Source organism: Ornithorhynchus anatinus, chromosome X1, assembly GCF_004115215.2.
Source record: "Ornithorhynchus anatinus isolate Pmale09 chromosome X1, mOrnAna1.pri.v4, whole genome shotgun sequence".
NCBI lineage: Eukaryota > Metazoa > Chordata > Mammalia > Monotremata > Ornithorhynchidae > Ornithorhynchus > Ornithorhynchus anatinus.
This window is the reverse complement of record NC_041749.1, coordinates 99,418,987-99,491,075: the sequence shown is the minus strand read 5'-3', so window position 1 is coordinate 99,491,075 and position 72,089 is coordinate 99,418,987.

Sequence of the window (72,089 nt, the reverse complement as noted above, 5' to 3'; positions counted from 1 at the left end):
TGCTCTTCCTGGTTTGGGATAACTGTATTGTCAGAAATTCTGTTTATATAAGCTTCCAGGATTTACGAACGCTAAAGGGACATAAAAGGCTCACCAGAAAGTATTTTATATTTAGAAATGAAAGAACTTGCGAAGTTTAAAGGTTCTTTGCATTAAATGAAGTTGAGGAAGGAAATTGATAGAATCTAATTAGACCAGCAACGTAATATGGTCTCTTCCATACAGATGTACTTAGGTAGACTTGTTAACAGGAATCAATCAATCAATACATTGCATTTATTGTGTTTACTGTAGGCAGAGTGGGTAGACATGTTTCTTGCCCGTAGTAAGCTTACAGTCTAGAGGGTGAGACAGACATTAATATAAATAAATTACAAATATATACATAAGTGCTGTGGGGCTGAGGCGGGAGGGGGGGAATAAGGAGTTCAAATCCAAATATAAGGTTGATGCAGAAGGGAGTGAGAGAAGAGAAAATGGAGGCCTGATCAAGGAAGGATTCTTGGAGGAGATCTGCCTTCAGTAAGGCTTTGAAGGTGAGGAGAGTCTGTTGAATAAAAAGAGGGAGGGCGTTCTAGGCCAGAGGCAGGATGTGGGTGAGAAGTAGGTGGAGAGATAGACGAGAACGAGGTGTGATGAATAGATTGGCACTAGAAGAGTGAAGTGCTGATCTTTTTCCTGAATGAGTAGTGGAAGGCAGGATGGGATAGAATGTCCTCAGTGGCATGTATGAGAGTTGGTGCCATCCTCCAGGAAGACTTTGTGGCTGTCAGGACAGCAAGAGTTTATATCCCCATGGTAGGTGCTCCCAGAGTATGTTGAGAGGAGGGTTCCTTGGTAACAGGAGGGAAGGCAGTAGTAACTTAGATTGGCAATGGTGGAGAGGGAGTAGAGGTCACGGTGGTGTTCCCTGTGCTTTTCCCATATCTGATATGCAGCATAGATCATATCTGCTGTGCCATGTTAGTGTCTGAAGCCATGTTGTGATTCTAAGAATGTCCAGTCAGTGATATTTTTCAGGTTAGTAGCCAATTCAGGAGAATTCTGGTTAGGGTCAGGCTAACAATGGAGAGTAATGAGATAACTTGAGAATTTCCATAATCTGAACCTGGAACATATGCAATCTACAATTCACAGAGAAATATGAAGACCAAAAATTAATTAGTGAGAAATTATGAAACTTAGTTACAAGTCCTTGTAGCTACCAGAAGTATTTCTCTTCCTTACTGGTTTTCCAGTGTTGCATAAAATTAATAATAAAAAAAAAGATATTGGGTTTCATCTAGTCCATCTTTAGCAACAGCAACAGCCGGCAAATCAGGGGGGAACAAGGAGAGAGAGTGGGCAAGATCATGTAAATTTTTTTTAAAAAAACATTCTTTATTATTGTACACACCAAAAGGGAACTGAGTGCTAAGTGAAACCAAGGAGCCAAACAAAAAGTGCAAAAATGTGTCCGAGATATAGGGTGCCAAAGCTTAATTAAAATAAAGACATTAGGTTGTCATGAAACAGTTGGTGACTGAGGACAAAAAAATAATGAAAAAAGTTGAAAGTCTTGTTTACAAATACATAAGGAAATCATTGCAGTGGGTGAAATACAGATGGGGACAAGGATAGGAGAAGTGGTTTGGAAGAAAATTATATTGAGAAAAGACTGGAAATGAAGAGTCAAAATGCAACATGATGTTATAATAATGATGATGGTATTTGTTAAGTGCTTTCCATATACCAAACACTGTGGTGAGCTCTGGGGTAGATACAAGATAATCAGTCAGGTTGGAGATAGCACTTGTCCTTCGTCAGACTCACAGTCTAAGTAGGAGGGACAATAGGTATTGAATCCCCATTTTACAGATGAGGAACCTGAGGCACCAAGAGGTTAAGTGACTTGCCCAAGGTCACAGAGCAGACAAATGGCAGAGCTGAGTTTTGAAGCTAGGTCCTCTGATTCCCATACCCATGCTCTTTCCACCAGATGATGGTGGTACCTGGTCTGATTGATCAGGGTTACTAAATATCTAAGAGATTTGTGAAGAATAACTTACTCAACTTTGTTCTGACCCATTTCCAGAATTTTAAAAATGGATGTCTTCAGTGGGCATTTTCCTAGATTGTGAAATTAGGAAAATCTCATCTTTATGCTCTCGAGTCATCTCCAACCCATAAAACTCCGTGGACACATCCCTCCCAGAATTCCCCACCTCCATCTACACTCATTCTGGTAGTGTATCCATAAGGTTTTCTTGGTAAAAACATGGAAGTGTTTTATCATTGCCTTCTTCTGCGTGGTAAACTTGAGTCTGCGCCCTAGACTCTCCCCCATGTTACTGCTGCCAGGCACAGGTGAGTTTTGACTTGTAGTGAATTGCTTTCCACTCTCTAGGCACTGCCCAAGCTAGAATGGCATGGTTAGGCCTCTTCTGGACTCTCCCTCCCATAGCTGAGACTGGTAGAATACTGGAAACTCTCCAAGTGTGATCCTGAAAGGGGGAAAATCTTGGTTATGTGTAAATGTACTTATTTCTAGTGTTAAGTCTTTAATAGAGATATAAAAATAATAATCATGATGATGGTGATGATTATGATAACAATGATAGCAATACTTTTGCTATTTGTTAAGAACTTACTATTTGCCAGGCACTCTTCTAAGTGTTGGGGTAGATACAAGATAATTGGGTTGGACACAGTCTCTGTCCCACATAGCGCTCACAGTCTTAATCCCCATTTCACAGATTAGGTAACTGAAGCCCAGAGAAGTGAGGTGATTGCCCAAGGTCATCTAGTAAACAAGTGGTAGAGGCAAAATTAAAACCCAGGTCCTCTGACTCATAGGACCATGCTCTTTTCACTAGACCACTGGGCTTCTATTCAAAAGGTCAACATCATTTAGGTGGAATAGACTGAGTCTCTTCAATCATATAAATATATATATAATATATATTTCATATAAATGTATATTTATTTTACATACACATATATGAATATATAGTTCAGTCCCATTTAAGGAATATATGTGTATGATTTATGTATTCTTGAATATCCTTTAAATGTTACTTAATTTCAGATTAGCAATCATTTGGTTGATCTTTAAAGTGAATGGTGGGGCAGTGATCCCGAAAGGGTAGTTTCTCTTTGAGCACTACTCAGGCTGAAAAATCTGGGGCCTGGGCCAACCTCTCATAGCCGCTGTCCCCAACTGACGTGGCACCAGGTTCTAACAGCTGCATTGTGGCAACTGTAACACTATTCATCAGGAAATGAGCCAGGCTCAACTAGAAGTGGCCCAAATCTTATCCTTGGAAAGCACTGTAAAAAATGTGAGGGGCCCTTTGGAAATGAGTTTAGAGCCACTTCTTGTGATGATTGGCAAGCTTGCTTCATAGTTGGTAGTGACATGGAGGAGAGAAAAGACCATGACCAGACACCACCTAGACCAGCCCCAGCCAGACCAGGTTCATGTTTTAGCAATCCAGTCAGCCCTTGAGGATTAGGGTTCCACAGGGCTCACAGGCTGGACCCAGCCAATCAATTAATGGAATTTATTGAGTACTTACTGTGTGCCGAGCACTCTTCTAAGTGCTTGGGAGAGTTCAATGCAACAGAATTGGTGACACATCCCCTGCCTATCAGAAGCTTACAGTCTATGTTTTATAGTCCTTAGTATATAGAGAGGGTCAATCAATCAATCATATTTATTGAGCACTTACAGTGTACAGAGCACTGTACTAAGCTGTATTAGGAGAAGTTGGGTCTAATTCATTCCCATCTCAAAAATTATTTAGTATTATTTTGTGATTGTTTCAAAATAGGTTTATGTTTCACAAAAGGACTTCTTGCTGGCATCAGTTAAGATGTGTTTTCTGGATTCAAATAGTTGCTAGCTGGCCCAGTGGAGTAGCAATAGGTTAAACAAATGGCATGCTTAAACATACCATTGGATGAATGTAAAACATTAATTTCTTCATCTATCTTATAATAATCACCTTTCATAATAATCATCTTTTTAGAGTCCACTCATATTAAGAACACAACACAGAGAAAGAAAAAAAAGGACAAATTCAATGTAACTTGCTACAAGGCATAGTAAAATACAAATCACCCCAAAGAATCCTGCCTTCGTTTCAAAATGAATGGATATGAAAAAATGGAGTATATATAGGAAGGCTGTAGGCTTATTTTGTTTGTGGCTGTTTTTTCTCCCTCAAATATCTGAGTGACTTCATAGCTGCTAGAAAAGAAGTTGTAATTAATCAGTGTTTTGTGAATAGCTGTTAGATTTATAATTGTGAATCAGAAATCCCATTTCTGCAAATAATTCCATGTGCTGGAGTAGTCACTCAAAAGTGGCCTATAGAAATAAATGACATGAAACAGTCATTATCATCCTGAGTCCCCATCCTTAAGGACTACATTTGGCTTGAAAATGGTTGAATGTGTTTGTAACATGTGCCCTTTCCCATCCTTTCCTCCTCCTCCACACTATGCCCCAGCCTATTCCCTTCCTGCCTGCCACAGTCTTGACTCACAGAGCTCAGTAGCTTAACCTACCTATGCAATCACATCTGGTTTTTGTTTCTAGATAGAATTTTTTAAGCATTTATTTTGTATTAAGTGCTGGGATAGGTACAAGATAAACTGGTTGGACACAGTCTATGTTCCACATGGGGATTCACAGTCTTAATCCCCATTTTACAGGTAGAGAAACTGAGGCAAGAACAGTGAAGTGACTTGCCGAAGGTCACCCAGTAGACTACTGGCAAAGTAAGGATTAGAAAGCAGGTCTTCTGACTTCCAGGCCTGTGCTCTTTCCACTACACCATGCTGCTTCTCATTGATATGCCTCATTTACCTTCTTTCTTTGTATCCTTCTTTGAAAAAATATTATTTGTTAAGCATTTACTATGTGCCAAGCACTGGGGGGAGCACCACAGTACCTACAATGCTATCAAATTAGTCACAGTCCCTGTCCCACATGGGGCTTACAGCCCAAGTAGGAGGGGTAAAACGGTATTTAAACATCATTTTAAAGATAAGGAAGCTGAGGAACAGATGTTAAGTGTTTTGCCCAAGATCACACAGCAGGCAAATAGCAGAGTGAGGATCCAGCGCTAAGAACAGTGTTCAGTGCTTAGAAAGGTGCTTTCCACATAGTATTATTATTATTATTATTAGAACACATGTCCTCTGACTCCCATGCCCATGCTAGTTCTATCCAAGCCACACTGCTCGTCCCAGCCCCAGCACTAGCCTACTCTGTGACCTTGAGCAAGTTGCTCAACTTCTTTGTACCTCAGGATCCTTAAATATAAAATGTGGATAAAATACTGGCTCCCTCTCCCTCCTTAGACTGTGAGCCCCATGTGGGACAGACAGTGTCCAATCTGATTTTCTTGAATCTGTATCAGTGCTTATCTCAGTCCTTCACACCCAGTTATTCAGAGCACTGTACTAACCTTTTAATCCTTAATATGTTTATCCTTAATAATCCTGAATTATTATCATGATTTTTTGTGGTTTTCATTATGGCTCTGAGTATAAAGAGGTATTTCAGGGGAGATTTACACTCAGAGAAGGAAGTGAGCAGAAACCATATTATTTCTTCCTTTCCTTAATGACAGAGAGAACTAAGCTTTTACTTTAAAATATATTGTGCTCTGCACAATCACATGCAAATCCCCAGTAGTTGAGCATCTTTGGTGTTAAAGAGTAAATTGTGTTAAAGAGTAAATTCTAAAGGTCTGAAACAGCTATATAGATACCATTTATTTTGAAAGGGACTGCAGTCCTAAATAAAGAATTACATTTTAAGGTAGGTTTAATTATTGAATAGTACTGAAAATATCTTTTGGCTTAGAAATACTTTTCTTAACATTTTTTCTAATATAGTTGTAGTCCTCATTTCTGAAATACTTTGTTTTTATATGTCTTCATTTTTCTTTGATATTTTTTCAAAGTTTCTGTTTTTTAGCATCAAACTTCAAAAAACACAGCTATCATTTTCTTCTTGGATGAATTCTATTTTTTGGCTGTTCAGGGCTAAAGAACTTCAGAATAAATAATGGAGCTATCTTCTAAATATTTGGGGACTGGTTATCCACTCAATTGGCTTCTCTTCCCTCCAGCTCTCTTCCTTTTAAACATTTTGTGGATAATTAGCAGTAAGGCCAATGAACATTTCATTGAGTTCCTAAATGAGTTGCAGGGATGACCACTAGAGAGTGGACAGAGAGAAGAAAACCTAAAGTGAAACTGATAGTTTTCTAGCCCCATTTTGCTTAAAGGTATTCTGGAGGGTAAAATTATTGCCTGTGAAACCTTTGGGATAATCTATGGATTTCATCACGTAGGTGATTATTCGGGTTTGGGCCTATGGTCCAAACACTGGGTGGGGAAGAGTGAAAGACAGCAGAGTGGTGGGGCTTAATGCAAAGGGCAGAAGACTGGGATTCAGGAGACTTGCATTTTAATCCCAGCTCTGCCACTTGAGTCCTATGTGACCTTGGTCAAGTAACTTACTTTCTCTGTGCATCAGCTTCCGCATCTTTAAAAACGTGATTAAATACCTATTTTCCCTCCTTCATAAACTGTGAGCCCCACAAGGGACAGGGAATGTGTTCAATTTGATAGTCCTCTTTCCTTTCCTCTCCATCCTACACACTCAGCTGCCTAGATCATTTTTCTAAAAAAAAAACAACATTCAGTCCATGTTTCCCCAAGAACCTCCAATGATTGCCCATCCATCTCCCCATCAAATAGTAACTCCTTACCATAGGCTTTAAAGCACTAAATCACCTTGGCCCCTCCTACCTTACCTTCCTGATTTCCTACTACAATCCAGCATGCAAACTTTGCTCCTCTAATGCCAATTTACTCACTATACCTCAATCTCCTCTGTCTCCTGGACAACCCCCTCCTACATCCTGCCTCTGGCCTGGAACATCCTCCCTCTTGATGATGACGATGGTATTTTATTAAGCACTTACTATGTGCCATGCACTGTTCTAAGCACTGGGGTAGATACAAGGTAATCAGGTTGTCCCACGTGAGGCTCACAGTCTTAATCTCTTCTTTACAGATGAGGGAACTGAGGCCCAGAGAAGTTAGTGACTTGCCCAAAGTCATACAGCTGACAGGTGGCGGAGTTGGGATTAGAATCAATGACCTCGGACTCCCAAGCCCATGCTCTTTCCACTAAGCCACGTTGCTTCTCCCTCTTGTTGTCTGACAATTACTCTCCCAAACTTCAAAGCCTTATTGAAAGGTACAACTCTTCCAAGAGGCCTTCCCCAACTACACCCTCATTTCCTATTGCCCCACTCCCTTCTGTGTTGCCCTTGCACTTCGATTTGCATTCTGTATTCACCTCTCCCTCAGCACATATATGCACATGTATAGTTTATTTATTTATGTCAGTGTCTGTCTCCTGCTCTAGACTGTAAACTCCTTGTGTGCAAGGAATGTTATTAAAACACTTTGTTATTATTGTAGTCTGCTAAGCATTTAGTACAGTGCTCTTTACACAGTAAATAATCAATATGATTGATTGATTGATTGATTGATTGATCTACCACAGTGTTTGACATTTAGCCAGTGCTTCAAAAATAACTATTTTTAAAGAGAGCTCCCCAAAACCACTCCTCCCTCTCCTCCATTCCCCCTCTTCTACTTTCCCATCCTTCCCAGCAGTATCTTCAGAGATCTCCTTCCTGTTCTCAAGTGCCACCCCCTACACAAGAGCTTCAGACCCCATTCCCTCCCACCTTATGAAAACTCTCACTCCTTCTCTCCTCCCCTCCTTAACTTCCATCTTCAACCACTCACTCTCCAACTGCTTCTTCCCCTCTGCCTTCAAACATGCCCACGTCTCCCCCATCCTAAAAAAACTCCCTCCCTTGACCCCACAGCCCCCTCCAGTTATTGCCCCATCTCTCTCCTACCCTTCCTTTCCAAACTCCTGGAGCTAGTCATCTATACTCGCTGTCTCGAATTCCTCTCCTCTGACTCTCTCCTGGATCCCTTCCAATCTGGCTTCCGCCTCCACTACACTGAAACCACCCTCTCAAAGGTTACCAATGACCTCCTTTTTGCCAAATCCAACGGCTCCTACTCTATCCTAATCCTCTTTGACCTCTCAGCTGCCTTTAACACTGTGGACCATCCTCTTCTCCTCAACATGTTATCCAATCTTGGCTTCACTGACTCTGTCCTCTCCTGGTTCTCCTCTTATCTCTCTGGCCATTCATTCTCGGTCTCCTTCATGGGCTCCTCCTCCTCTTCCCATCCCCTAACCGTAGAGGTTCCTCAAAGGTCAGTTCTTGGTCCCCTTCTATTCTCCATCTATACTCACTCCCTGGGGTTAGCCCATAGAGAGTTGCCTTTTTAGTGACTGACTGTGATCCCATGAACAACAACAAGGAAGAGACTTTGTGAAGCCACTGGTGGGCTCAACCTGAGACCAGTGATTGCTGACCTGTGGGGGGCAGAGCATGGAGGGAGGTAGGACTTTCTCTCCCTGTTCTACCCAGTAATGGACCTGGACCAATCAATGACTTCCACGTAGAGCACAGCTGCCACACCCAAGCCAGGTAAGTGGCGTGGCTTAATGGAAAGGGCAAGCATTTGGGAGTCAGAGGACATGGATTCTAATCCTGGCTCCACCACTTGTCAGCTATGTGACCAGGGGCAAGCCACTTAACTTCTCTGTGCCTCAGATACCTCATCTGTAAACTGAGGACTAAGACTCTGACCCCCACACAGGACAACCTGATTACCTTGTACCTACCCCAGCAGTTAGAACAGTGTCTGGCACGTAGTAAGCACTTAACAAATACCATAATAATAATTATTATAATTATTAGATAAAAGGTGGTTGATTTGAGGCATGCAAAGTGCATGGTGGAGTGGAGTGAGTGTATGTATGTGTTACTCCCTTGCATGCTGGTAAAACTAAGTAAAAAAACTTTTCACAGTAATCTTGGTGATCAGAGGTGTGGTTTGACTTCTACTATATGTCACTGAGGCTTCCCCGGTCCAGGAAGGTCCTGGTCGGTACAAACCAGGGGCTTGAGACACTCCCTTGGTGAACTCATTCGCTCCCACTGCTTCAACTATCATCTCTACGTGGATGATACCCAAATCTACATCTCCTCATCTGTTCTCTCTCCCTCCCTCCAGACTTTCATCTCCTCCTACCTTCAGGACATCTCTACTTGGATGTCCTCCCGCCACCAAAAACTCAGCATGTCCAAGACAGAGCTCCTTATCCTCCCTCACAAACCCTGTCCTCTCCCTGACTTTACCATCACTGTGGACAGCACAACCATCCTTCCCATCTCACAAACCTGCAACCTTGGTGTCATCCTTGACTCCACTCTCTCATTCACCCCACATATCCAATCTGTCACCAAAACCTGCTAGTCTCACCTTCACACAACATCACCAAGATCCACCCTTTCCTCTCTATCCAAACCACTACCACATCAGTACAATCACTCATCCTTTCCCGACTGGATTACTGTGTCAGCATCCTTTCTGATCTCCCAACCTCCTGTCTCTCCCCACTTCAGATCTATACTTCCCTCTGCTGCCCGGATTATCTTTCTACAGAAACGTTCTGGGCATGTCACCCCCCTCCTCACAAATCTCCAGTGGTTGCCTATCAACCTCTGTATCAAACAAAAGCTCCTCACTATTGGCTTCAAAGCTCTCCATCATCTTGCCCCCTCCTACCTCACCTCCCTTCTCTCCTACATCCCAGCCTGCACACTGCGCTCCTCTGGTGTCAACCTTTTCACTGTTCCTCATTCTTGCCTGTCCCGCCATCGACCCCGGCCCACGTCCTACCTCTGGCCTGGAATGCCCTCCCTCCTCACATCCACCAAACAATCACACTTACCCCCTTCAAAGCCCTACTGAATTCTCACCTCCTCCAAGAGACCTTCCCAGACTAAGCTTCCCTTTTCCTCAGCTTCCCCTCCCCTCCCCATTGCACTGACTCTTTCCCTTTGCTCTACTCCCCCTGCCCCACAGCACTTGTGTATATATGTACATATCTATAATTCTATTTATTTACATTAATGGCAGTTTACTTGTTTTGATGTGTATATATATCTATAATTCTATTTCTTTATATTGATGCTATTGATGCCTGTTTATTTGTTTTGTTGTCTGTCTCCCCCCTTCTAAACTGTAAGCCCAGTATGGGCAGGGATTGTCTCTCTTTATTGCTGAATAGTACATTCCAAGAGCTTAGTACAGTGATCTGCACACGGTAAGCACTCAATAAATACGATTGAATGAATGAATGAGTGAGACCTAGAAGTAAGTACATAGCTAGGAGCGCCACACAGCCTCAGCCGCACATGCACACGTCGGGTCACACATACATAGTTGTCCTTTTGTGTGTAAAAAGGACTTGATTATTGAATTCACCTACTTGTGCATGTATGGACATACACAGAAATCACGTGCATACTAACAGAAAAACACATTCAACCAAGCAGAATGCAAAGCATGATGTTGAGCAAAAAAAAAAAAAAACCATGAGAAAGGCAACCAGTAGAGCAACCCATGGAAAGAGCATGGGCTTGGGAGTCAGAGGTCATGGGTTCTAATCCCGCCTCCGCCACTTGTCTGCTGTGTGACCTTGGGTAAGTCACAACTTCTCTGTACCTTAGTTACCTCATCTGTAAAATGGGGATTAAGACTGTGATCCCCACGTGGGACAACCTGATTACCTTGCATCGACCTCGGCACTTAGAACAGTGCTTGGCAGATAGTAAGTACTTAACAAATACCACAGTTATTATCAGAGAAGCAGCGTGGCTCAGTGGAAAGAGCACGGGCTTGCAAATCAGAAGTCATGGATTCTAATCCCGGCTCCGCCACTTATCAGTTGTGTGACTTTGGGCAAGTCACTTAACTTCTCTGTGCCTCAGTTACCTCTTCTGTAAAATGGGGATCAAGACTGTGAGCCCCATGTGGGACAACCTGATCACCTTGTATCCCCCCAGCACTTAGAACAGTGCTTTGCACATAGTAAGTGCTTAACAAATTGCCATCATCATTATTATTATTATTAATTGGCCATCATGGAGCCCCTAGACAGCCCTTCTCCCAGTTTGGTGGAAGCAGGAACTACACAGCATGATCTGTAGGGGTTGGTGTGCAGGGAAACGTCATATTCCTCCTTCGGTCAGTGCTGCTCTGCTCTCTGCTCCATTCCCTGCTGCCACCATGGTCACAAGCTGGACATGGACACCGCCAGTCCTCTGTTGGGAGGTGGAACCAGGGAACAAAACCTGGAAGGGCCTCAAATAATGAGCAATGATGGTACTTGCATGCTACTCTTCACCCAAATTGACTGAATAATTTTTAAAGAAATGTGAGATATGGCACAGTCCATGTATTACTTCCATGAAACACTCCTGGGTGTGGATCCTAAAATTATCAAAGGGATAGGCCTCTTCCTTTGGAAGAAGGGGCTAGAATGCTAGGTTTGTTGGTTTGTTTGTTCCCCCCCCCCCCCATATTCCTTTAACTCGGTGCTTTTCAAAATCTGGGACATTTTCAAGGGAGTTTTCAAGAGCATCATGGAGACCAGATGTAAGAACTTCTGAAAAGCTGCCTGTGGTGGCAAGAAAAACAACTTGTTTGGTTGGTTTTTGTTTTTCAGGGTAAATCAAAGGGCAAGTGTTACTATCACTCTCAACTTAAAAACAAAGCTATCATGTCAAACGTCTTTTGAGGGATTGAGATTTTCTTTTGTGAACATAATGTGAAGTATTGTTTGATCATGGGACCCTCAGTGGGGCAGATGGAATAACAAAATTTGAGGCCCAGCAATCATTCATTCATTGATTCAATAGTATTTATTGAGCGCTTACTATGTGCAGAGCACACTGTACTAAGTGCTTGGAATGAACAAATTGGCAACAGATAGAGACAGTCCCTGCCCTTTGATGGGCTTACAGTCTAATCGAGGGAGACAGACAGACAAGAACAATGACAATAAATAGTGTCAAGGGGAAGAACATATAAAAACAATGGCAAATAAATAGAATCAGGGTGATTTACATCTCATTAAACAAAATAAACAAAATAAATAGGGTGATGAAGATATATACAGTTGAGCGGACAAATGCAGTGCTGAGGGGGTGGGACGGGAGAGGGGGAGGAGGAGAGGGAAAGGGGGGAGAAAAGGGTTTAGCTGCCGAGAGGTGGGGGGGGGTAGAGGGAACAGAAGGAAGAAGGGGGAGCTCAGTCTGAGAAGGCCTCTTGGAGGAGGTGGGCTTTAAGTAGGGATTTGAAGAGGGGAAGAGAATTAGATTGACGGAGGTGAGGAGGGAGGGCATTCCAGGACCACAGGAGGACGTGGCCCAGGGGTCGATGGCGGGAGAGGTGAGACCGAGGGATGGTGAGGAGGTGGGCGGTAGAGGAATGGAGCGTGCAGGGTGGGCAGTAGAAAGAAAGGAGGAGAGGTATGAAGGGGCAAGGTGATGGAGAGCCTTGAAGCCTAGAGTGAGGAGTTTTTGTTTGGAGTGGAGGTTGATAGGCAACCATTGGAGGTGTTTAAGAAGGGGAGTGACATGCCCAGAACGTTTTTGCAGGAAGATGAGCCTGGCAGCAGAGTGAAGAATAGACTGGAGCGGAGCGAGAGAGGAGGAAGGGAGATCAGAGAAGGCTGACACAGTAGTCTAGCTGGGATATAACGAGAGCCCGTAGCAGTATGGTAGCCGTTTGGGTGGAGAGGAAAGGGTGGATCTTGGCAATATTGTAAAGGTGAGACCGGCAGGTCTTGGTAATGGATCGGATGTGTGGGGTGAACGAGAGAGATGAGTCAAAGATGACACCAAGGTAGAGGGCCTGAAAGACGGGAAGATTGGTCGTACCATCCACGGTGATAGGGAAGTCTGGGAGAGGACCGGGCTTGGGAGGGAAGATGAGGAGCTCAGTCTTGCTCATGTTGAGTTTTACGTGGCGGGCAGACATCCAGGTGGAAATGTCCTGGAGGTAGGAGGAGATGCGAGCCTGAAGGGAGGGGGAGAGGATAGGGGCAGAGATGTAGATCTGCATGCCATCTGCGTAGAGATGGTAGTCAAAGCCGTGAGAGCGAATGAGTTCACCGAGGGAGTGAGTGTAAATGGAGAACAGAAGAGGGCCAAGAACTGACCCTTGAGGAACTCCAACAGTTAAAGGATGGGAGGGGGAGGAGGCGCCAGAGAAGGAGACTGAGAATGACCGGCCAGAGAGATAAGAAGAGAACCAGGAGAGGATGGAGTCCGTGAAGCCAAAGTGAGATAAGGTGTGGAGGAGGAGGGGATGGTCGACAGTGTCAAAGGCAGCTGAGAGGTCAAGGAGGATTAGAACGGAGTAGGAGACATTGGATTTGGCAAGAAGGAGGTCATGGGTGACCTTAGAGAGAGCAGTCTCGGTAGAGTAGAGGGGACAGAAGCCAGATTGGAGGGGGTCCCAGAAGAGAATGGGAGTTAAGGAATTCTAAGCAGCGAGTGTAGATGACTCGTTCTAGGATTTTGGAAAAGAAGGGTAGTAGGGAGATAGGGCGATAACTGGAAGGGGAAGTGGGGTCGAGAGAGGGTTTTTTTAGGATGGGGGAGACATGGACATGTTTGAAGGCAGAGGGGAAGGAGCCATTGGAGATTGAGTGGTTAAAGATAGAAGTTAAGGAAGGGAGGAGGGCAGGGGCGATGGTTTTTACAAGGTGAGCAGGAATGGAGTTCGAGGTGCAGGTGGAGGGGGTGGTACTTGAGAGGAGGGAGGAGATCTCCTCTGAGGATACTGCAGGGAAGGATGGGAAAGTAGGGCAGAGGGTTGGTGGGGGGGAGGGGAGAGGGGGAGGGGTGTCTTTGGGGAGCTCAGTCCTGATTGTGTTGATTTTTGTGATGAAGTAGGTGGCCAGATCATTTGGGGGTGAGAGATGGGGGAGGGGGAGGAACAGGGGGCCTAAGGAGAGAGTTAAAGGTCCAGAACAATTGGCGGGGGTGACGGGCATGGGTGTCGATGAGGGAGGAGAAGATGTTTTGCCTGGCGGAGGAGAGGGCAGAGTTAAGGCAGGAAAGGATAAATTTGAAATGTATGAGGTCGGCTTGGTGCTTGGACTTTCACCAGCAGCGCTCGGCAGCTCGAGCATAGGAGCGTAGGAGGCAGACAGAGGAGGTGAACCAGGGCTGTGGGTTAGTGGAGCGAGAGCGGCGGAGGGAAAGGGGGGCAAGAGAGTTGAGATGAGTAGAGAGGGTGGAGTTGAAAGCGGAGACCTGATCGTCGAGAGTGGGAAGTGAGGACAGGGCGGCAAGGTGGGGAGATATGCTTTTGGAAAGATGGATGGGATCAAGAGAGAGGAAGTCTCTGTGGGGGAGTAGCAAAGATTTGCAGGGGGAGGGAGTGTGAGAGATGAGGCAGGTGAGACGGTTATGGTCAGCTTCCCTAGTTTTCTATTTTTGTGTCAGTATCTCCACTGAATTTCCATTGTTCGTTGATAGTGAAAAGAATGATTCACTTTGGGAAAAAGAGGCTAAGAATGCACTATCAAGAGATGGCCCTGCCCACTGTTCTCCACTGCCCAGCACCTCTCAGAGACCTAAATGTATCCTGTAATCTGTATTACGAATTTAGTTAAACTTTACTATGAGGTAGTCTTGCACCCTATCTATTGAAGTCTAAACATTTTGCATGTCTGCCTTTAAATTGCATCTAAATCTTTTGTTCTTTGACATTTAGCATCATTCTATTCCAGTAAAGGTTGTTGCCTTTTTTTTGCAGTGACTTTCTGACCTGTCTTTAAAGTCAGCACTCCAATCAGTCTTAGCTGACATACAGAGAATAGTGACATATTGACTTTTACAAGAGATGAATCAAAAGGTGACAGAACATGAATAGATGAAATCTTGACACTGAATTTTCCATATGAATAGACATGTCAACAAAACAAAGCAAAGACTCACTCTTTATGTATGCAAGGTATCTGCTTTATAGATATTTGAGTTACCATAGTGTATGGCACTGTTCTCTTGCTCAGTCTGAACTGTAGATATTAATTTCTTCTATTTCAATTCCTTGCCTGTGTTCAATGAGCACTATTATTCTTAGTCTGGGAAACTGATCCTTCAGTGAATTTCTTCTTCAGAAGTAATTTTAAGATGGAAGCTTATAAATTTCTAACGACTTTCAGAATACATATTTTTGCATCCAAATCTTCAACTTCTCAGGACTTTCCCCTCCCCTATATTTTTTTCTGACACTTCTTCCATTTATCACTCTATTTCTGCTACTTCCAAAAATCCATAGGTCTTTTATTGGAATTTAGTTCATTCAGACATCTTTCCCAACCCAATATATTCTTGGAACTTGGGTTTCTTGTGCATATCCATTGTGTTTCTTTTGAAATTTAGATATGTACATATTGCCACTGTCAGGTCTTCCAGTCTTAAATAACCCAGCTGGGACCAATGGTTCCACTGAGAAGCAGTGTGGCCTAGTGGATAGAGCACGAGCCTGGGAGTCAGAAGGACCTGGGTTGAGAAGCAGCGTGGCTCAGAGGAAAGAGCAAGGGCTGGGGAGTCAGAGGTCATGGGTTCGAATCCTGGCTCTGCTACTTGTCAGCTGTGTGACTGTGGGCAGGTCATTTCACTTCTCTGTGCCTCAGTTCCCTCATCTGTAAAATGGGGATTAAGATTGTGAGCCTCATGGGGGACAACCTGATTACCCTGTATCTACCCCAGCGCTTAGAACAGTGCTCTGCACATAGTAAGCGCTTAACAAATACCAACATTATTATTATTACTAGTCTAATCCTACTCTGCCACTTCCCTGCTGTGTGACCTTGGGCAAGTCACTTCATTTCTCTGTTCCTCAGTTTCCTCGTCTTCAGCACCCTATTTATTTTGTTTATTTTGTTTAATGAGATGTACATCACCCTGATTCTATTTATTTGCCATTGTTTTTATGAGATGTTCTTCCCCTTGACTCTATTGCCATTGTTCTTGTCTGCCTGTCTCCCCCAATTAGACTGTAAGCCCATCAAAGGGCAGGGACTGTCTCTATCTGTTGCCGACTTGTACATTCCAAGCGCTTAGTACAGTGCTCTGCACATAGTAAGTGCTCAATAAATACTATTGAATGAATGAATATAAAATGGGGATTAAGACTGTGAGCCCCATGTGGGACAGGGACTGTGTCCAACATGATTAGCTTGTATCTAACTCTAGTGCTTAGAACAATGCTTGATACATAGTAAGCATATAACAAATACCATTATTATCATCATTAGTTATTAGCAGCATGGTGTAGTGGACAGAGCACAGGCCTGGGAGTCAGAAGGTCATGGGTTCTAATACCGGCTCTGCCATTTGTTTGCTGTGTGACCTTAGGCAAGTCACTACACTTCTCTGGGCATGTTACCTCATTTGTAAAATGAGGATTGACACTGTAAGCCCCACATGAGGCATGGACTGTGGCCAACTCAATTTGCTTGTATCCACCCCACTGCTTAGTACAGTGCCTGGCACAAAGTAAGTGCTTAACAAATACCATTATTATTATTATTGTTATTTGCTGTAGAATATATTATTCATAATAAATGAGATCAACATTACATATTTTTACAAGAGGGCTATATTTAATAGTGAGTGCTGTGTTATTTTCAATAATACTGCTTGTGTGAATGACATCAAACAACTAAATTATGGGAATATTTACTACAACTCAGTGGTGGTTACTTAATTTAAAGGTTGTCAACTGTGGGACTGAAAAAACAGATTACTGTCAGTACTCTAAATTCATATTACTTGAGACTAGTTTAATACTAAACATATTCTCATGTGATAGCAAATGCTCAATCATGCCAATTTTTTTTTCCTTTTTCAGACATAAAGGCATTTTCAAAAAATGCATCAATGCCACTAAATTTACATTAAGTTGGAACTTAGGTCAATAAAAGAGAATTTTTGGAAGGCTAATGATCTGTGTGTGTATATGAACTGGAAGAGAAATACGGAATTGATCATTGTTTGGCCAAGATTATTTATAATTCCATGACTGTTTAGTGCTTTATAACAGTCAATCAATGAGTACTAAAGGCAGAGCATTCCATTAAGCAGATGAAAGAGTACAACAGAAGCAAAGCACACATTCCCTGCCCTCACAGAGCTTACACTCCAATGAGGAGATGAACCTAAAAATGTTTACAGAGTAGTCCAAATAATCAATCAATCAAAAATAAATAATCGAATATACAAAGCAAACACTTATGCAAAAATGCTGAGGATAGGTATGAAGTTCATAAGTGTCTACCCTTTGTGACTGATGGGCCTCAAACCCGACTGCAGCACCCTTAATATTCTATTACAGAACAAAACCCTGTATATACAGGATTGCCCTGTTAGTGCTCTTATTGGCTCCATGAAAATAAAACATTAAGTGAAAGAGGATTCAGCGCAGCTCAGCTTCCCATGGGAAATAATATGACGGGTATTGATGCCTTCCAAAGACCGACAAAATGGACTAGAGCAAATATAAATATGGATAAACCATGATTAAAAACACAAGTTGTGTCATCTAATTGCAGCATAAATATGAGTCAATAGTAAAATGTTATGAATTAGATTTTTATCTATATCTATTTATATTTATATTTTTGCCTCCTAATCTTCAAACTCCCTGGACTTCCCCTCCCCTGCAATTTTTTCTGACACTTCTTCCATTTATGTGTATGTACAAGGTGGCTTGGCCACAGCCGGTCTTTTGGGTAAGAGCATTATCGGTGTGCTTTCAAACTCTACAATCAGGTCTGGCAAAGGAACTGCAGGGAAGGAAAGGAAGAGCTACATAACCCAAGACACAGAGGGGCTAGTTTCCTATATATCCCAGAGACTATTGAGTCTTTCTGGGGGCAGTTTGTTTTCACTGCCAGGAGTTGAAAGCTACCCCCATCTCTGAGCAAGCCTAAGACTTTATAAGTGATTTCTTAGTGCCAGGTTCCCTGTGTTGGTTATTCGTTGATAATAATAATAAGTAGTATTATGGCATTGGTTAAGTGCTTACTACGTACCAGGCACTGTTCTAAGCACTGGGATACATACAAGATAATTGGATTGGACCCATTCCCTGTCCCACTCAGGGCTCACAGTCTTAACTCCCATTTTACAGATGAGGGAACTGAGGCACAGAGAAATTAAGTGACTTGCCCAAGGTCACACAACAGACAAGTGGCCTATTCTGATCTCTGTTGCTGCCTATTTGAGGCCAGCCAGGACGGACTCTGTTCCTGCTTTCCTCTGAAATGATTATCCAGTAACTGTATTAACATAGGTGGGTGCATACAGATTTACTCTGGGGATTTGTGATTGCATCCCTTTTCTAAACAAAGATCTAAGTGTGAAGTGCAGACATGCCTTTCAGCCTTTAACCTGAATACATGATGAGGAACATTTGTAATCAGACACAATATTTGCATCCTTATATCTCAATGGTTTAAAATTTCCATTTGAATCTCCTTTTCAGGTTTGCGTCTATTGTAATATTGATTAAATTGATTAAATAGTGAGCCTGTTGTTGGGTAGGGATTGTCTCTATCTGTTGCCGAATTGTACTTTCCAAGCGCTTAGTACAGTGCTTTGCACACAGTAAGCGCTCAATAAATATGATTGAATGAATGAATGAACTTTGGCCGTTATTCTGTCTGCAAACCTACTTCTGCCAAGGTTATGGAGGCTTCTCTAGAACTAGAATCCAGATCCTGGCCAGGCTTTCTATCCGCTTTTTCTCTGTAGAGTGCATTGGGTAGAGGAGAGCTATTACGTTTCATATTGGTACTCCTTATCCAGGTGCAGGATCATGCCTACCAACTATATGGTACTGTACTATGCCAAGCACTTAGTACAGTGTTCTGCGCACAGTAAGCACAGAGTAAACAGCACTGATCCATTTACTGTCAGTCAGCAAGGAAGCCATAGTTTTGCAAAGCATGAGAGTTCTAACAATATGTAAATACTTGATTTTCACATTGTTATCATTCACATCCTGTTCAGCAAATGGCCTTTTGTGTTAACTGATTAGAAATCTGTTATTATCAATATAGTGGGTTGGCATGTTTGTTGTTTTCAGGACCTAATACTGTTTTTTGCTTTTTCTTCCTTGATGAAGCTTCTGCTGAAAAAGAGCCACTCCTTTCTTTATCGCAGGATGTCATGCTGGTCTGTCCACAGCAATTGATTTCCAGTATTCACCTGAGATATAGCGTTGTTTGAAGCTTTGTTTTTCTGTGCACTGAAAACCAGTGCTGGAAGTAAGCTAGAGTGGATGAGAGCTCAGTTTCTCAGGAAAATAAGTCCTGCAGTGACCTTTTTGGTTTTAAAAGGGTTTGGCCATGATGGAAGCAATAATGGCAGTGGGAATGTGGCCCTATCAGGTGGCGGGAGGTGGTATCTCTACCCACTTGAGCTCAGGCTAGGGAGAGGCAGTGGTAGCTGATGATGCTGTAAACTCTATTGTCACTTTGTCACCAGCAGCAGGAGATAGAAGTTGGATTAGCAGAGTTGAAGAGAGAAACTGAGGCCCTTCTCTCCCTTCCACCACTTCCAAGTCAATGCATTCATTCTGCTTCCCCCATGGGAGTAAGGAATGGATTGGGTAGGATCAGCCCCTCTTTTAGAGACCCACCTGGAGCGAATGTCATCAGGGAGGGAGTAAAGGGATGGAGGCAGGGGTGACCAGAGGCCACACTCCTAGTAATACTGGGCACCTGGGCTCCAGCCCAGTTGGTGAGATCACATTATGGGTCATACCCCATATAATATGTATGTTTTCATGGGCATTCCCCTTAGAATTTTCATGTTTAGTTTCACCCCCACTTAAAACATTTCCTCCTCATTTTCTAATGCTAAAATTAGAACAAACAACTGTTGAAAAGGGTTTTAAATCACTCTATTAAAAGCAGTCAAAATACTTCAAAGTTTGAGGGGGATAGTGAAAGAGGTGTTTGAGGCAAGGCAAACTTTGCACCCACTGCCAAACCAGAGCATCATCTCAAAGTGAGAGAGCACTGAAAAGGAATACCAGCTTCAAAATTCAATAATGTTTTTGCAAAAGAGAAGCATTCATAACAGGATAGCCCTTTATTGTTGAATGAAAGTCTTAAATAAAATTTCATAATAACATAAACCACATGGGTATTAAATGACCAACTGTAATTCTTCAGTCCTCAGAAGAATATTGTAGTGATTGGAAATAATGGATTAAATGATGTGATTATACAAACACATATTTTTCATTCTTTGTGATCACTTTACCTAATTTTTCTCATGGATTTTAGTAGTACATCTTTCCTTTGGCTTATGTTCTTTTTCTGTTTCAAATGCAAGGTAGGATTGTGCAGTGAGGTCAACCCATTTCTAAGCAGTGGAGGAAGCTGCCTAAGTAAGCAATTCTTTCAAGAGGCTTGTTTTAAATTGGATAGTGGTCTTTTCCTTTGCTCCCTATAGATGATCTATAACCCTAATATTTGATTGTCTCAACCATTTCTCAAGATCCTTAGGTTTTCTGGTTAATTGCTAAATTTTTCTTTGTAACTCAGAATATTCCCTTTCAGGGTGGTGATAGAGCGATACACATCCCCCATTCTGTACTCTATCTTTTATTCATTCATTAAAACTGTTGGTGTTACTGTCCCATTTATCTATAGATCCTTTTAAATTCAGGGTTACATCAATGCTCCTGGTCTTGCAGTAATTAACAGTTGCTCTAAACAGTTTTGGTTTGTTGAGTCTAATCATTATTCTCTCCCACACAAACCTTCCCCGCAAAACTGTCCTGGTCCCCGGAGGGACCTCTGATCTTTTGACCCAATTCAATTTTCTCAAGTCATCATGCACTATTTAGTCTTCATATCCAAATTACCTTCCCTTGACAACTTCAACAGCACAATCTCTATTGAACTCAACTCATTCACTTGCCTGCTTTAACTCTGCCTCTCTTCTACACAGGAAAATCATTTCTCTATCCTCATTGACTCCCATGACCACTGCAAACTCCAGTTGTTTCAGACATATAATTCCCTACTTAAACCCCCAGTGATCACCTGACCACCTTTCTTGCCCCTAATGATCTGGACTTATGCTTTATTGAGAAAATTCAATTCAATTCAATCATATTTATTGAGCACTTACTGGGTGCAGAGCACTGTACTAAGTGCTTGGAAAGCACAATTCAGCAACAGAGACAGTCCCTACCCAACAATGGGCTCACAGCCTAGAAGGGGGGATTGAAACCATCAGGTGTGATCTCCCTAATATCTTCCCTGATCCTCTCCAATCCCTCCTTCCTCCTGGCCCTTCTTCAATTCTTAAATATTTCCCAGTATTATTTCCTCTCAAATTCCACCTCTTCCATCTGCTCCTCCAAACCCATCCCTTCACATCTTATCAGAACATTTGACCCCTCATTTCTTCCCTCCCTGACAGCTATTTTCAACTGTTCTCTCTCCACTGACTTCTTCCCCACTGCTTTCAAATATGCCACTCTATCCCCTAGCCAAAAACTAAAAACCTCCCTTCACTCCAAAACTCCAGTTATCACCCCATTTCCCTCCTATCATTCTTCTCCAAACTCCTTAAGGAAGTTTTCTACAAGCACTGCCTCCACTTCCTCTCCTCCAATTCTTGACCTGCTTCAATCCAGCTTCCATCCCCTTCACTCCATTGAAACTACCTTCTCAAAGATCACTACTGATCTCCCTCTTGCCAAATCCAATGGCCTCTACTCCATCCTAACCTTCCTTGACCTCTCAGGTACCTATGACACTGTTGGGCCACCCTCTTCTCCTGGAAACATAATCCAACACTGGCTCCACTGACACTGTCCTCTCTTGGTTCTCTTCCTATGTCTCTAAATGCTCATCCTTTGTCTCTTCTGTGGGCTCCTCCTCTGCCTTCCACCCCCTAACTGTGGGAGTCCTTCTATTCCCTATCTTGCACCCATTCCCTTGGAGAACTCATTTAGCCTCAAGTATCAGCTCTAAGAGAGTGAACCCGCTCTTGACCCCACTTCCCCCTCCAGTTATCGTCCTATCTCCCTACTACCCTTCCTTTCCAAAATCTTAGAACGAGTCGTCTACAATCGATGCCTAGAATTCCTTAACTCCCATTCTCTCCTAGACCCCCTCCAATCTGGCTTCCGTCCCCTCCACTCTACCGAGACTGCTCTCTCTAAGGTCACCCATGACCTCCTTCTTGCCAAATCCAATGGCTCCTACTCCATTCTGATCCTCCTTGACCTCTCTGCTGCCTTTGACACTGTCGACCATCCCCTCCTCCTCCATACCTTATCTCACCTTGGCTTCACGGACTCTGTCCTCTCCTGGTTCTCCTCTTACCTCTCTGGCCGATCATTCTCGGTCTCCTATGCTGGAGCCTCCTCCCCCTCCCATCCTTTAACTGTTGGAGTTCCTCAAGGGTCAGTTCTTGGCCCTCTTCTGTTCTCCATTTACACTCACTCCCTCGGTGAACTCATCCGCTCTCACGGCTTTGACTACCATCTCTACGCAGATGACACGCAGATCTACATCTCCGCCCCTGTCCTCTCCCCCTCCCTTCAGGCTCGCATCTCCTCCTGCCTCCGGGACGTCTCCATCTGGATGTCGGCCCGTCACCTAAAACTCAACATGAGCAAGACTGAGCTCCTCATCTTCCCTCCCAAGCCCGGTCCGCTCCCAGACTTCTCCATCACCGTGGATGGCACGACCATCCTTCCCGTCCCGCAGGCCCGCAATCTCGGTGTCATCCTTGACTCGTCCCTCTCGTTCACCCCACACATCCTATCCGTTACCAAGACCTGCCGGTTTCACCTCTACAATATCGCCAAGATCCGCCCTTTCCTCTCCACCCAAACGGCTACCTTACTATTACGGGCTCTCGTTATATCCCGGCTAGACTACTGTGTCAGCCTTCTCTCTGACCTCCCTTCCTCCTCTCTCGCCCCGCTCCGGTCTATTCTTCACTCCGCTGCCCGGCTCATCTTCCTGCAGAAACGATCTGGGCATGTCACTCCCCTTCTTAAACAACTCCAGTGGTTGCCTATCGACCTCCGCTCCAAACAAAAACTCCTCACTCTAGGCTTCAAGGCTCTCCATCACCTTGCCCCTTCCTACCTCTCCTCCCTTCTCTCTTTCTACCGCCCACCCCGCACGCTCCGCTCCTCTGCCGCCCACCTCCTCGCCGTCCCTCGGTCTCGCCTATCCCGCCGTCGACCCCTGGGTCACGTCCTCCCGCGGTCCTGGAACGCCCTCCCTCCTCACCTCCGCCAAACTGAGTCTCTTTCCCTCTTCAAAACCTTACTTAAAAATCACCTCCTCCAAGAGGCGTTCCCAGACTGAGCTCCTCTTCCCCCTCTACTCCCTCTGCCATCCCCCCTTTACCTCTCCGCAGCTAAAGCCTCATTTTCCCCTTTTCCCTCTGCTCCTCCACCTCTCCCTTCCCATCCCCACAGCACTGTACTCGTCCGCTCAACTGTATATATTTTCGTTACCCTATTTATTTTGTTAATGAATTGTACATCGCCTTGATTCTATTTAGTTGCCATTGTTTTTACGAGATGTTCTTCCCCTTGACGCTGTTTAGTGCCATTGTTCTTGTCTGTCCGTCTCCCCCGATTAGACTGTAAGCCCGTCAAACGGCAGGGACTGTCTCTATCTGTTGCCGACTTGTTCATCCCAAGCGCTTAGTACAGTGCTCTGCACATAGTAAGCGCTCAATAAATACTATTGAATGAATGAATGAATGAATGATTCCAAAATCTACATATTCAGCCCCGATCTCTCTCTTTGTCTGCAATCTCTTATTTCTTTCTGCCTTCAGAACATCTTTACTGGGATGTCCCATTGACACCTCAAACTTAACCTGTCTGAAACAGAAGCCCTCATATTCCCACCCAAACCCCATTCTCCACCTGACCATCACTATAGACGGCACCAGCAACCTCCTTGTCTCACTAGCCCATAACCTTGGCGTTTTATGTCGCTCAACACACATAGTCAATATGTCACCAAATCCTGTTTGTTCAGCCTTCACAACAGGCTGAAATCCATCCATTCCTGGGTGAAGGGCAGTGTTGCGGCTGCACTGAAATGTGTTGAAGCTCCCCCAACACAACCCCTCCCCCTACACCCTGTGGCCTTACAACATTTGTGTATACAACCATAATTGATTTATTTATATTAATGTCTGTTGCTCCCTCTGCACTGTAAGCCTGTTGTGGGAAGAGATGTGCCTGTTATACTGTCTTGGAGTATTTCATCAAGTGCTTAGTACAGTGCTCTGCACAGAGTAAAGTGCTCAATAAATATGGTTGATTGATTGCTATCACATTCATCCAAACATTTATCCTATCCTGCCTTGATTACTGCATCAGTTTCCTTCCTGACCTCCTTCCCTCCTGCTCACCCCACCCCACTACTTCACTCTGCTGCCTGTATTATTTTCGACAAAACCATTCAGTCCATCTTTCCCCACTCCTCCAGAACCTCCATTCTCTGATCACCCTCCTCCGCTTCTAACAGAAATTCCTTACACTCAGCTTTAAAGGACTCCATCACCTTGTCCCTCCTACGTTACATCCCTGATTTCCTACTACCAGCCAGCTGTCACACTTTGCTCTCTAGTGCAAGTCTACTCACTGTACCTCAACCTTATGTATCTCACTGCTGACACCTCAGCTAATCAGGTTAGACACAGTCCATATCCCACATGGGGCTCACAATCTTAATCCCCATTTTACAGAAGAGATAACTGAGGCACAGAGAAGTGAAGTGACTTGTCCAAGGTCACACAGCAGACAGGTGGTGTAGTGGGGATTAAAACCAGGTCCTTTTGACTCCCAGTTCTGTACTCTAACTCCTAGGCCACACTGCTTCTCTTATTAAAAGCATATCCCCTCCAAGAGGCCTTCCCCCACTAAGCTTTCATTTCCCCTTCTCCCACTCCTTTATTCATATCCCTTGCATTTAGGTTTGTATCCTTTATTCGCCATAGCACCTCTGTGCATATTCACAATGCATTCATTTGTATTAATGTCTGTCTCCCTCTGTAGACTGTAAGCTCATTGCGGGCTGCGAGCATGTCTGTGAACTCTGTTATATTGCACTCTCCCAAGCACTTAGTACAGTGCTCTACACAGAGTAAGTGCTCAATAAATATGATTGATTGAATGATTGATTGATTGACTGATATGACTTGACCCACTCTCTGCCAGAGAATTAGGGTGTAGGTATGAATGTTGTTATTTTATTCCACTCCTCAAATTTTGCTACTTTTTCCTCAATATGCAGTTATTGTTGCCATGAAATAAAATTTCCAGTGTATCTGTATAAAACTAACTGAAAAAAATAGGATATGGGTAAGGGCAGGGGAAGGAGAAAAACTCAAGCAACTTATAAATTCTATCCATTTAGGAAGCTGACTAATATTCAGAAAGCCCTTAAAATTGATTGGCTGAACATAGGGGATGAAGCAGCATGGGGTTCTGAATGAATTCAATGTCTTGTTCCTTGATTTCTACAGATGGATAAGTTACATTGAGGCATTTTAAAAATAATACTGAAAATAATTAAAAGCATAGGCAATTCACCTAGGCATAATTTAGGATATTTGTGAAATTCTTCATCTTGAAATTCAGTTCTTACTACAAGAGCCATTTATATTAACACTCCAGTTTTTATTTGTTTAATGCCTTGAAATTGGAAGACAATCAGTCAATTGTACTTATTAAGTGTTTACTGTGTGCGTAGCACTGTACTAAGCACTTGGGAGAGTACAATAAAACAATATAACAGAGTTGGTAGTAACATTCCCTGCCCTCAACAAGCTTACAGTCTAGAGGATATCTGTTAAGTGCTTACTATGTACCAAGCACTGTACTAAGTGCTGGGGTAGTACAAGATAATCAGGTCCACATGGGGCTCACAGTCTGTGCAGGAGGGAGAACAGGTATTGAATCCCACATAACACAAAGAAGTTACGTGATATTTCCGAGGTCACAGAGCAGATAAGTGGAGGAGCTTGGATTAGAAACCAGGTCCTCTGACTCCCAGGCCCGGGCTCTGAAAAGATCAGTGTTTTGTACAGATTCAATTCTCTCCTCAGGTCCATCAGGTAAGGTTTCTCCCTACTTAGATCCATGGCAAATATCACAGATGGAAATCTGAAAAAATTTTGCCTCGCTTTACAGTCAGAACTCCTGGGGTGAATAAGACATTGTTTCCCACAGTGGAAGCTCTGTATAGTAATTTTAATTATTTTTGCAATAAAAGTTAATATTTCTGGCTCTTGTCTTCTTGGCTGGCACAATGCAGAAGAGGTTGGCAGATGGACTCGAGTTGTCTGTAGAACCATCCACCCTGTATGCACACTAGTTTCCATCCTGCTTCCGTGAAGGTTTAATAATGAGAAAAAGAATGTTAACTGCTTAATATTTGAACAGGTATTTAATATTTAAATAGTCAAATCCTTTGAGTTGTTAAACTAATATTAAAGTAGGAGGGAAACTGGCTACTGGCTACTGTCCATCTTACAAATGTCTTTTCAATAATATTGCAGGGATGGTATAGATTGCCATGATGGAGGAAAACACTTATTGGACACCAAAGGCAATGTAGAAAGTTTTTATAGGATCCAAGTGAGGAAGAGAATGTCATAGGAGTCCATAGTATTTGTTGTTCTACATTTCTTTTTCCCTTTTTGTATGAGGATGGCAAATAGCAGGGACTGTTTACTTTCATAATGTAGTACGGGCACAGGATATAAATTACAACAGTCCCATACTAACTTTTTGTCATTTCTATTGAAGGACTGTGTAGAGAGAAGGTTTTTGTTGGTATATTTTGTAAATTGAATGTCTCCTACGGTACCAAAAGCAGCTTAAAGAGAGCCCAAGAAGCCTCCCAAAAGTGGAAGATGTGCAGCTGGGGTAATGTTCCAAGGACAAATGTTATCTCATGATTGGCCAAGCTAGCAAAGCAGAACTCACAACTGAAACGGCAAGATGGACATCCCAAGCCAGGAATACAGAAGGTCCCTCTGACTCCCAGGCCTGTGCTCTATCCACTAGACAATGCTGCTTCTCAATGTTGTGGATAAACCAAACATTTTAGGTCTATTTAGCTATAATTAACTTTGTCTTCATATAATAAAAAACTTTTGACTTCTAGGTAGAGTGATAAAGCACTGGAATAATCTGTGAGGGCTATCAATGGAGGATGTGGAGTCTGGATTTCAATAAAGGAAGAAAAGCATTCATCTGTTCTAGATGCTATATTCATTCAATCATATTTATTGAGTGCTTACTGTGTGCAAAGCACTGTACTAAGCACTTGAGAACCAGCATGGCCTAGGGGATAGAGCATGGGCCTGGGAGTCAGAAGGACCTGGGTTCTAATCCCGCCTCTGCCACATATCTGCTGTGTGACCTTGGGTAAGTCAGTTCATGTCTCTGAGCCTCAGTTAACTCATTTGGAACATGGGGATTAAGAATGTGAGTCCCATGTTTGAAAGGTACTTGATAAACTTGCATCTACCCCACCGCTTAGAACAGGGCTTGGCAAGTAGTAAACACTTAACAAGTACCATCATCATTATTATTATTACTGGGAGAGTACAATATCACAATAAATAGACACATTCTCTGCCCACAACGAGCTTACAGTCTAGAGAGGGAGACAGACATTAATTCACATAAATGAATCAATCAATAAATAAATTACAGATATATGCATAAGTGCCGTGGACCTGGGAGGGGGATGGATGAAGGGATCAAGGCAGGGCGACGCAGAAGGAAGAGGGAAAAGAGGAGAGGAGGGCTTATTCAGGGAAAGTTGCTTGGAGATGTGCCCAAATGACCTCTATTAGGCCCTTCTAGTTCTAGAATCCAGTGATTCTAATTCACTATCTTTAGCAGCAGCAGCAGCAGCAGAATCATCACCACCACCACCATCAACATCAGTAATAGTTCTTGAGTCCAGTTTATCCGGTTAAAAACTCTTTCAAAATTACGAGATCAAATTTTGATTTCAGTGAAGTTTGAGTAAAAGCCCAGCCCTTTGTTGTTGGTATGAGATGCTCATGAGCCATTGAGACTATACAATATTGCACTATATTCTTACACATATTCACACAGACACACACACGGACACACACATTGACAACTCTGCTTATGAAGCTACTGGACAACAGCTGTTTCAGGATGAATGAGAAATGAGTCATCTGGCCAGCCAAGGCCTCAGGAAGCCAGGAGCAGCTGAAGCTCCCATTAGGGGTCTCCCATGAAACTACTGTCCTGGACACTGGTGGTTTCATTCATTCATTCATTCATTCATTCATTCATTCATCAAATCGTATTTATTGAGCACTTACTGTATGCAGAGCATTGTACTAAGCACTCAGGATAGTACAATATAACAATAAACAGATACATTCCCTGCCCACAACAAGCTCACAGTCTAGAAGGGTGATCTGGGAAAAATGGCTGAAAAGGAATGGAACTGGTTAATTTGGGCTCCCGTATCAGGCCATCTCTCTCAGAAGTAACTGCAGGACAGCTCCCAGTCCAGGGAATAAGCTGCTACAGCAGGGTAAAGGCTGCAGAACACTTGGTTACGTGCTACGTGACTGCACACCTCCATTTCCTAGGGCTTTTAACAATTTTTGTTGTCTGTTGAATTGAAAGAGTTCATCAGAAGATTAGAAATGGTTTCTAACAGTAGCATTCATGTCCAAAACTCTTGAGAGAGTCTGGGAAATGTAGTTCCCTAGTGACAGGAAAAGATTACTGGAATAGGCTTACTACACTACAGACTACTTTGGTGAAAGTTTGTCCATAATCATTCCTGACAATTGACACATCAAAGCTATAACCCAGAAAGAAGGAGGGAAAAACTTGATCAAGGAGATTTTAGAACACTCACCAAAAGTGTATCATCTCCACTTGCTTGTTTTTAAGAAGATTCATGTAACTTTTCCCTGTGTTCTAGCAGACCATCCTTGCACCCTAGCAGTGGTGAACCAAGTACACTAAATTTATGTAGACTGCAAGCTCATTGTGGGCAGGGAATATGTCTATCAACTCTATTACATTGTACTCTCCCAAGCACTTAGTACAGAGCACTACACACAGTAAGCACTCAATAAATACGATTGATTCATATACATAGAGCATAAACTGCATATGTCCATTTTGATCTATCATCTATTGGCACTTATTTGCCCCACTTACCGTAATATTGCATAGTTTTGAATTGAAAAAGCCGTTCCAGAAAGACAGTTATAGATGGTTGACTTTCTGAAATCCATTTTTACATCCATTCAATGAATTAATTACAAGATTTGAAAAGTACCTGAAATCATTAGGAAATAAATATTTCATACAAGACTGTGAAAAAGGATCAGGGCTGACCAATACCAAGATTGCATCATAAGAGAAAATCATAGGTTTGGAACAGATCTTGAGACATATTTTGATTCAGTTGCCTCAAACCGATAGCCACAACATCCCTGTAATACTTGGTGACCTGCCATGTGGGTGGCAGGCCTTCTAGAAACTGCCAGATTTGAATTGATTATGCTTGTGCAGGTGTGCTCCTAAACTGGCTTACTCATGAATAATGGAAGTCCAGGACATTTTGGAAGAGCTCATTTTGTCCAGGCTGCTTATCCTTCTAATTTTCCATGCACCTAAGAGAGCGTCTATGTTTCCTGAAGTTGCAGGAAATGTGAGGGAGAAGTTAACTTTTATATCAACATAACATGTTGGCTAAACCGGAGGCTCTGGGTAGACATTTTCCCTGGATAGGCTGTTACCTGTTGGAACTGGCTTTGAAATATCTTGTTTGTTGCCAATATTGTATGATGGACTTTTTGAACTTCTTACATTTTGGAGAGATGGCCATTGTCTCTATGGGCAATTCCCCTCTTTCTCTCCATTTTACACTGTGATTGGTTGGTAGTTCCTGTTTGAAAGGAGAAAAAATATATAGGCATTGGACATTTGTGAGGACAGAAATGGTCAGATCGTAATGACAGCCGTTTCTCTCCTCTTACTTGTCCCTGTCATTACTAGTTACTTCATGTAGGGCTTTTTGCCAGCAGCTCCACTATTGCTCTGGCGTCCAAGCTCTTGGAATCCTCTAGCCAAAATCCTTTGGCAGGTGCCCTACAAATCTAACCTTTCCGAAAGAATTACTGCCAAACAGTGACATTTGACAGGACTTGTGGGGTTTTTTTTAAATGATTTCTGCTACATAACAGATGAAATTGAGATACATATGAATCCATTTAAAATGCTTTTCAAGATTCTAGGCTTTGAAAACTTTTCACTGAAATAAACCCCTTCAGAAGGAAACAAACAAGGAGACTTGATGAGGCTGGAAACCTAAAGGAATCATTTGGGCAACCTTCAACGGCAGGAATTTTTAAAGATTTTAGTGCATTCGCTGCCCTTTGTGGGACATGTGCCCAGTTGATAGAGCATGGGCCTGGGAGTCAGAAGGTCATGGGTTCCAGTAGCAGTTTTACTACTTGTCTGCTGGGTGACCTTGGGCAAGTCACTTCACTTCTCTGTGCCCCAGTTACCTCATTTGTAAAATGGGGATTGCGACTATGAGCCCCAAGTGGGTCAGAGACTGTGTCCAATCTGACTTGCTTATAACTACCCCAGCACTTATTACAGAGCTTGGCATATAGTAAGTGCTTAACAAATATCATTATATTTTAATCAATTCTCTTGCAGTGCTTAGTCGGGGGCTTGGCACACAGTAAGTATTTAATAAGAGCTGTAAATAATAATAATAATGATGATAATGATAACAAAATCATTATCAACTGGAAGCAGCATGGTTCTGGGCAAGACTCATAATCCCTGGCAAGTATGTTGGAGAAAAAAAGGCCAAGCCATTCTGGTAAGCTCATTGTGGGCAGGGAATGTGTCTACTAACTCTGTGATATTGTACTCTCCCATGCACATAGTATAGTGCTCTGCACACGGTAAATGCTCAATTGATTGACTGATAGCACTATAGTCTCTTATCATCAGCGATGTTAATACCTACATTCAAGATGGTAGAAATACTTTGTTTGTCCTTCCATTTTTCAACCTGCTTCTGGATCAATCACTCCCTTCTGCCTCCAACTCTGCAAGGGGCTTGGAGCACTGTGGAGGGGTTGGTGTTGAGGAGCTGGGGCAGGGGTGCAGGTTGAATCTGTAGCAATACCACCCTGAATATGGAAGCAGCAGCAGCAGCTGTCCCCTGACTATGAGTACCTCTCAGCACAAGCTAGTCTCACTACCTTTCAGTCCAGCACAGAATCCATTTCTGATTAACAGTCTCAGGATGAGTGGAAAAGCAGTGTGAACTGGGGGAAAGAGCAAGGGTCTGGGAATCAGAAGGACCCGGTTCTATTCCCGGCTCTGCTCTTTGTCTGCTGTGTGACCTCTGGCAAGTCACTTCACTTCTCTGGGCCTCAGTTTCCTCATCTGTAAAACGGGGTCAAGACTGTGAGCCCCATGTGGGACAGGGACTGCGTCCAACCTGATTAGTTTGTATCTCCCCCAGTGCAGGGCGCATAGTAAACACTTAACAAATACTGTAAAAAAAAGTGGAAAGAGCCCTGTCCTAAGTGGCAAGAGACTTGAATTCCAACACCAATTCTACCACTGATTCACTGGTTAGCCTTAGGCCAATCATTTAACCTCTCCCTGTTCCTCAGTGTCTCATTTGATGAATGAAGATAATTACAGCTCACAGGGCTGTTGTGAGCAAAAAAATGAGATGATCATGTGAAATTTATTTGGGTTCAGGTGCATAAGGCATTATTATTAATATTAAGCCCAACTATCTACTTTGTAATTCACCGGCACAGTTAAGCACCCTCTGAAGCTATGCAGCTCTCCTATGCTATCTTCCCCAGACTGACCGAAGCAGACATATGTCTGACTCGGGCCTGCCTTCAAGTGCTGGATCACTGAGTGGTGATAGCTTTCTCTGCTCCTACTATCATTAATGTGGCAATTACTAAGCTCTTAGTCTGTGCTAAAAGTTGGGGTAGATAGAACATAATCAGGTCAGGGATAGTTCCCTGCCCCTCATGGGGACTCACAAAGATGAACAGAGAGTAGATATCTTATCCCCATTTTGTCGATGAAGAAACTGATGCCCAGAGATATTAAGTGCCTTGCCCAATATCAAATAGCAGGCTGGTAATAGAGTTGGGCTATAACCCAGGCCTTCTAACTGCCAGTCCCATATTCTTTTCACTACACTACATTGCTCTTTAGCCTTGCCTGAGCACTTTAACTACATCAGGTATGATGGAAACAAGATGGTCTGAGGGAATCTAGACCTTGGATCGATCAATCAATCCAACCAACAGTAATATCTATTTCTACTTGAACCTTATAATGCAGTAAAAATGATGGGACTCAGATTAATCTAACCTTCTACAACCTCAATTTACTGAAATGACACAAAATAATCTGAAAGAGCTAGTAACTCTCCCACAGAATTTGCCAAGAAGTAGCTTAGGCCCAATTCATTTGTGTTAGGGATCTTGCCCAACAGAAAGTGAAGGTGGAGGCTACCTCTTTAGCCACTGGCCTCTTGCCCACATCCTCCCTCTGGACTGAAACTCCCTCTCCCTTCATATATGACAGACCATCACTCTCCTCACCTTCAAGACCCTTCTCCACCATAACATATAAGATATAATAACATAATAACATCTTCACCAAGGAACCTTCCCAGATTAAGCCCCTCATTTCCCCTTATCAGCCTTTCCCTCTGCATCAATTATACACTTGGCTACCTATCCCTAGCCTTCTTGTGTAAATATTTTTAAACTCTAATGTTTCCTTTTCCCAAGATTCTATTGTAATGTCTCTTCCCAGACTGTAAACTCCTTGTGTCTACCAACTCTGTTGTATTGTACTTTCCCAAGTGTTCAGTGCAGTGCTCGGCATACAGTAAGTGCTCAGTGAATACCATATATTGATAATAATAATGATAACGATGGTATTTGTTAAGTGCTTACTATGTGCCAGGCACTGTTTTAAGTGTTGGACATTACCAGTATCAGCAGGTAATCATTTCTTTTTTTTTTTACTTGTCCCATTCTCCCCAATCTTTTCCCTGACCTGAATTTTATCCTGCCACTCAACCCTGTCCATGTCCCTACCATCCTAGTTCCTTACCTTATTTCAAACCCACCCCAAGTGCCATAGTTTAAAAAAGGTTTGTCTCACCTCACCTGTAACTTTGGGACTGGGGCAGCAGGGGTGGAAAGGGTGAATGCCCTCCTGCAACCCTGAGCCCTTCACTGCCACAGCAGTCTGATCCTCCATCAACTACTCCTGCTTTGGGGCCCAGACTGATGATGGTGGAGAACTCTGGGTTAGAAGGTAGGGTACAGGATTAGTATAGGCCTTGGAAGTGGTGCTGGATATGGAGTGAGTACCACAACGTGAGTTCCCATTCTCCCTCCTACCTAAGCCGTGAGCCACATGTAGGACAGGGACTGGGTCCAACCTGATTGCCTTGTATCTACCCTAGCACTTAAAACTGTGTTTGACACATAGATAGCTTTTAACAAATACTATAAAAAAGTTAGGTTTTCATAACACTGCTTTCTGAATTAATACAACTCTTGTGTTATGAGAGAACCGGGTGAACTCAAAGACACCCGTCTAATCAACATCTTCAAACAGAAAATTGAGAGATCTGATTGTAATAATAATAATGGTGGTATTTGTTAAGCGCTTACTATGTGCCAAGCACTGTTCTAAGTGCCGGGGCCAATACAACATAATCAGGTTGTCCCACGTGGGGCTCACGGTCTTAATCCTCATTTTACAGGTGAGGTAAATGAGACCCAAAAAAGATAAGTGATTTGCTTAAGGTCACACAGCAGACAAGTGGCAGAGACAGGGTTAGAACCCATGACCTCTGACTCCCAAGCCTGTGCTCTTTCAACTGAGCCACGCTGCTTCTCTGCTTCTCAAATGATTGTAGAACTACCAGGCTAATTAAGAATCTTATTAATCATATATTTCCCAAATTTCAATGAAACCTCAAACCAAAACCACTAGAGCAAATATGAGAAATACAACATAAGTGCAAAGAGCAAGCCTAAGATCTTTGTATATATTTATAGGTTTTAGGAAAGCTTTTAACCACAATAGCAGATCTTGGCAATTGCTAAGAAAGTTTGACTGCCATATGAAGTTCACCAAGGCCACAAGACTACTCAAGGATAGCATGTCAACATCTGGGAGAATCAGAGCTAACAATATATCGATTGGTCATTTGCCCATCACTATCAAAGTGAGGTAAGTCTATATTTTAGGTATTTCTGGTCAACCTAATCTATTGTTGCCAAACCAGGGTAAGACAATTGTCCAGGAAGCAGAATATGCAATGAGATATTGTAAAACCCTTCCAACTCAACAGGTGTTTTAGTCTCCCCAGTGCTTAGTACAGTGCCCTGCACACAGTAAACACTCAATAAATACAACTGATTAATAGATTGATCATGAATAATAATGGAAATCTTTGAGGCACCAAACTAAACCTGAAGGAAACCCAAGGTCAGGTATCAATTTGCATCGAGGAAACTACAAACTATCTAGGAGTGTCACTAGCAACACCGAGCTGAATATCATAGCTTGTGGCTCTCAGGACAGCAGTTTGCTCTCTTCAAGGAGATAGGAATAGCAAGAGATATATTTGAAGACAAGTTACTGTGGATATCTATAACATCAGCCACATGAGAAGCTGTTTTGACAAATACATGGCTGGAATGAATTTTTGTTCACACCCAGCTCTTTTCCATCACTCCTTTGTGCATAGGTAGGATCTCACCTTATGAGGTGTCATCTTTAAAAGAAAAACACAGGTATTGATCTACACCTACAAATAAATCTATATCTACATATATCAGTAGGTTAAGAGAATTAATCACTAAGATTTTTCTCAGGAACCAACAAAAAAGAACCAGACAGAGAGGCAGTGTATATTGAATTTCTCATTAAACCCACTACCTGATTGTCATTAAGCCTGCCCTGATTTCTTTAAGGCCCTGGGCACATGATCCAGCACTTATTTTCATGGTTGGTTTAGCATTTTGATTAGTGTTAACTTTAGATTTATTTTTACTGGAATCTGTTCTGTGCCTAGTTATGGATTCCAAGAGACAATCAAGGTTTGGCTTTATCACGCCTATCTTTGACACCCAAAAGACTGGATTGAACTTCACTTTTCTAACATAAAAGCGTACATTTTGGAGACTAGCAGCAAATTCACAGGAAATTTTGCAGAAGGCCCTCAATTCTTAGCATTCACTGATTTCCTAACCCATGGATTTCTGTTGCTGGAGGCTGGAGCTCCTTGACATGTCATTAAGAGTTGCAGTAAGCTGTGCACTAGAATTTAGGACTACAGCAAACGAGCCCCTCAAAGCTGGGAAGTTAAGTGCCATTTACCCAGCAAGCTTCCTCGTAATTGTAGTCTGAAATTGCAAACATAACGGGGCTTATTGGAAACTAGAAGTTTCCAAAGCTCATCTAAAAACCCAAGCTAGGAAACCATTTATATTTGAAAGATCTGACATTTCTGTTTTCATCTCTCCCTAGAGTTGGAAAGGCCTAAACAGTAATGACTAGAGGCTGAACACTGTGAAACAGTGTCCTCATTAGTATGGGAGGAGGTTTTACTGGAAGCCAAAGGAGTAAGTATAGGAACTTCTGTGAGCAGAAGGTCCCATTAGTGTAATCGGAAAGAGAGAACAGTAATCAGGGCAATAGCTTGGCTTTGGTTATATAACCAAAAGGCGATCTAAGCAGCTAGTACTAAATTGCAGCATTATTGCTGCAACCAGGCCCTGGAATAATTGTATCGGGGATGTCCTCGAACCCTGATACTTTGAAATTTCCTGCTGGTATCATCGATTCGACAAAGCGAATATGGTGGACCTAAAATGGGAAACAGAAGAGGATGGAGGAGTTATAGAGTCTAAATATTCCTGTGTGAAATTTTATAATGATCTATAATGCAAGTATTGACTTATTTCTCAATCAATAAATCAATGGAATTTATTGAGTGCTTACTCTGTGCAGAGCACTCTACTAAGCACTTTGGAGAGTACAATACAACAGAGTTGGTAGACATATTCTCTGCTTACAAGAAGTTTACAGTCTAGAGAGGAGCTTACAGTCTAGAAAATTTCTGCATCTAGAACCCAGGTGGTTACCTAATAGAAAAAAAAAATAGATTCTTCCTAAACTGTAAAGCCAACGAGAAAAGTTTCTACCTCTGAAGCAACCCAGCTGTGTAACTCATTGTCAATTATTTGCATATTAGTACAACCACCCAAAACATTCTGCTGGCCCTGGGACTAGCAAAGATGTACAAAGATACCCCCCTTAAGCCTTGAATAATGCTAATATAATTAAACAGAGATATGAGAAAAATATGCATCTTAAACCAGCATACAGAATGGGCTTGGAATATGACATTTACCACCGCTTTACTTGTGAGTTTTTAAATCTCACTGAATTAAGGTCCTCTTCAGTCACAAATATTACCACATTGACATTCTGCTTACATGTCGCAGCTAAGGGAATTCCTGGCCTCATCTAAAAAACTCCTCATGGCATAATAGATGATTAAGATGACCTCAGTGGAAAATGACAGGTTATGCGGTGACATGGTTTCTTAGCAGGGTGACATGGTGACCTAGAGGCCAACCTCACTCATATTAGACATTGGTGACTGTCCTAGGTCATGGCCCAGAGCAAAGGTGTAAATGATACAACAGGTGACCATCAACCCAGAACCACTGAACTCAAACCAATCTAAGCATAGCATTGGTTGACATCATTGACATAGAGGATCCTCAGAGATGACAGAATGACAAAAAATATCAAAACAATGGTAACAGTGCCCCTTTTCTATTTGGGACATAAATCAACTATTTCTGGGATGTTTCTTCTGTCCACTTGAGACAACGTGCCAGCCATCCTACATTGCTTTCTGCCACTATCCAGGGCATTCTCTTTTGTTGTCCATGCATGAAAACTCACATATGAGTGAACACAAAAGCACGCTAGCAAATACAGAGCCCTAGCCCATATGGAATTTTCCCCTCACGGATGGCGATACTGGTACCAGATAAAGGCTCCACAGCTGTTGTAGTTGCCAGCGCCTCTGATACAACTGTTGCCAGGAGTCTGCTCTCCAGGACACAGTTCTTACAGTACTGGAAACCGTAGAAGAGTAGGTTGAGAAAGCGGCCATGGTGCCATGGAGAAGGGAGGCAGTGACAAAGAAGGTAATGAATAAAACATTGGGATAGGGACAGCCTTGGGTTTCTTGTGGTAGACACGATCCCTGATCCCAAATAGTTTATAGTGTGATGGGGGAGACAGACAATAAATTTAATTACAGATAGGAAAAGTTGGGGCAATCTCGACGAATGTGTCCCAAATCGAGATTAGGGAGCATGTCTTAAGTCTTCCACCTTTGGGGCTAGACCTAAGGTGTCTGTGCCCCTTCACAGATGTGCTGCCCACCATAGTCCTCATGGCAGACGGAGTGACTCCACACAAATTTGAACATGGAGGAACTTTGCTATTGCTCAACTGGGGATAGAAACAAGGAGGCTGGAGGAGGACAACAAAGGCTGTCTGTTCAATGCCTATTAATAAAGCAAGCAATGAACTAATGGTACTTAGTACTGAGTGCTTCAGAGAGTACAATCCCAGTTCTGCCACTTGTCTGCTGTGTGAACTTGGGCATGTCATTTCACTTCTCTGTGCCTCAGTTACTCATCTGTAAAATGGGGATTGAGACAGTGAGTCCCAGGTGGGACAGTCTAGAGGGGAGACAGGTATTAAAATGAATAATAATAATTACGGTATTTGTTAAGCACTTACTATGTGCCAAGCACAGCTCTAAATGCTGAGGCAGATACAAAGTAATCAAGTTGACCCACATGGGGCTCACAGTCTTAATCCCCATTTTACAGATGAGGTAACTGAGGCACAGAGAAGTTAAGTGGCTTGCCCAAGGTCACACAGCAGACAAGTGGCAGAGCCAGAATTAGAACCAACGTCCTCTGAATCCCAAGCCTGTGCTCTTGCCACTAAGCCACACTGCTTCCATTACTTATGTATATGTACAATAAGTGCTGTATAGTTGAGGGTGGCATGAATATCAAGTGCTTAAAGGGTACAGTTCCAAGTGCATAAGTGATGCAGAAGGGAAAGGGAGTAGAGAAAATGAGGGCTTTGTTGGAGAAGGTCTCTTGGAGGAGATGTGATTTGAATAAGGTTTTCAAGGTGGGGAGAGTGGTGGTCTTTCAAGTATGAAGGGGGGAATCCAGACCAGAGGGAGTACATGACCTAGGGGTCAGTGTAGTAGGAAATCAGCAAGGTAAGATAGGAGGGGTGAGGAGTTTCTGTTTGATGCAGAGGTGGTTCTTGCGGATTGTGGAGATGTGAACTGAATTTTATTTTCAATGATAATAATACTAATGATAATAATGATGGCATTTGTCAAGTGCTTACTATGTGCCAAGCACTGTTCTAAGTGCTGGGGTAGATACAAGATAATCAGGTTGTCCCATGTGGGGCTCACAGTCTTAATCTCCATTGTACAGATGAGGTAACTGGGTCACAGAGAAGTTAAGCGACTTGCCCAAAGTCACACAGCTGACAAGTGGCAGAACCAGAATGAGAACCCACGACCTCTGGCTCCCAAGCCCATGCTCTTTCCACTAAGCCATGCTACCTTTCTGGGCATCAGAGTGAAGTATGGTCTGGAGAGGGGAGAAACTGGAGGCAAGGAGGTCAGAGAGGAGACTGATGCAGTAAACAATGCCTAATACCCAGGAAAGGCACTCCTCAAGTATCAGTAGCAAATAAATAATCTTTTTCAGGTTTTTCTGATTTTGTTGAATTTTTAGCCTGTTATTTTTTCCCCCAGTGTATTAATCCTATCCTCTTTAAACTTGTAAGTTCCTTGTAAGTTAGGGAATGTATGAATGTCCATATACAACTCTCAGTGCTTAGTACAGTGCTTTGAACACTGCAAGCACTTAATAAGTGTAATGTGTTTATTTGTCTATATTTGCTTATTTATCACTTCTGTTTTTATCATTTGTAAATAATGTTTCTTTTTCCTATTACAGATTTGGTGAATCTACTCCTCCATTAAATTGTTAGTTTTTGGAGGCAGGGACTGTATCTATTATTTCCATTTCATATTTCCCAAGTATGTTGATGATGATTAGAGAGAGGGCAGAAAAGCTGAGAAACAAAGGAAAACTTACATTTACCACTTGTGAAATATATAAAGCACAAACAAAACTCAACCACCTTGCCCATTTCTACCTCACCTCGCTACTCTCCTACTATAACCCAGCCCTCATGCTTTGCTCCTCTAATGCTAAACTTCTCACTGTACCTCGATCTCATCTATCTCAACACTGACCCCTCTCCCAGATCCTGGCTCTGGCCTGGAATGCCCTCCCTCCTCAAATCTGACAGACAATTACTCTCCCCTGCTTCAGAGCTTTATTGAAAACATATCTCCTCCAAGAGGTCTTCCCTGACTAAGCCCTCCTTTCCTCTTCTCCCTTCTGCATCACCCTGACTTGCTCCCTTTGTTCATCCCCCCTCCCAGCCCCATAGCACTTGCATACATATCTGCATGGTGTAGAGAATAGAGCATGGACCTGGGAGTCAGAAGGTCATGGGTTCTAATCTTAGCTCTGCCACCTCGAATGAATGAATGAAAACAAAAACTGGAGATCAGGGAGGGAGCGACTGGGAAGGTAGGGGAAGGATGGGGTCATCAGTATAGAGGGGGAGACAGACATTAATATAAATAAATTACAGATATTATTATTATTATGCTATTTACTAAGCACTATGTGCCAAGCACTGTTCTAAATGCTGGACAATAATAATGGTATTTGTTAAGCACTTACTATGTGCCAAGCACTATTCTAAGCACTGGGGTAAATACAAGGTAGTCAGGTTGTCCACTGTGGGGGTCACAGTATTAATCCCCATTTGCCAGATGAGGTAACTGAGACCCAGAGAAGTGAAGTGACTTGCTCAAGGTCACCCACTTAGGTGGCAGAGCTAGGATTAGAACCCATGACCTTCTTTCTCCCAGGCCCATGCTCTATTCTCTACACCATGCAGATATGTATGCAAGTGCTGTGGGGCTGGGAGGGGGGATGAACAAAGGGAGCAAGTCAGGGTGATGCAGAAGGGAGAAGAGGAAAGGAGGGCTTAGTCAGGGAAGACCTCTTGGAGGAGATATGTTTTCAATAAAGCTTTGAAGCAGGGGAGAGTAAGTGTCTGCTCATTGTGAGCAGGGAATGTCTATTCATTTTTATATTGTACTCTCCCAAGCTCTTAATACAGTGCTCTGTACACAGTAAGGGCTCAATAAATGCGACTAAATGAATGAATGAACGAATGAATGAATGAAAACAAAAACTGGAGATCAGGGAGGGAGCGACTGGGAAGGTAGGGGAAGGATGGAGTCATCAGGTCAGGGCTGCCCTGAAACAAAACCTAAGGGATTTCATGTAAATCTTCTGTGGTAAAGCATACCTCATGATTCAGCTATTTTTCAGAAGACCAGTTGACAAAAAGTCAAAACCACTTTAAGAACTAAAAGGACAGGAAACCTGAAAAGTTGACATTTGGTCTTTTCAATGCCTCATAGGACTCTTCCCGTTCTTTTAACTCCAATCGCCTAGTGAAATGTCTGTCTCCCTCTCCTTCCCCACAAGACTCTGAGCTCATTGTGGGCAAGGATTGTCTCTCTTTATTACTGTATTGTACTTTCCCGAGTGCTTAGTACAGTGCTCTGCACAAAGTAAGTACTCAATAAATATGACTGACTGAATGAATGAATGCATGAATGAAAGAGCACAGGCCTGGGAGTCAGAGAACCTGGATTTGAATCACAGCTCTGACACTTGACTGCTGTGTGTCCTTTGGCAAATGACTTAACTTCTCTGTACTTCAGTTACCTCATCTGTAAAATAAGGATAAAATATCCATTCTTTCTCCTCATATAATATGAGCCCCCCTTGGGACAGGAACTGTGTCCAATCTGATTGTACTGTATCTACCCAAGTGCTTAGTACAGTTCTTGATACAGTGATACAGTTCTTGATACAGTGCTTAACAAATACCACTATTATAATTGTTGTAATAATAATAACTCCCCCAACTTCTTGAGTCTAAAACTGGTCCAGATTGCAAAACAGAGTATTTATTATGAGGGTCCTTCCTACAAAACCAAAAACAGAGAATTTTCCTTTCACTCCCTTACTTGGCCCTGTTGAGTCATTCCAAGTGCAATTCAAAAAGAATTTTTTAAATTTTATTGAAATGTTTTCTTCCTACTTTGAGTAAAGATTTATCAACAGTAGGTCTGCCTTTTTCTTTTCACCCAAAATGCTACATCCCTGGTACAAGCTCTGGTTTGCCATGTCCAGACGATTGTATCTGCCTCTCTGCTGGTCTCCCACCTCCATGTTCTCCCTTTTCCATTCATACTCCATGCAGCTGCTACATGGATCATCTTCCTGAATTGTTGTCAGTACTCATCTTTCAAGATAGAGGAATTAGCTTCGACAGTTTTAAGAAGTGATAGATTCCCATCGACATGGGATGAATTCTATGTGAACTTGCTTGAAGGCAGGGAATGGAATAAATTATGGCACCTTCCGATTCAATTATTAGAGAAATTTTCAGTGTTGAAATGCATTACTTAAAACAATACGTTTAGCCCAAGAAAGGAAGAAACCCAGACAGAATGCCTGTTTTCTTAAAGTTAATAATCTAAAGCATTTAAACTGTATGTTGATTTCTATTTTAAAATCAGGAAATTTTCTTCATATTCCAAACCTGGTTAAATAAAACTAAGTGGGAGCATAAAGATCATCAGAAAACATGGTCACATCTACATCCATAAATCTCTAAAAAAATATCTGAAGGCCTCTCTATGCATGGGAAAACACGATTGGCTTGATACCTTGTGAAGAAGAAGTCTACATTTTTTAAGACTGTGAGTATACTCATGGTATCTATATGGGGACACCGACATTATTAGGCCCCTTCTGTATGCTGAGAATTGTACTAAGAGCTTTACTTGCCCCCCAAAACCTTACAATCTAACATGGGAGACAGACACAAAAATAAGGTACAGAGAGGAGGAGGAGTAGAGTAAAAGGATATGTACAAAAGAATTATAGGGGTGGACAATATTTAAGTGCTTATGTGTCATGGGAGTTCGGAAAGGGCTGTTGGGGCTCAAAGATGGGCAGGTTACAAATCAACTGGTGAAGGCATCCTGGAGGAAATGTGATTTTCAATGGGCTTTGAAGATGGGGAAAGTAGTGCTTTACCAGAATTTAAGCAGGGAAGATGTCCTGGAAGGGATGGTTTGAACAAGAGTTCAGCATTGAGAGAGACAAGAGAGAAGGACAAACTGAGTAGCTTAGCTTGAGACAAATGAAGAGTGTGAGCTGTAGAGTAGGTGGAGAAAAGAGTACATACATAAGGAGAATAAGTTAATTGTTTTCTTGGGAATGGTCAGGAGTTTCTACTTGATGCAGAGAGGGATGGGCAACCATTGGAGGTTTTTGAGGAGTGGGGAGATGGTTGCCTGCACCAGGGTGGTGGTTATTTTGATGGAGAGGAAGAGGCAAATTCTGGAAATACTGTGGAGGAAGAACTGACAGGATTTGGATGTGGACTAAATACAGCGTGTAAAAGAAACGGAGGAGTCAAAGATAATACCAAAGGTTGTGGACCAGAGAGACAGAGAGAATGGTGATTGTGTCAGCCTCCTCTCAGATCTCTGTTCCTCCTGTCTCTCCCCACTCCATTCTATTCTTCATTCTGCTGCCCGGATCATCTTCCTACAGAAACACTCTGGGAATGTCACTCCCCTCGTCAAAAACCTCCAGTGGTTGCCTATCAACCTTCACACAAAACAAAAACTCCTCACTCGACTTCAAGGCTCTCCATCACCTTGCCCCCTCCTACATCACCTCCCTTCTCTCTACTGCCCACCCTGTACACTTCACTCCTCTGCCGCTCACCTCCTCACTGTCCCCCGTTCACGCCCATCCTACCGTCAACCCCTGGCCCACGTCTTACCACTGTCCTGTAATGCACTCCCTCCTCACATCCACCAAGCTAACTCTCTTCCCCTCTTCTAAGCCCTACTGAGAACTCACCTCCTCCAAGAGGCCTTCCCAGACTGAGCCCCCCCACTTTCCCCCTCCTCCACCTCCCATCCCCACCCTCCCCCACCCTGAGCTCTTCCTCCTTCCCCCCCCTCAGCACTGTGCTCATTTGTATATATTATTTGTATATATTATTTATTACCCTATTTGTTTTGTTAATGAGGTGTATATCTCCTTGATTCTATTTATCTTGATGATGTTGTCATGTTTTTGTTTTGTTCTGTTTTGCTTTGCTGTCTGTCTCCCCTGTTTAGACTGTGAGCCCGTCACTGGGCAGGGATTGTCTCTAACTGTTGCCGACTTGTTCATTCCAAGCGCTTAGTACAGTGCTCTGCACATAGTAAGCGCTCAATAAATACTATTGAATATAAATACTATTGAATGAATGAATGAATGATGTTGTCAACAGTGATGGGAAAGTTGTGAGGAGGAGAGGGTATGGGAAGGAAGATGAGGAGTTCAGATTTGGAAACTTTGAGACTGAAGTGGCTATAGGACACCTTGATAATGTCCTAGAAGAAGAAAGAATTGCAAGTTTGAAAAGAAGGAGAGAAGGCAGGGCTAGTGCGGTAGATTTGGGATCCATCTTCATACAGGCCTTAGCTGAAGCCATGGAAGTAGGGAATCAGTGTAACTTGAGAAGAAAAGAGGACCCAGAACAATGCCTTGAGGCATAGAGAGTAGATGGTTAAAGGAAGAACCAGAGAAAGAGACAGCCTTCTCCCACTGACTCAGATCATCCTATAGCTCCTACTGGAGCCCTCTGTGTGATTAGGAAATACCCCCATTTAGACAGCCCAATTCATAAATATTTAGTACAATGGATTTACTCACCCATGTCTTGCCCCTAATGACTTGGCTACCTACATTATTGAGAAAATTGAAACTATCAGGCACGATCTCCCTAAAATCTCCCCTGCTCCTCTCCAGTCCCTCCCTTCTTCTGCCCCTTCTTCAACTTTCCCATCTTTCCCAGCACTATCTCAAAATACAATCCCTTCGCCTGCACATCTGACCCCATCCCTTCTCACCTTATTAAATAATTTGCCCCCTCCTTTCTTTCCTCCCTCACTACCATTTTCAACTGTTCTAATGAGTTCAACTAATGAGTTCTTCCCCACTGCTTTCAAACATGCTCTTTTCTCCCCATTATTAAAAAAACCCTCCATTGACCCCACAGCCCCTTCCACTTATTGCTCCATCTCCTTCTCACCATTAATCTCCAATCTCCTTAAGCAAGTTGTCTACATCCACTGTCTCAAGTTTCTCTCTTCCAATTCTCTCCTTGACCCACTACAATCTCACCCCTGTCCCCGTCACTCCTCAGAAATGGCCCTCGTAAAGGTCACAAATGATCTCTTTTTTGAAAAATAGCTTCTACTCCACCCTAAATCTTCCTCGACCTCAAAGTGGTCTTCAATAATGTCGACCAACCTCTTCTTCTGGAAACATTATCCAACCTAGACTTCATTGACATGGTCGTCTCCTGGTTCTCTTCCTATCTTTCTGGCCAGCCATTCTCAGTTTCTTTTACAGGCTCCTCCTCTGCCTTCCACCCCTTAACTGCAGTTGTTCCTCAAGGCTCAGTTTTGAGTCTCCTTCCACTCTCCATCTACACCCATTCCCTTGTAGAACTCATTCTCTCCCATGGCTTCAACTACCACCTCTATGTGGATGATTCCCAAATCTACATCTCCAGCCCTGATCTCTGCAGTCTCACATTTCCTCCTGCCTTCAAGACATCTCTACTTGGATGTTCTACTGTCATTTCAAACTTAACCTAACCAAAATAGAACTCCTAATCTTCACAACCAAATTCTGCCCTCCACTGACTTTCCCATCACTGTAGATAGCACTACCATCCTTTCTGTCTCACAAGCCCATAACCATAAGGGAAGCAGTGTGGCTCAGTGGAAAGAGCGTGGGCTTGGGTGTCAGAGATCACGGGTTCGAATCCCCCCTCTGCCACTTGTCAACTGTGTGACTGTGGGCAAGTCACTTCACTTCTCTGTGCCTCAGTTACCTTTGTCAAATGGGGGTAAAAAAAAACAAAAACAAAAAACTGTGAGCCCCAAGTGGGACAACCTGATCACCTTGTATCCCCCAGCGCTTAGAACAGTGCTTTGCACATAGTAAGCGCTTAACAAATACCACAATCTATTATCCTTGACTCATCACTCTCATTCAATCTGTCACTAAATCCTCTCAATTCAACCTTCACAACATCATTAAAAATCTGCCCTTTCCTCTCCTTCCAAACAGCTACCATATTAATCCAAGCACTTACCTATCTCGCCTTGATTATTATATCAGCCTCCCTGCTGACCTCCCTTCCTCCTCTCTCCTCATGCCAGCTCATACTTCACTCTGCTGCCAGGATCATTTTTCTACAAAAACGTTCAGGCCAAGTTTCACCACTCCTCAAGAGCCTCCAGTGGTTGCCCATCCACCACTGCATCAAACAAAAACTCCTCACATTGGCTTTAAATCAGTCAATCACCTTGTCCCCTCCTACTTCCCTACTACAACCCAGCCTGCACCCTTTGCTCCTCTAATGCCAACCTCCTAAAGGTACCTTAATCTCATTTATCTCAGCTCCGACCTCTAGCCCATATCCTGCCTCTAGCCTGGAATGCCCTCCCTCTTCATATCAGACAATTATTCTCCCCACCTTCAAAGCCTTATTGAAGGCACGTCTCTTGCAAGAGTCCTTCCCTGACTAAGCCCTCATTTCCTTTTCTCCCACTCTCTTCTGTGTCACCTTGATTTGTGACCTTCATTCACCACCTCCCCAGCCCCACAGTACTTATTCGTACTTATTAAATCACTATTTGTAATTTAATTATTTATATTAATGTCTGTCTCCCCCTCTAGACTTTAAGCTCATTCTGGACAGAGAATCTGTCTGTTTTATTGTATAACAATACAATACAACAACATATATATATATTGTACTTTCCCAAGTGCTTAGTACGGTGAATTGCACACAGTAAGTGCTCAATAAATCCAATTGATTGATTGAAACATTTGTGTATAATCTGCCACTCAACTGCTTCTTCAGATTGGTTTCCCCCAGGCAGTATCTGAGTGTTGGTCAAATCTGCCATTTGAATGTTCAACATGATCTGATTGGTGAGAAATCTACTTGTTGAATCCCCTGCCAAAATGACTTAATCCCCTCTGGTTTTGAATGTGGGAGGGTGAGTATGGTGGCCTCTCAGCACTCACTGTATCTTGCTTCATGTGTCATGGCAGTAAACACTCTATTTCCCAGATACCCTCACTCCAGTACCATGAATTTTCCATAGCAAAAGCAAAAACTGTGTGTGTTTTTCCAGGGGGGAGTGGGGGCAGTCTAGATGCTATAGCTGGTATCTGAGCTGAGACAAACTGGTTCAGAAGCCAGTGTGGGTATGGTGGAGACTCGGCATCCACTGTATGTTCCTTCTCATGCAGCAGATACTCTGTTTCCTAGGTCTCTGGACTACCACCCCCATCTTCTTCCCATTCCATGTGGGAGGAAAGGAATAGGTGGGGAAAAGAAGTTTGGATGCAACCCAATGTCTAAATCAAGTCATACTTGTTGCCACTTGTCTTGTACCAGAGCCTCAGCTCTGTCCCCAGCCGAGGAAAAGGGGAACAGGTCCAAAATCCAAAAGAACCTCTCTGAAGCCCCTTCTGCTTGCCCCTGACTTGGTCATAGAAGGAGTCCCACCCTGCCTTTTCCCCACTCCCATCCACCTCTACACTAGCAGTGCCTAAACCTAGCTTTAGTAGACTGGAGAAAAGGTATAGTCGCTTTGATAAGCTACCTCAAAAACAGTCAATCTTGGGGGAATTCACCAAACAGAAGAATCCCTATCCCTTCTCCACAGATTAACAAACTGGCTCAAAGCAAACATTCTGAAGAAATAGTTCACTGATACTACTACTACTAATAGTAGTAATAATAATTGTGTTGTTTGTTAGGCATTTACTGTGTTCCAACTCTGAACTAAGCACTGGGGTAGATACAATATAATCGGGTTGGACACAGTCTCTGTCCCAAAAGGGACTCCCAGTCTAAGTAGAAGGGAAAAAAGATATTGAATCCCCATTTTGCAGATGAAGAGACTGAGAGACTCTGAGGCACAGAAAGACCTTAAATAGCTTGTCCAAGGTCAGCCAGCAGACAAATGACAGAGCAGCAATTATCAAAATAATCCACATTTATTAGTTTAAGAAACTATTATCCAATCCCACATCCGATGGATTATTTCCCATTTTGTGATTTTTACCTTATTATCAGAAGTCACATATTCTTTTATAGTAATTGGTTATTGACTTTTATAGAACATGGAATGATTTGCACGGTGAAAGACTGATCAGGAAGATAATTTTAGAGAATGCCACTTAGATGTGTAAACAATTGTCCCTGAGTGAAATATTAATATGTTTTACAAAGGGAAATTCCGGTCATGCATTGATTTTATCAGCCTCATTTGTACGGTAAGGAGAATCATCTTCAAATTCAGAAAGACAAAACTATGTCATTTTAATGTGTCTTTCATTTTTTTTTTATTCAGGTCCAAATACAATATCCTTTATATTAGAAGTAATGACTTCCTCTTTTGAATCTAACGTATTTTCTGTCTACTTCATGGATTTAATTAAGAGCAAGTTTAATGCTCCAAGGAAGCATTTTGTGTTCCACAATTACACAGTGATAGTCACCATAGTCATTACTTCAATTCATCCACTACTGGTGGTGGAAGTGTCTCCAATCCGTGGAATATTATTTGATAGCTTTATTGTGTTAACTTGTCAACATTATGTTTGTATGTCAACATTGTAAACATACTGCACCTTAGTGCACTGTACAGAAGCCATTAATCCTTGAGGGTTTATGGGTGGTGGTGTTTTTCCAGATACACAGTATCAAAGGATAAATACTACAATTAAATTCCTATTTTAAAGGACAGTGGATTTCACTACCCAATTTTTTTCTTCTTCTATAATAGTCTTAGTTCACACTGACCTCTATTTTTTTCCTCATCATTCCTTTAAAAGATATTCCAGGCACCTTTCTTCTCTTTCTCAACAGATCTCCTAATTTTCTGCTGAATCTGTTCTGGCTTCCTTTGGCTTGTCACTTCTATTCCTGTTGTGCTGTTATTATATCTGTCCTACAATTTCTGAAATGCTGCACTCAATTATCCTTAAGATTCCTATCCTAGGGTGGTTGCTTTTTTTTTCCATTCACCAGGCTTTTTATTATAGAGCACAGGTCTGGGAGTCAGAAGGACCTAGGTTAGAATCCTAACTCCAATACTTGTCTGCTGTGTGACCATGGGCAAGTCACTTAACTTCCCTGTGCCTCATTTATCTCATCTGTGAGCCCCATGCGGGGCAGGGATTGTGTCCAACCTGATTTGCTTGTATCCACCCAGCACTTAGATCGGTGCCTGGCATGTAGTAAGCACTTAACAAATACCACAATTATTGTTATTACTAATTTTTCAGAAATATGATCATTCTTTCATCTGCTTAATTTTATATTTTATATCCTTGGTTTTCAAAGACAATGCTACCAGAGACAGTGTCTGTCTTCCATTCTATATCATTAGCTCCTAGACCATGTCTGCTAATAACAATAATAATAATAATGATAATGATGGTATTTGTTAAACACTTACTATGTGCCAAGCACTCTTTTAAGCACTGGAATAGATACAAGGTTAATGGGTTGTCCCACTTGGAGCTCACAGTCTTAATCCCCATTTTACAGATGAGGTAACTGAAAGTGACTTGCCCAAATTACACACCTGACAAGTGGCAGAATCAGGATTAGAACCCATGACCGCTTACTCCCAAGCCCGTGCTCTTTCCGCTAAGCCACGTTGCTAAATCTATTGTAATAATAATGTTGGTATTTTTTAAGCACTTACTATGTGCAGAGCACTGTTTTAAGCCCTGGGGTAGACACAGGGGAATCAGGTTGTCCCATGTGGGGCTCACAGTCTTAATCCCCATTTTACAGATGAGGGAACTGAGGCACAGAGAAGTTAAGTGACTTGCCCACAGTCACACAGCTGACAAGTGGCCGAGCCAGGATTTGAACCCATGCCCTCTGACTCCAAAGCCCGTGCCCTTTCCACTGAGCCACACTGCTTCTCTATTGTACATTTGTACAATAGAGAAAACTGCTGCTTCTCTATTGTACATTCTCTATTGTACATTTTCAAGAGATACTCTACATACGATAGGAGCACAGTAGATACTACTGATTGAGTAGTTGACTATTGGTGTAGCTGAAAATATTAATTCATGACTGATAAACGATGCCACACGATGTGCATGCAAGGACTTGCTACCTGCAGTACCCGTTGCTCTTCTCAAATCCCTGTGACTGATGAAAGGTTTCTCCTCTCTTTTCCTCTCCCTACCTTGGGCCTTCTTCCCACCTTGAATCAGCATAGCCCAGTGGCTAGAGAATAGGTCTGGAAGTCAGAAGGACCTGGGTTCTAATCCCAGCTCCACTACCTGTCTGCTGTGTGAACTTGAACAAGTCACTTCACTTCTCGGTACCTCAGTTACCTCATCTGTAAAATTGGGGATTAAGAAAGTGAGCCCTCCATGGGACAGGGACTGTGATCAACTCAATTACTTTGTATCTACCCCAGTGCTTAGTACTATCCTTGGCACAAAGTAAGTGCTTAAATACCACAATTATTATTATTATTATCTCTTGCTCTTCCCACCTTCTCTAAGCTGCTCATGAGAGCAAATATTCTTCTAATTACCATAGGCCAGGATGGTTAGTTTGCTACCTCAACTCAATCATATTGTTTGGAAGTATACTTCACTATTTCTTAAAAATGTATGTTCTGGTTCCCCTGCTTGTCTATGCTCCCTTTCAGTTCACCATAAAGTGGTCACTTGGGAATCCCTCTGTCACTCATTCTTCTCACATATCCCACCCAGTGAAGCTGGGTTATGATGGGTATTATTACAAGTCGATGAGTTGACTGCATCTAAGACCTTGGTAATGGTAATCTTGAGCTGCCATTTGCTTTCAAGTATATTTGGTAGTTGATGCTTAAGGAGCTGGGTGTGCCTTCCCTGGTCAATACAGATCTTACAGCCTCAAAGCAGGTTGAGCCCCACAACAGTTGTATAGTTCTTCAATTTTGTATGAAGTTTGAGGGACCATTGTCAACAAATAGTCTACCAAAATTCCCACTGTTCTCCTTGATTCTATTTTCTACCACTTAGAAATTCATAGTCCTGAAAAATACACTTGAGATAAGACAATACTGAAGCCTTCAGGAGATCCATGAACTCCCTGAACAGAGCTCCTCATCTTCCAACCCAAATCCCTGTCCTTCCCTGGAGTTTCCTATCACTGTAGAAAGAACCACCAGCCTCCCTATCCCACAAACTCATAATCTTATCCTCCATTCATTTCTCTCATTCAACCCACATATTCAATCTGTCACCAAATCCTGTTGGTTCTACTTTCACAACATCTCTAGAATCTTTTCTTTCTTCTCTATCCAAACTGCTACTACACTGAGCCAAGCACTTATCCTATCCTGCCTTTGCTATGCCACAGCCTCCTCCCTGACCTCCCGCCTCCTTTCTCTCCCCTCTCCAATCCTTACTTCACTCTGCTGCCCTGATCATATTTCTAAAAAAAATGCTTAGTCCATATCTCTCCACTTTTATATATCCACAGTACTTGTGTATACATGTACATATTTATTATTCTATTTATTTTATTAATGATGTGTATACATCTATAATTATTTTATTTATATTGATACTATTTGATGCCTGTCTACTTGCTTTGTTTTGTTGCCTGTCTCCCCCATTCTAGACTTTGAGCCTATTGTTGGGTGGGGATTGTCCCTATTTGTTGCCAAATGATACTTTTCAAGCACTTATTACAGTGTTCTGCACCCAGTAAGGACTAAATACCGGCTCAGTGAAAAGAGCATGGGCTTTGGAGTCAGAGGTCATGAGTTCAAATCCCAGCTCTGCCACTTGTCAGCTGTGTGACCATGGGCAAGTCACTTAACTTCTCTGTGCCTCAGTTACCTCATCTGTAAAATGGGGATTAAGACTGTGAGCCCCACATGGGACATCCTGCTTCCCCTGTGTCTACCCCAGTGCTTAGAACAGTGCTTGGCACATAGTAAGCGCTTAACAAATGCCAACATTGTTGTAAATAAATACAATTGAGTGAGTGAATGAATGAAACACTTAACCTATCCTTCCACAGCCTTCTCCCTGACTTCCCTGCCACCTGTCTCTCTCCTCTCCAATCCTTACTTCACTCTGCTGCCCTGGTCATTTTTAAAAAAAAAATGCTTAGTCCATATCTCTCCACTTTTCAAAAACCTCCACTGGTTGCCCTTCCACCTCCCTATCAAACAGAAACAATTTACCATAATCTTTAAGGCACTCAATCAGCTTTCCCCTCATACCTGTGGTGAGCCCACAACAAGCTGCCTTGTCAGTGACTGCTTGTGATTCCACAAAAAACAACAAGGAAAAGACTTTTGCAAAGGCAATGAGGCACTATATAAAATGTGAGCCCCACGTGGGACAATCTGATTTCCCTGCATCAACCCCAGTGCTTAGAACAGATCTCAGTGCATAGTAAGTGCTTAACAAATACCATTATTATTACTATTGTTATTATTATTATTATTTGAGGCAGGTGATTTTGGGCCTTTAGGGGTGAAGCATGGAGGGAGGCAGGGCTTTTTCTCCCTGTTCTGCCCAGTAATGGGCCTGGACCCAATCAGTGACTGCTTGTAGAGCCACAGCTGCCATGCCTAAGGCAGATAAAAGGTGGTTGCTTGGAGGCTTGCAAAAGGGCACACCTGAAAAAGGAGACTGGGAGGTAGCATGCAATGGGGGTGAGGAGGAGTAGTAGAGGCATCCTGAGAAGCAATACAGAGGCATGCTGAGAAACAGAGAGAAGTAAGCACTGGAGAAGCAGGAGAGGAGTACTTGAAAGCAGCAGAAGGCAGCAACACTTGGAAGCAGCAAGAAGAAGCTTTGGCAGATTGGGGTCCTTTGACCATAGACTGGTATTGGGCCCTTGGGTGGTGGAGTGAGTGTATGTATGTATGTGTCACTCCCTTGCACATTGGTAAAGCTAAATAAAAAATTTTACACATTAACCATGGTGATTAGAGGTGTGGTTTGACTTCTACTTTGTGTCACTGAGGTTCCCCCGGTCCAGGAAGGTCCAGTTGGTAGGAAATGGGGGCTCGTAACACTACCTTACCTTGATGATCTTACTACAACCCAACCAACACACTTTGCTTATCTAGCATCAACCTATCCGCTGAACCTTGATGTCATTTATCCCACAGCTGACCCCTTGACAACCTCCTTATCTGGAATTCCCTCCTTCTTATCCAACAGAACATCATCATCATAAGTAATAGTATTTATCAAGTGTTTACTATGTGTCATAAATGGTATTTAAGTGTTTATTATGTGCAGATCATTGTACTAAGCTCTTGGGAGGATATAGTACACCAGAGTTGGCAAAAAAGTTCCTGACCACAGTGAGCTTTCTGTCCAGAGGGGGAGACAGACATTAATATAAATAAATAATTGATAATATATAATCTGTAGATATATATGTAAGTTCTGTGGGGTTGAGGGTGAGATGAATAGTAAATGCCCAAAAAGTCACAGATTCAAGTGTATAGATGATGCAGAGGGAGAGGGAACAGGGGCAAAGAGGACTTAATTGGGGAAGGGCTCTAGGAAATGTGACCTTAATAATGCTCTGAAGGTGGGAAAGAGTGGTGATTTGGCATATATGGAGGGGGAGAGAGCTCCAGGCCAGGTGGAGGATGAAAGGGGTTGGTGATGAGATAGATGAAATCAGGGCACAGTGAATAAGCTGGAGCTAGAGGACCATAATGTGGGCAGGATGTAGTAGATCAGTGAGGTAAACCAGGAGGGGGTGAGTTGAGTGAGTGCTTTAAAGTCAATGTAAAGAATGTCTATTTGATGCAGGAGTGGATGGATAACCATTGGAGGTTCTCTTGAGGAGGAGGGAGACATGGATTGAAAGTGTTTTTTAGAAAAATGATCCATGCAGCAGAGCGAAGTATAGACTGGAACTGGGAGAGACAGGAAGCAGGGAGGTCAGTGAGGAGGAAGATTCAACAAGCAGGCAAGGCAGGATAGGATAAGTTCTTGGATCAGTGTTTCAGCAGTTTGGATAAAGAGGAAAGGGCAGACTTTAGCAATGTTGTATAGGTAGCACTGTCAGAATTTGGTGACGGATGGAATATGTGGGTTGAATGAGAGAGAGAACACCTCTATCCCTACCTTCAATACCCACCTATAATCAACTAAGACCTCATTTCCCCTACCAGCACTCTACTCTGTACTGTGTATGCACTTTGATCTGTATCCCTTAAACACATGGTATTCACCTCATCCCAGCCCAACATCACATATCTGCATGTCTTTCACTCTATTTTCTCTATATAATTTTTGATGTCTTTCTCCCTCTTTAGACTGTAAGCTTCTTGTGGGTAAGGATCATGTCTACCAACTCTATTGCATTATTACTTCTCACGTGCTTAATATGGTGATCCACACACAGTAAGTGATCAATAAACACTACTGAGTGATCTTTTTCAGATAGGCAGATAGTGGGATGAGAGACTTCCCTCTTAGTGTTTGTCACATCAAAGGAGAATTGAACCATCACCAACAATCCTAGAGTGAATAGAAACTGACTTAATATTTCCTCACATATCTTTGGTTTGAACATATCTGGGCCAGTTCACACACATGCTGTCTTATTCTAAGTATAACATGCTTCCTTCTTGCCATGTTTTCTCTGCTTTTTTCTTAGACTGGCATCCAATTATATTCAAAACTATACATAGTGACAACCCATTGCTAGAAGAGTACTATATGCACATTCCTAGCATGAAACATATGTTTTGTTGATTTCACATCTCTCTTTTGAAGGGGATATAAATCCACATTGCGTAGGGTGATTCAAATTTTAGATCCTGGTAAGCCATACCAACACCTGGCAACGGAGTCACTTTCAAATGAAGTTCCATTTTGTTGCAGGGAGAAGGAAGATGGAGGAGGAAATTCTGTTCTGAAGATTCATAGCCTTCTTGATCACATTGTTCCCCTGACCAGTTGGAATTCCAAACTCTGTGTGCTGTCCAAGTAGAAGTACTGCTCACTGAGAGTATATACATTATTGTCATCACTGTCCTTTTCATTATCATCATGGCATAGTGGATAGAGCAGCAGGGTGTACTGGATAAAGCATGGGCCTGGGAGTCAGAAGATCATGGGTTTTCATCCCTGCTCTGCCACTTGTCTGCTCTGTGACCTTGGGCAAGTCACTTCATTTCTCTATGCCTCTGTTACCTCATCTGTAAAATGGGGATTGAGACTGTGAGCCCCAAATGGCACAGGGACTATGCCCAACCCAATTTGCTTGTATCCACCCCAGCACTTAGTACAGTGCCTGGCACATAGTGAGCACTTAAAATATAATTATTATCATCATAATCAATAGTATCTCTTATACTATTATACATAGTATATATTATACTTACTATTTACTAGTAGGTGTAGAAGATGATGATAGTGCAATAGGCTGGACCTATCCCTTCATGCTGCAGCTAGACTGAAGCCTCTTAACTCAACTCCTCCACCTCCCCTGCCTCTTCCCTCATGCACTTTACACACGAGAGAATAGGAAGCTAAAGTTACCAGAGACGTTGAAGGGAAATTAAGCAGGGATTTAGTGCAAGAAAAGGAAGAACAGTTGATGGAAAAAAGGAAAAAGTAAAAACACAAAAAGAAGGCAGCTGCTCAAAAGAAGGCCTCTGAACAACAACAAAAAAAATCAAAGGGGAGCTGGTGGAATACAGTGGAAGAGGAAACACACAATCCACCTCTGATCAGTTTCAACTGGTCAGCTATGGTCATCCATCCTATTCCCAAATCAATGGAAGCAAAGCTTTCAGTACCAATCCCTTGAGAGTAGTGGCTCCATCCAAGCACTATTCCACCTTGCCCTTACAGCCCCTAAAGACATACCACATGGGGTTATGGATCCAATTTTACATTCAGGTATTTATACTTTCTTAGCAAATTGGTACCCAGAGGTAATGTTTTAATGGAACCAATTCTCAAAGTTGAAATCACACCACTGTTATTTTCTAGGTATGGGTCAGGCTACACATCGTACATCTACTGTTAAGAACCATTTGGCCTCTAGACCCATATGTAGTAAGCTAATAAATGGTAGTTTGGGATCATTCTTTATCTGCTGGTTTTTCAGGCATCAAATACAAGTACACAGGACTTTCTTTCAAGGTATCCCAAGCTTATACCACATGATATGTGGGTGCAGCTTCACCCCAGTTCTCACACAGATCATTCTCTGTGCAGTATGTTTTAAATTGGTAGTCTGCAAAAAAGGTTTTATTTGAGCTAGTTTTAAGGTGCAACATAAAAGTAGACAGGCAATGTATCTCTCAATGTGTCTTTAAGTCTCTTTCACAAAGGCTGAGAATGACGCTTTACTTCAAAATCAATGATTCCCCTAGTGACAAGTTTTATATGTAGGTCACTAGTCTTAAATATATTCTAAATTGACCTGATCAGGAAATAAATGAAACTACTGTCCAAGAATAAGAAGTGCCAGTGATAGAGGCAGGAGAGATGTCTCTTCATTTTTTTAATCCCAGTTTTTATCATATGATTTCTCACCTCTCCAATCTTCCTGTTTTCCATTGTTCTGTTTGCTCTTAGTATGACCATTTATCATCCCTGTAAATAGCTCATGCAATTTTAATTATTTGAAGAAACAAGGGTGAGATAAGGTTTAATCTTTATAAAGGTTTAATCTTGACATTAAATTTTATTGAATTTCTGAGTGGACAGGATAGGTGCCTACTAGTTGATTTGGATAGCTCTGGGTATTTATATATAGCTCTTGTGAGATGCAGGGTAGCCTAGTGGAAAGAGCAGGGCCTGGGAATCTGAAGTCCTGAGTTCTAATCCCAGGTCTGCCATATGTCAGCTGTGTGACCTTGGACAATCACTTAATTTATCTGTGTCTGTCGCCTTCTGTAAAAGGCAAAAGGATTTAAACCCTGAGCCCTACCACGTGGGACATGGACTGTGTCCAACCTCATTAACTTGTATCTACTCCAGTGCTTAGTACAATGCCTGGAACATAATAAGTGTCTTACAAATAGTGTATATATATATATATATATATATATATATATATATATATATATATATACACACAAATGCAAAAAGCACAGCAGTTTTTGTTGGCCAAGCAATGGTCTGTCCACACCAAGCCTAGCTATTTTTTGTGCATGATTCAAAACTGTCACAATTCCTGAATAATCTTTTCTTTGCTCAACCATGTGAAGCCAACTACAACTACATCAACAGTATATTCTGCTAATTGGGCTGATGGGAGTAGAGAAACTGTAAGTCACTACAATGGAGAAAAGGCTTAATGTTCTGTCAGAATGACCAAAATGTGAGCAAGGTCGATAATTTCTTATCTGTTATGCTACTAAACTCCCAAAGCTTTTCAGGAACTTCTCTTATTTCTGGGGTTCCCTAATATTTTTTTTTCATTCTCTGATAAAAAAAAAACAAAAACCAGACAGCAAGAAAATAGGGCTGCCTTCTTAGGTTGGTTTAGAGTTTGGGAGAGTGGTGAATCATCTATTTCTTGACCAGAATTTGTAAATGGGTGAAATTCCTCCAACTAGGCTTCCTCCTTCTCCACTTCCTCTTTAAAAAAAAAAATAGTGGTGCCAGAGAGTGTTCCAAAAGAACTGTTGCCCCAGCTCCCACAACAAGCACTTCCAATATCCACAACTCTCTCTTTCTCTTCCCTAGGCCAGACCAGGATCCCTTCTACTGTGCAAGGCTTTGGAACTGCACTCTGATGGTTGGGTTACTCAGGATTGGTTTCACCCATATCTAGAGGGGGTTTGATTCCCAATTCCATATCAGGCATTCATATGATTGCTTACATCATCATCATCTCTTCCAACACTTAGGGAAAAAGGATGAAAGGACCATTTGAATCATTTTGTTATTTCTGGGCTGGATCTAGAAATGGAAATGATGAACAGTATTTTCACCTCTAGACTGTAAGCTTAATGTGGGCAGGGAATGTATCTGTTATATTGTTGTGGTATACTCTCCCAAGCACTTAGGACAGTGCCCTGCACACAGTAAGTGCTCAAAAATACAATTGATTGATGATTGATTGGTGGCTCCCAGTTCTTTCCTCTCCCTTTCGTAAACAGATCAAGTCAGAAAGCTGCTTTAGATTTACTTAAATAAATATTCTGTACCATTTCTTCTATCGGTTTAATTCCAGCTAGCTATGTTTACCTTTGTCTGTTCCAACTGAGGACAATAGTATAAAATCAGTGACACAGGGTTAGGAAGGGCAAGTGAGACTAAGACTTCTAGATTGGTTATTGAACTTGCACTGTAGGAGATTTATTATTGTAATTAATGCCAAGAAATAAGACCTTTCCCTTTCATAGGTTTCTGACCCTTCCATGATTTCCAGCATTCAGGCACTAATATAGAAAAATGAATCTGGGAACTGGTTTGGAAATTCACAAAATGGAACACCTGCTTCCTGGATATTTTTACAGACCATTCTTATGCCAATAGTGATTTATATGAAATTGAAAACACTTGATGCTTACCATGCCAAAGATGAGTTAGAAGACACAGTCTTTGGAAAAAGAGAATAGGTACTTGAGACATATTTGATCTCAACTGACTTAACTCAATGTATTTAGTATTTAGTATTGAGAAGCAGCGTGGCTCAGTGGAAAGAGCACGGACTTGGGAGTCAGAGGTCATGAGTTCGAATCCCTGCTCTGCCACTTGTCAGCTGTGTGACTGTGGGCAAGTCACAACTTCTCTGTGCCTCAGTTACCTCATCTGTAAAATGGGGATTAACTGTGAGCCTCACGTGGGACAACCTGATTACCCTGTATCTACCCCAGTGCTTAGAACAGTGCTTGGCACATAGTAAATGCTTAACAATAATAATACTGTTGGTATTTATTAGTATAGAAAATGTTGATAGGGAGTACTTTGCAACCTGACTAAACATATTTATATAATAATAATAATGGTATTTGTTAAGCACTTACTATGTGCCAGGCACTGTTCTAAGTGCTAGGGTAGATACAAGATAATCAAGTTGCCCCACGTGGGTTTCAAAGTCTTAATCCCCATTTTACAAATGTGGTAACTGAGGCACAGAGAAGTTAAGTGATTTGCCCAAAGTCACACAGCTGAGAAGTGGCGGAGCTGAGGGTGAGTTGAATATTGCTTAAAGGGTACAAATCCAAGGGCAAGGATGATGCAGAAAGGAGAGGGAATAGGCGAAATTAAGGCTTAGTTGGGGAAGCCCTTTTGGAGGAGATGTGAAGCATTTTTCAGCAAGCACTCTGTCAGGATTCCCCAAAACATAATGTCTTTGGAGATTAGAAAAGAGAGACCCAAGATAAAAGGAAGGCTCCAAGTCCCTTCAGGATTCCAGTCCACTAAAGGCCCTAGTCAAGGAGCTCCTGAGAGCTAAGGTCCCAACCACCTTAGATGATATTGCCGTGTGGAGCCTGAGATTTTTCAGGAGCAGAGACTGGGCAGAAGGAAATTGTGTGCTTCCAAGCCTCCATGCCACAGGGTCCCAGCTACTCAGGAATCAGCCTCACCTATCCCACCTTTTGTGCTTGATATTGTGGCACAAAACCCTGTCACCACAGGAGTGGAGGGTTGGTGGAAGGCCTCTGTGAAGTTTTGGGTCACCTGACACCTCCGTTTATGGTCATCACTTGATTCTAGCAACACCAAGCCCTCACATAGACCTAATAGGGATCACGAGCGAGATGTTTTCGTATAGTTGAGGGGTTAGAATCTAACAAGGAATGTAACATGACTCTTATTGTAATTAAGTGTAAGATAATGCATCTAAGTGTCACAAGCCCCCGGACAGTGACCTTTCTGGATCGGGAGGAAACCTCGGTGACATGTAGTAAAGTCAAACCACACCTTCGATCACCAAAGTTACTGTGGAAAGTTTTTACTTAGTTTTACCAAGGTGGAAGCAAGTGACACATACATACATTCACTCAACCACCCAAGGGTCCAATACCAGTCTGTGGCCAAAGGAGCCCATTCTGGCAATGCTGCTTCTTTCTTCTTCCAAGTGCTGCTGCCTTCTGCTGCTTTCAAGTACGGCTCTCCTGCTGCTTCAGTGCTTGCTATTTTCTCCATCTCAGCCTGCCTCTGTCTGCATGCTTCTGCTCATGATGAACAGTCACTGAAAAGGCAGCTTGCTGTGGGCTCACCACACTAAGGACAAATAATCCAAAGAACAAATTACACAGTTGCACTCTCAGAGGAATCAGTCAAGACTCAAGATAGATCTTGGAGTCAGTGATCCTATGAGAGGCAGCAACCATAAAGACCAGCCAAATGCTTGACAGTAGCAACAATTTGATAGAAAACAAAACAAAAGGCCCAATTGTGTTATCACATAAAACCATGATGTGGCCACAGATGGACTACTATGAAAATGTCTGGTTATTGCAGCTTAAGAAGGAGACGGGCAAGTTGGCATAGAAAATGACAAACCAAATGACCATCTATATGAGGAGAGAATGAAAACATTAGAATTCTTCAGACAGAAAACATGAAGGCTGAGAGTGGACATGATTGTAAGTTCTCAAAATCACAGAGGGAATGGACAAGGCGAACCCTGAATTGTTGATCACCAAATTCCATAAAACCAGAACAAGTGGAAAGGTGGTAAATTTGAAAGAAAAAATAACATTTTCCTCACATGCCCTGTAGCAAATGTATGCAATTTTTTCCCCTAGGAAGTGCCAAAAATACTAGCAAATTTAAGAGGAGTTTGTACAGAATCATAGACAGCCGGTGCATAATGGGTTATTAAAGGGAAATCAATTAATCAATGTTATTGAGTGCTTACATTACGCAGAGCACTCTACTAAGGGCTTGTGAGAGTATAACAGAATTAGTTGAAACATTCCCTGCCCACAGGAGATTACAGTCTAGAGGGGACGATAGACATTAAAATAAATTATGGATATGGATGTGTGTCGTGCTGAAGGTGGGGTGAATTAAGGGTACAAATCCAAGTGCAGGGATATTAGGGTTGTTAGATGACCTATCTATAGTGGGATGAATGTCAAAGCTGTCACCTATCACATGATTCCTCTATTGGAGACAGATGCTGGACTAGATGAACCATTGGCCTTACTCAGAATTTATGTTTCTTCTATTTTCATGATCTTATGGATCCTTCACAGAGTATAGCTCCTTGTAGGCAGGGAATGTGTCCACCAAATCTATTATATATTACACTCCCAAGTGCTTACTTAGTACAGTGCTCTGCACACCATAAGCACTCAATGAATGCCACTGATGGACTGATGTTTCTATATGCGGATATAATTAGGTCTAACATCATTGGACATTTAATAGTAAAATAATACTATCATCGATTTGACAAAGCTTAATGCTTTACACTAGTATAAGAGGTAGGTTGTTGTTGTTTTTAGTATTTTGGCATTTTTGCTCCAAAGGATCTCAACTAGACAATAGACTGCCAAAAGAGATACCCTGTATATTGAGGAAGATATTAGTACCTAATGTGGATTACCAAATATAATCCAAGCATAAAGAAAGTAAACTAGGGAAAGAGACCTGTATGTTTAGTTCTCATTTCTCCCTCGGACACACATAATAATAATAATAATAATAATAATGTTGGTATTTGTTAAGCGCTTACTATGTGCCGAGCACTGTTCTAAGCGCTGGGGTAGACATAGGGGAATCAGGTTGTCCCACATGGGGCTCACAGTCTTAATCCCCATTTTACAGATGAGGGAACTGAGGCACAGAGAAGTTAAGTGACTTGCCCACAGTCACACAGCCGACAAGTGGCAGAGCTGGGATTCGAACTCATGAGCCCTGACTCCAAAGCCCGTGCTCTTTCCAGTGAGCCACGCTGCTTCTCTAAGCAGCGTGAGCACACATGAGCACACATGAGCACACATGAGCACACATGAGCACACACATGCAGAAACTAATTTTCCAAGATGGCTCAAAGTACTCTCCAGCATTTAGGATCATCAGTTGTTCAAGGTAGATTCTAACAGGGACTGATTGTGACTGACGTGCAAAACTAGGGATTGCATTTGAGAGAAGAGAATTCTATCCACTCGAGGAATCAGGAGTAGCTATAGGGAGCTAAACTACTGTTTTTGAGCAAAATCTTCACTTGAAGAACACTGACCTGAAACGACTCATCAATCAATCGTATTTACTTAGCACTTACTGTGTTCAGAGCACTGTACTAAGCGCTTGGGAGAGTACAACACAATGATATAACGGACACATTCCCTTTGTGATCCACGTTTGTGGATCACACAAACGTTTCATCTTATTGTTTAATTCCAGAATCCACTGCCCTTTAAAGCAATATAAAAATGAAGTTGGGAAAGGGCAGGAATAATAGGTTCATCTTACAACAATTTGCAGTCCTCCTTGAGCACTCTATGCCACTAAGTGATTTTGGAGTCAGTGTCAAGGAGCACAGTAAGAAACCCCTCAAATGTTATAAAAGTTGTTGTGGATAATTTATGAAAAATGGGGGTCTAATATATCCAATCAATCAGTCATATATATTGAGTACTTTGTGCATGGCTCTGTACTAAGCACTTGGAAGAGTACAACACAATATAGCAGACACATTCCTTGTCCACAATGAGTTTACAATCTACATTCTACTTTATGGAATGCATTTTACTGTAAAGCCACTGCAGTTCTAACAGCAAAATATGTTCTTGTAGAATCTAGTGTTGTGGAATGTGTTATACCCAAACAGATTTGTGTTGCGAGAAGAACATCCCCTATTTCTACCATTATTCCTTACTTGCATTTGATAATGAAAACACATTACAGGAGAAATGACTACAATTGTACAACTAAAGCACCTGCAAGTTCATGAAGAAAGAGAACTATATAGATCTCCTTGTGAGCTAATGTGATTATAAGCATTTGTCAGGACATATACATGAAATAAACCCTCTCATATCCCAGATCCAGTTATCCAGAAAATTCTGGTGTTCAGACAGTGGGGCTTGTTTGGCTCAGTTAGTTTTTCCATCCAAAGCACAAATAGAAAAAAACCTAAAGCCTATTTCAATAAAAATGGAAAAACTCAATTATCTCCAATGTCCACACTCCCAGACTGGCTTTGGACTCAAGTAGACTATAGGAGCATTGAAGGGATTGATTCTTACTTTCCTCACAAGTCAAGTTTTCATTGTACCTGACTATTCTTCCCTCCCTCCCAGAGGGGTAGAGAGCTGTCTCTCTGAACTCGGCTTTCTGTCCTTTTAAGTTGAGCCTCAGTAAACCAAATTAAACATTTCTTCATATTTAAAGTAATTCAAGTTTGCAATCAACATGAATAGCTGGCAAGCAACCAGAAATGGAACAACTTGACTGGAACAAAAATGTTTTGCTGATTTTGAGGCTGGGCAGCAGAGTAAGGGACAGTAACAGGCTGGGCTGGTACCCTTGTGTGAGGTAGGGAACTGGAAATCTAACAAAGTACTCAGGACTAAATCTTCTGTTATTTGAAGTACGATTATCAGTAAGCAAAGTTTTAACACTTCTTTTGCATTTTAAATCACTTTCAGTATCAACCCATTGATAGTATTTATTGAATGTTTACTTTGTTCAGAGCAATCAATCACTCAACCAATGTTATTTTACTGAGTACTTAGTATATGCAGAGCACTGTACCCAGCACTTGGGAAAGTACAATAAAGTAAGTAAAAAAAAAAAAAATTTGGTTTGATTAAGTGCTTAACATGCGTCAAAAACTGTCTCACTCTGGGCTTCAAGGCTCTCCTTGCCCCCTCCTACCTCTCCTCCCTTCTCTCTTTCTACTGCCCACCCCGCACACTCCACTCCTCTGACGCTCACCTACTCACTGTCTCCCGTTCACACCTATCCCACCGTCGACCTCTGGCCCACGTCCTACCGCTGTCCTGAAGTGCCCTCCCTCCTCACCTCTGCCAAACTCTCCCTCTTCAAAGCTCTACTGAGATCTCACCTCCTCCAAGAGGACTTCCCAGACTGAGTTTCCCCTTTTCCCTCTGCTCCCTCTGCTCCCTCTCTGCTCCCTCTCTGCTCCCTCTCTGTTCCCCCTCTGCCCTCTGCTCAGTCCCCCTTCCCCCCTTCACCTCCCCTCAGTTAAGCCCCCTTTCCCTCTGCTCCTCCTCCTCTCCCTTCCCCTCCTCTCAGCACTGTGCTCATTTGTATATATTCTTATTACCCTATTTACTTTGTTAATGAGGTGTACAACCCCTTGATTCTATTTATCGTGATTATGTTGTCTTGTTTTTGTCCGTCTGTCTCCCCCGATTAGACTCTAAGCCCGTCATTGGGCAGGGATTGTCTCTATCTGTTGCCGAATTGTACATTCCAAGTGCTTAGTACAGTGTTCTGCACATAGTAAGCGCTCAATAAATACTATTGAATGAATGAATGAATGGGATAGGTACAAGTAGAGGTAGGTCACATATGGGGCTCATAGCATAAATAGGAGGGAGAACAAGTATGGAATCCCCAATTTGCAGATGAGAAAACTGAGGTACAAAGAAGTTGTGACTTGCCCTGTGCTACATGGCAGGCAATTGGCTGAGAAGAGATTAGAACCCAGATCCTTGGACTCCAAGGCCTGTGTTCTTTCCACTAGTCCATACTGCTTCTCCAAGTAGACAAAATGGGTATATGACAGGGGTGCCCCTCTGGAGAAGAGAAAGGAGGCAAAGGAGGTACTAATTGCCCAAAGTGCATTTGATTGGATTACAGAAGTGACTGGGTGCCCCTTTCTAATCTTCCTTCAGCCAGTTGAAGGGGTTGATTAATGACCCACTAATGAGCCATCACTTCTGATTGGTTCCTGTAGATGGGCTCTGATACATTTGGAACATCTGCTGATAATCAGATACAAATTGAAGAAGAGGAAAATGGAGCTCTTCAGCCCACATCTAGTGGCTAAGAAGAGGTTTTTCCAGCCTGGAAGCTATCTTGAGCTTTAGCACTGTGAGTTTGGCAAACTTTCAGCCAACAGAGCACAGGGTCATTCATTTGATTAATCGTATTTATTGAGTGCTTTCTGTGTGCAGAGCACTGTACTAAGCACTTGGGAAAGTACAGTAGAACAATAAACAGTGACAATCCCTGCCCACAGTGAGGTTTCAGTCTAGATGCGGGGTGGAGGGCGGTCAGGTTCACAAGGTTGGTGAGGCAAATCTCACAAACTGCCTTGGAGGTCAGTGGTTAAGATTTGTTAAAGTTTTTTTTCTGATTCTATTCTATCCAGGAAATGTGTCTAGAGTCCTGGGAGACTGATAGTGTGTGGAGGACCCCAAGATGTTCCACAACGAAATAGCTAGAAAAAACCAAACCGACTGTTATGGATCCCTGGGGGTTGAGGTGGTGTGGGGTGAGAGGTCTTACTGCTGATGATCTGGACAGAGAAGAGGCAGCAGAAAAACTGAAGTAGCTCTGTCCTGGCTCCTCAGGATGGGGTGTGCCTGTCCAGATCATTCCCCTCTTGGTCCTCTGACTCCCAGGCCTGTACTATTGTCATTAGGCCATATTGCTTCTTCACCTAGACAAGATGGATATATCTATTCTTCCTCTTTAGGGAATAGAGAGGAGCTAAAGGAGGCTTTGGAAGGGGTGGTGTTTGTGGAGGGAGACAGAGAGGAGGCAGAGGGTTGGGTCCAGGAGAGTTGGTGTCAGTGGAGAGGGACAGAGAAGCCCCTGAGGGAATATCCCATCTCTTTGTTTCCTGGCTCTGCCCCCTTGTTGCTAGGCCAGACACTAACATCGTTTAAGCCATTTAGATTAGGTGGTGAGAAACAGTGACAGTTTATCTGTTAATTTTGGAGAACTTCACTGGTTAAACAGGTCATAGTTCAAAATGATGATAATCCTTTGTGGAACAGACCTGATTCCTAACTTCACTGAGTTTCCAGTTCAGTGGATGAGACAGACATTAAAATGAATTACATAATGAGGAAATAAGTGCTGTGGGTGGGGGTGAGAAGCAGCCCTAAAACCTAAAACCAGAGAAGCAGCTCACCTCCAGGAGGTGGGGGAAATAGGATGAATGATTGATGGGAGACAGAACAGATACTTTTTGCTAATTGTTTTCTTTCCTTTCCCACTCTTCTTCCTCTTCTTCCTTTTCCTCCTCCCTTTCTTCATTTTCCTCCCTCCTTCATCCAGCATCTATCTCTATTCATATTTCCTTCTTTTTCTTCCCTCCTGTGTGTAATTTTTGTGCCTGGCTCCCTCACTTGGTTGTACAATCCTTAGGGGCAGAAATCTTTTTTGTCTAATGCAACTGAACTCTCCCCAGCATTTAATGTGGTGCTCATACACAGTAGACATTCAAAAAATACTGATTGATTGTTTCAGGGTTAAGGACCATACAATAGAAGTAAAAGATGGGGGCCAGGGTTGGGGAGGGGTACGGCTGCTCCTTGTGACATTACAACCTGAGGCAGCTGCCTATCTTGCTGGTTGTCTGAAGCCGGCACTAATTATACCCAACGGTAACTTACTGGGCAGAAAGGTAAACAAATCTATAGCTCTTCTTCAAAAAAGATCATTAAGATCGGGTATATTCATTCAACGATTTCTCTACTCAAGTGTACATCCTAAAATTACTCCTGGCAGAGAAAAAACACAAGCATTATAGTTTACTTTAATGTCTGTCTCCCCCGTAGACCATAAGCTCCCTGTATGCAGGGATCATATCTGCCTACCATCTTATATTGTACTTTTCCAAGCACTCAGTACAGTAAGCTCTTAAAGAATTCCACTGATTGGCTGGTGAGCTGGTGATGACTTTAAAGGAAAACACAATGTGATTTTGTAGAAATCACATAGATACCACAAAGTCTTGAATAATGTAAACAGCAACAGCCCCATCTTCTACCAAACAAACTAGCAATTTTCCTCTTCTTCCTTTTCTCTCAAGTTAGCAAGGACTGAGTGAAATTAATTTGGTCAAGGAACTACACAAAATACCCATTTGTTTTCCAGTGAGCTTGTGACCTTGGGCCTAGTTCCTGATTGGCCCAATAGATGTTGCTTGGGAGTATGTAACTTGCTAGGAATTTCTAAGTATTTACTCTCATCAATTATTTATTAAGCACAATATGTGCTCAGAGCACTGTACCACTCACTGGAGAAAATAGAATGAAAATTGGTAGTCACCATCCCTACCTTCAAAGAGCTATGAGCTAAATGGTCAGGTGAAGAGGTAGGTTTGGGGAAGAAAGGGGAGTCATCACACTCAGAAAATCTAGGAAGGCCAGGGAAGAAAGTCCATAAGAACAAATCAAGAGCTACAAGTCTGGAAACTTTGAAGCAGTTCAAACAGTCCAAAGAGGCTTTGCAGACCAAATGGAGCCTAAAGTCCTGGGGACTCAGTGTTCAAAATAGTCTTAACAGTACAAGTACATTCAATGCCTGACTTTCTTGAATTCCCAAGGGATTTAGGGTTCTTTTTCTGAGTGGCAGCAGGAGAGTTGGGGGTCTCCCCAAGCCTGCCTCCTCTTTGAACAGGAACTTTGGCTGACATTGTTGTGATTTCAAAAGGTGGCAGCTTCTCCTCGAGGCAGTGGGAGGATGAGGGAAACCCCAACTGGTTTTAGTATCTGGCAGCAGTCAAGCCCAATGGGAAGAGCATTGTTTTGCTCCAACTGAGAACAATTTCTTTTCCATTTGCAATTATTCACCAGTGCCCTCATGCCCAGATTGTTAACAAAACAGCTCTCCTTGTAATCCTCTGTATGTGGCAATATCAATTTCAAAGGTCCTTCATTTTCTCAAAGTGGCAGCAGTCCTGGGTGTAGTTTGTCTTTCATTTAGGCAGATACTCTGTTGTCATGGTTCCCTGAGAAGGTGGCAAGAAACTGGACTCTGCCTCCAAAAACACTTTTATCTAGATGCAATGGTCAATTCAGCTTCCTACCACTACTACTAGTATTATTACTACTACTGATAGTAATAATAATGATAATGATGTGGAGTTTTTAAGTGATTATGTGCCAAAAACTGTTCTAAGTGCTGGGGTAGATACAAGATTAACAGGTCAGAACCAATCCCTGTCCCTCATGGAACTCACAAGTCTAAGTAGGAGAGATGACAGGCATTGAACAGTTTACCTTATCTTGGTGATTGGCATTTGTTTTATCCATTGCAGATTCAAAACACATATTTCCAGTGTAAAATTCCTTTAAAAAAATTTGCCTTCTGCCAGCTGACTTGGCAAATGTGGGATTGATTTCTCTCTGAGCACAGATTTGAGATGTTCACAAAAAACACTCAAATTTAATAGAGAGGCAAGCTGCCCACTGCCTGCTCTAAAATCAGCAAGTGACCTGAAAGCCAGTAAACAGATTTATGTAACACACATCTAATGTTATGTGTAACTCGGAGTCCATAGAGCAGATTTTTGCCGAAACCCTATGTGATGATGTGGGACTACTAGAACAGAAGCTCCATTGAGATTGAAGAAATCGGGCCAACTTTCCTTACAAATGGTTTGTAGTAAAAATAACCCTCAGATGAGAAAGCTAATAAAAAATGGGAGAAAGAAACAAATTAATCAAAGAGAGCAATCCTGACCAGTCACAAAAGCCATCAGCAGACCCAGAGGCAGCTTGCAGGTTGCCAAGGCAATTGTCAGAAATGTCTGCCAAAGAGTCAGATGCCGCGATCAGAAGAATGTTTTCTGAAGCTTGGCATCTGGGCCCTACAATTGGCATACAAAGAGGAGGATCGTTGAGTGAACATAATTCCAAGAGAGCTCCTAAACCAGATTACTCTAATGGTCCCATTTTTAAAAGGATAAAACAAAATGATTCCTCTAATATTTATTAAATAAATGGAATAAAAATCACCCACATAAAAGAAAAGTTCCATAATTTTTAAGTATCCATATGTGCTGGAGGCTCTTCAGAATGAACATAAACATAGATCTAGCTTTTTTGGAGTTTATATGCCAATGCTATAGAGCATCTAGGCTGACTCAGCCTGGGATAATTGTTATTTTGGAGCAGATTTTTCCAGCAGAAATAGTTGGTTTTGCCCCAGAGTTGGAAATGTGAAAACAGTGAGGCTTGGTGGATAGAGCTTGGGCCTGAGTGTCAGAAGGACCTGGGTTCTAATCCCACTCTGCTTCTTGTCTGCTGAGTGACCTTGGGCAAGTCTTTTAATTTTTCTGTTACCTCATCTGTAAAATGGGGATTAAGACTCTGAGCCCCATGTGGGACATGGACTGCGTCCAACCTCGTTAATTTGTATCTATTCCAGCTCTTAGTACAGTTCTTGATATATAGTAAATGCTTAACCAATACCATTTAAAATTAAAACAAAAATAAAAGAAAGGTTCAATATTAATCTGGGTACCAAACATACTCCTGTGGCAATTATTTTGTGCTTAAGAAGGGAATAGTTCCCATCCTGGAAGCCAAGCACTTAGTACAGTGGTTTGCCCTCAGTGAGTGCTCGATAAATACCACTGATTGATTCACTGAAGCCTTCACATTAGCAAGCTGCGGTGTAGCAAGGTATATTCAGAGTCAGCCTAACAGAAATCCCTTGTCTCAAAATGATCGCAGCTCTGGGCTCCACTTTTGTGAATTTGCCAAGAAAGTAACCCTTTCACCTCTCCTCCCTAACTCAATAACCCTTCTACCCCACTCCTGTTTCCTGCAGCTTTCCTGGTTTTCCTGATCTCCCTCCCAACGCAAATTCACCATCCATACCTCCAGTCTCCAATCTCCCACACTTCCTTGCTAGCCTATGTCAGTTTTTTTTTAATTATTTTTCCTATGAATGCCAACATCCCATTGAATCTCTTACTACATTGAAGAGGGATAATTTGAAGAGGGTCAAAGAAGCAGCATGGCGCAGTGGAAAGAGCACGGGCTTTGGAGTCAGGGCTCATGAGTTCAAATCCCAGCTCTGCCACTTGTCAGCTGTGTGACTGTGGGCAAGTCACTTAACTTCTCTGTGCCTCAGTTCCCTCATCTGTAAAATGGGGATTAAGACTGTGAGCCCCACGTGGGACAACCTGATTCCCCTGTGTTTACCCCAGCACTTAGAACAGTGCTCTGCACATAGTAAGCGCTTAACAAATACCAACATTTAAGGGAACAGGACAGGCGAGGTACTAAGCATTTAGCACAAGGCCAAGGACCTAGTACAGTGCTCTTCACACAGTAAGAGCTCAATAAATCCCACTGATTAGTTGGTTGGAAGATTAGGGAAGGACTGAGTTTACATGGGTATCTTACCAAAATCCACAACACCAAGATGAAAGGAACACCTATTGAAGCTGAAGGTGGTAAACTCAAAACAAAAGCAAATTTTTTATATATATAGTGGGTAGTAAGCATATTTGTTTTATTATCTTTGCAAGTTTGTAAATTGAAAATAGCAGTAGATTTAAGGCTGTTTTGGACACATAGGCATATCTGTTAAGTGCTTAATACTAAGTCCTGGGATAGATACAAGATAATGTTCAAATCATAAAGTGTCATTAAAAATAAATTAGGAGGTAAGAGAGATGTTAAGAATGTTAGAGGGAAATAATAGGGATGTTAAATAGTGCTTCCTTAATCAATCAATAAATAAATCAATAGTATTAATTGAAAGCTTATTGTGTGCAAAGCACTATATTAAGTGTTTAGCAAAGTTGGTAGAAAAGCCATGTAGACAAGTGAAAAGGACATGGGCCTGGGAGTTGGAGGACCTGAGTTCTAATCCCACCTTCATCATTTGCTTCCTGTGTGACCTTGGTCAAGTCACTTAACTTCTACTTGCTTCAGTTTTCTCATCTGCAAAATGAGGATTCACTGCTTGTTCTCCATTCTGTTTAGGCAGTGAACCTCTAGTGGGGCAGAGTCTGTGTCCTACCTCTTCAATTTGTATCTACTCCCTGCACTTAGAACAGAGCTTGTCACATAGTAAGCACATAACAAACATTAACGATAATAATAATATTGATAATAATGATAGAAGTGATCCCTATCCACAAGGTGCTTAGTCTGAGTGGGGAGACAGACAATAAAATAAATCACAGATAGGGGAGATAGAAGATTATAAAGATATGTACCCAACTGCTGGGAGGCTGGGGTAAGTATCCAAGTTTTTCAGGGGTATATGGATGGAAGGGCAGATAGGGGAAATGAGGGCTTAGAGATGAATGGATGTCAAAGGCAATTATTAGATTGTTCTTCTTAGCCCTCTATATTCTCAGTCTCAGAAACAGAAGAATGTTGGGCTTCTTGGCTCATTGGCCCTGACCCAGAAAATGTATTGCTTATATTCTTATATTCTAAAGGGAGAGAGGTGATTTGAGAGTGTGAGATAGAGGCAGAAAGAGGGCAGGTAGAGAGGCACAGAGTGTAGGGAGACAAATGGGGAGCTTAGTGAGAAAAATGAGGCATAGAGCAAGGTAAGCAGGGGTTAGAGCAGGAGGAGCAAGTGGAGCAATGGGGAGGGAGGGGGAGCAGAGGAAAAGGAGGACTTAGTCTGGGAAGGCCTCCTGGAGAAGGTGAGTTTTCAGTAGGACTTTGAAGGGGGGAAGTGTGCTACTTCAGCAGATTTGAGGCGGGAGGGCATTTCAAGCCAGAAGTAGGACATGGGCCAGGGGTCAATGGCGGGACTGGCGAGAATGAGGCACAGTGAGGAGGTTAGCGGCAGAGGAGTGGAGTGTGCGGACTGGGCTGTAGAAGGTGAGAAGGGAGATGAGGTAGGAGCGGGCAAGGTGATGGAGAGCTTTGAAGCCAATAGTGAGGAGTTTTTGCTCAGTATAATGCTCTGCACACAGTAAGTACTCTATTAATGCCACTGAAGATGGAAGGATTCCTCAGGCTCCTCACCATTCCAAGGCAAACAGTTCTTAGTTTTGAACTGCAATAACTTCCCCAGCAATCTATATGTTCTAAAAGCAGGAAATGGAGCAACAGGCAAGTGGTCCAGTACATCATTTGGGAGACTGTCAGAGAGGGGCAGGAGCTTAGAAATAGGCTCAAGGCCAAACTGAAGGTCAACAGAGCTGTAATGCTTGCCAACCTTTACACCTGGGAAACCTGGACTCCCTACAGACTTCACATCTGACGTCTTGAGCAGTTCCATCAGTGTTCCACTGGCCTTTTCAGCCACATATGTACCCACAGAGTGAATTTTATCGCTTGGGCAAATCACTTAACTTCTTTAGACCACAGCTTCCTCGTCTATAAAAATGGGGCTAGAATTCATAGGGGGTGGTTTATGGTATTTATTAAACACTATCTGCCAGGTATTGTACTAAGTGTTAGGGTAATAATAATAATAATAATTATGGTATTTGTTAAGCATTTACTATGTGCCAAGCCCTGTTCTAAGTACTGGGGTGGATACAAGAATCAGGTTGTCCCATGTGGGGTTCACAGTCTTAACCCCCATTTTACAGATGAAGTAACTGAGGCTAAGAGAAGTGAAGCAACTTGTCCAAGGTCACACAGAAGACAAGTGGCAGAGCCAGGATTAGAACCCACGACCTCTGACTCCCAAGCCCAT